The sequence below is a fragment of the Panthera uncia genome, chromosome C2, assembly GCF_023721935.1.
Source record: "Panthera uncia isolate 11264 chromosome C2, Puncia_PCG_1.0, whole genome shotgun sequence".
In the NCBI taxonomy this organism is placed as follows: domain Eukaryota; kingdom Metazoa; phylum Chordata; class Mammalia; order Carnivora; family Felidae; genus Panthera; species Panthera uncia.
Window position 1 is genome coordinate 14,101,581 of NC_064810.1, and position 72,089 is coordinate 14,173,669.

A 72,089-nucleotide genomic window follows, 5' to 3' on the forward strand; every position below is an offset into this window, starting at 1 on the left:
ACAAGATTAATTAGTAATTCAAATTGCATGTTGATAGAATTTATGGTTTTGCATTTCTCTCAAAAATAGAAGAAAAGTCAAATGATTTTATTTTAATAAACTCTTTTTTCTGCTGTCTAAATCTGCTGTCAATGTTGTTATTTATTAGTGATGTGTCAAGTAGGAATTGTGTTATCATTACTGCGGGTAATGGCCATTGGAAATCTCAGATTTTAAAGGCTGTGTGCTAATTTTGGTTGGGCTTGGGTATTTTCTCCTGTTGAAGCAGGACTTCCTTGGATGCCAACAGTTTCTAGGTACAGCCTTTTTCTCAATGATATCTCAAGAGATTTGAATGTCTTGTTCAGACAATAAATATAGACCATGCATAAAAAGACATCATAGAGACATTATGCATCAGAGAAATTTGAAGAATGTGCGAACAAAATTTAGATTTACATGATGAAGCTGTGCATGCAGGTTATTCAAATGAAAGACTAGGGTGTGGGTGTAAAATTTCAGAAAAGAGCACCTATGAGCTTTAGCTAATCACAGTGAAGGTATGTCACATATTTTTTTTTAATTGACTAAATTCCTGTACTCCAATTACTGTTTTCAATCTGCTCAAATTATCTCCATTTGTATAAGAACAACTTAGATGGGAACAAACCTAGCTGGGAAGGAACTAGGCTCAGCAGGTGTGAACTTGCACCTGGGTTCTTTGCCAACATACACAGTGAATCTAACTCTATACACGAAACCTTTATTATCATTGAAAATGATTGTTTCCGCTGCATATTGAAATGAAATGAGATATTCTTTATTTGTACCAGATTCTCTCCTACATCCAAGTGTTATAAATGTAAGGTGCTAACATGTAACATAGATACTAACTATATAGTAGATAACACAGACAGCATAACATACTACCATAGACAGCACGATAGCAACCAGAGACATTATATTCACACAGAACAAGCAATGTTTAAATATTTTTTTGCCTATTTTTATTTGATATGGTCTTCAAACATGTCGAAATTAGGAAATGGATTGCAGGGTACTCGAAGCTTGGAAAACACCCAGTCTGCTAAGTTGATCTCAGTATATCTCACCATGCTCTATTTACTTCCTCCTTTCCTACCTACATTATAAAATCTGAATGTAAAAGGAGCTGTAGGGTTCATCACATTCAACCTACTTACTCTATAGAGGAGGAAACTGAGAGAAGAGCCAGATAGAATTTTACTAGATGACACAGAAGATTATTGTAGAGTTATTAGTAGAATTGCTTTATTCCATGCATTCTCTCAGATCCTGTCTTCCCTTATATGCTCCTTCTCTTCCTCATCTTCTGCCCTCCTCCCCCATCATGTTTAGGAAATGGTCATGACACTTACATGGCTAGAGGAACACATAAAGGCATAATGAAAGAAGATTTGGGGGAAAAAATTCATCGTCCATCGCGTTATAAAATTTAAAATCAGCAAACTCCTCTGTAAACGGTCCTGCTCGTGAATTTTAACGATCCAAGTTGTTATCATGCCCCTAATCTTCAACCAAGAGAAAGAATCCAATTTTTACCCCAAAACATAAGCAAGGGCATAGCAGTCATGGGGAGCAGCCAAAACTTTTTTGGCCAAGCTGAGGCTAAATGTCTCCTCTGTTAATGGCTCCAGATTTTAGATGTAGTGGTGGAAATTTTTCTGGTTTTCAGAAATATACTAGTGTCTTAGTTTTTCTGTTATCGCCAAAGCAAACTACATCAAATTCGTGGAATAAACAATACTCATTTATTATCTTATAGTTCCATAGGTGAGAAGTCAGGTACAATCTCCCTGGGCTAAAATCACTATGCTGGCAGAGCCGCATTCCTTTCCAGAGGCTCTATGGGAATATCTACTTTCTTGCCGTTTTCAGTTTCTGGTGCCCAGATGCATTCCTTAGCCCATTTTCTCCTTCCTCCGTCTTCAGATACAGCAATGAGGGTCAAGTCGATCTTACTCTGCCTCACTCCGACCTACTCTTCTGCATCTCTCTTCCATTTTTCAGGATGCTTAAGATTATGTCATGCCTATCTGGCAATGTCCCTATTTTAAGGTCAACTGATTAGCAACTTTAATTCCATCTGCTACCTTACTAACCTTTTCCACATAAAGTAACATATTCACAAATTCCAAGATTTAGAATATGGGTGTATTTGAGGAACTGTTATTCTATCTACGAACATTAATAAACAAGCAAATTTATATATTTAAAAAAAACCCTTGGGGCGCCTGGGTGGCTCAGTCGGTTGAGTGACCGACTTCAGCTCAGGTCACGATCTCACGGTTTGTGGGTTCGAGTCCCGCTTCGGACTCTGTGCCGACAGCTCGGAGCCTGGAGCCTGCTTCGGATTCTGTGTCTCCCTCTGTCTCTGCCCCTCCTAGCTTGTGCTCTGTGTCTCTCTCTCTCAAAAATAAATAAACACTTAAAAAAAACCTCAAAGACTGATTGACTGTGAATAGATAGCAATATTATGAAGTGCTCAAAAAGAGCAAAATTCAACGGTGAGGATAGCAAACTTGCAACACCACAATTACACTTGAAGTTATAACAATATCCCATTTCACACTGATAGCCAAGGTAAGAAACCTGTAATATTCTACAAGAAACATAACTCCTGAGTTGATGTCTTGCCACGACCATTCAGGAAACTACCCCCTTCTCTATACCATGTCTCTGGCACATACTAAATTTCCCAGAGCACAGACTTTCTTCTTTCTATACTTCCGTAGAGTATAGTGAATCGTGATCTTCCAGTTTTCACCAAGTTAATCCTACTGCACATAATGGACAGAGACCAGCTGGCACTTATCTGGCTTCCTCCTGCTGCGTCCTTTGACAGAGATGCTCAGCACCTCGGATTTTGAACCTAGGGGTTTAGGTCCCGGCTTCCGCAGCCTGCACAACTATAATTCCGGAAGCTGCTAATCATCTGTCTGCCAACTGGTTTCCAATTCTGACTTCCAAGAATAAGTGTAACCAGTTTCCCAGGAAATGCTTCCATGAATCCTAAGAACTTGATTTCAACAAGTTCTATTTATTAATGTTTATCCCATTAGTGATTACAGACAGTAGCTTGATCCTCCCCAACTCCTTGCCCTCATATTTGTTTTTTTTTTCCCCTAATTAGTCATGCCTCAGAACACATTGCCAAACATGTTGTCAGTATCATTAGTTTTCGTGACATTTTCACTGAGCCTTTTCCATGAGTCAGAGTCTGTGAAATGGAAATGTGTATTATTGAATATGTTTTTAATTTAGATTATATTTGTGTATTACTCCATAATTTAAAATATAGTAAGAAAAGGTGTGGGGTCTCTGTTCTAACTGGCCTGAAAATTAATAGAGAAAGCAAATACTAAAGAAATATTTAACTATAGTAACAATGAGCTATGAATGAGTTTCTGATACTAAAATAACATCGAGAGATATGCACCTAGTCTTAGAGCTCAAGAAAAGTTCCCCAGAGGAATAGAATTTGAAATAGCTTGAAAGAGTAAGTAGGGAATGGATAGATAGTGCTTGGAGAAGAGTATTTTGAGGACCCAGTCTTGAGATGTACATTATAACACCGAATGACATTTTGTCTTGTCATTGAAGGAAAATGAAAAAATGCCTTGAAATTAGGCCAGAAAGATTTGGGGGCCATTCTTTGTCTTCAGTGGTCTAGCTCAGAATTGCACTTTCTTCTGAAAGCAGCAAGGGCCATTGAATGGTTTTAGGCAGAGGTATGAGATTGTCCGATTTGTTAGTTTTTTAAAATAGTTTTTGTTATTCAATTAGTATTGACACACGATGAAATGAACAGATTTTAATGGTAGAGTTTGATGTTTTTGACAAATATATACACTTATAACTAGTTACAGCTACCCGATCAAGATATAGAACATTTTCCCATGGCAGAAAGTATCCTTATTTCAACCAATCCCTGCCAACTCGAGCCAACTATTGTAACGATTTCTGTCATTGTAAAATGATTTTGCCTCTAGCATTTCCTAAAAATTAAACCATACAGTATGTTCTTAGATGTGTCCATCTTTTTTCATTCAACATAATGTTCTTGAGATTCTCCATGATACATATGTTTTATTCATTTTATTTCTGTGGAAATAAATGTGCAAATAGATGACAATGTGTTTAGTCCTTCACCTGTGGATGGACATTGAATTGTTACAAGATTACAGAAAACTTTTTAAATCAATAAAGCTGCAATGAACATTGATTGTTCCAGTCTTTTTGTGGGCTTATGATTTTAGTGTTTTGTTTGTTTGTTTGTTTGTTTGTTTTTAGGAAGACCTCCGAATGGAATTTCTGGGTCATAGAGTGAGCATATGTTTAACTTTATTAGAAAATGCTGATCATAAATAAATATTAAAAAATTAAAGAAAAAATTGCTGATCAGTTTTTCAAAGTTAGTTTTATCATTTTATTCTACCACCAGTGATGTTCTACATTTCTGGGAGTTTCACATTCTCATCAATATTGACATCATTCTTTCTCTTAACCATTTGCTGGATGTGAGTAGTATTTTATTGTGATTTTAAATTGCATTTACTTGGTGAATAATGATTTTGAGCACCCCTTCTTGTGCTCATTGGCTATCCTTGTGACTTCTTTGTGTAGTGTTTATTCATGTTTTGCCATATTAATTTTTTTACTAAGATATTGGAATTCTTTATTTACTCTGGAAATCAGTCCATTGATAAATATACTGCTAATAATCTCATAGTTATGACTTCTCTCATTTTAGTGACAACTTTGGATAAGAAAAAAAATTCATTTTGATGAAATCAAACTTATCAATTACTTTTCTTTTATTGTGTTTTTTTTTTTTTTGTATTCTTCAAGAAAAGTTTTTCTTCACATCAGGTTGGAAAGATATCCTTATTTTTGCTAGAAGCTTTAAAACTTCAGTCTTTATATATGTCTATGAAAGGTATCAACACATATATTTTCTTAAGTTCTTTACCTATATCAGTGATTCTTTTTTTAAATTATTATTTGAGAGAGAGAAAGAGAAAGTGTGAACAGGTGTGGGGAGGGGCAGAGAGAGAAAGAGAGAGAAAGAGAGAATCCTAAGCAGACTCCACACTCAGCAAGGAGGCCAACACAGTCCTTGATCCCTTAACCCTAGGATCATGACCTGAGCCAAATTTAAGAGTTGGACTCTCAAACAACTGAGACACCTAGGTGCCCCGATAACCACTGATTCTAATATAATTTTTGAAAAGACATTTTTCCCCAAAAAGATATTTTTTACAAAGATGTTGATTTGACATCTCCATTAAAAAAATTTGACAGTATACATGTGAATCCATTCTAGAACTCTATTCTGTTTCACTGATTAATTATCTATACTTATTTCAGTACTACAATATCTTAATATACCTTTATATATATCTCTTTAAATGAGATAATGAAAGTCTTCCAACTTTACTCCTGTTTCAAGATGATTGTGCTTTTTCTTGCTTCTTTGCATGATATAAATTTTAGAATCAGTTCTTCAATTTTTATAAAAATGCCTCCTGGCAGTTTTGTTCAGAATGTGTTGAATTTATAAATTAAGCATACTAAACGTCTTTCAATCCATGATATATGTCTCTACTTATTTGGATCTTATTTAATTTCTTTCTGCAGTATTTCATAGTATAAAATATACAAATCTTAAATCTTGAAATTTAGATTATATGTTTTGTTATTCATATAACATACTTTGGATTTTCCACATATTTTTGCTTATTATACAGAAATAAAACAGATTTTAATTGTAATTTTATAGATTCATTACATATTTTTATGTCATTCTACCTATGAATACAGAAAGTTTTCCTGTTCCCTTGCTAGTGTTTATGCCTCTTATGTGTTTTTATTGCCTTATTGCTATGGCTAACACCTGTAGTGCAATGGTGGCTAGAAATGTAGGGATACGGTGATGTGGCTGATTTTGTGTGCATATATGAGTGTGTAGGTGTGTGCTACCCTCTCTGCTCACAACATTAATAAATATGTATCTTTTAAGTTTTAAGAGCTTGTTGTTTATGGGATCAGATTACATCTAACCATGGAAATGGGCCCAAATTGACTGATTATTAATTGAGTCAATTTAGAGGACGTTTGCAACAAAATCCCTGCTTTCTCATCCTCCACGAGCCTGGGAACTCCAACTGCAAACTCTCCTCACATCAGGAAATGGGAACTTTATACATAGAAATTTACTAATTGAACTTCTAATTAAGATTAGCATACTCATGATACCATCCCATCTCTAACACCTCCCTCTTTAAATTTCACTGTAATTCAGTTTAGCCCAATTTCAGAAGATGGAGAGATAACACGTATTGATAGGGAAGTGACATAAAGGAAATGGCATTTAAACATGAGTCTAGGGGCACCTGGATGGGTCAGTTGGTTATGCGTCCAAATCTTCATATTGGCTCAGGTCATGATCTCACGGTTTGTGAGATTGAGCCCTGTGTTGGACTCCACACTGAGCACGGAACCTGCTGGGGAATCCTCTCTCTCCCTTTCTCTCTGTTCCTCCCTCACTTGCATGTGTGCATGCCTTCTTTCTCAAAATAAATAAATAAACTTAAAAAACAATGAATCTAAAAAAAAAAAGGCAATGAATCTAAAAGGTAGGATGATCTTAAATATCAAAGACACGAGAACTATGAGAACAGATAAGAGGGAGTATAGGAAGAGGGTGTAAAATGACCAAAGCAGGATAGAAAAATGCTTACTGTGTGTTCAGGGAATAACTGAAGTTCAGCTGGTTTATGGCAAAGGGAGGATTTATGTAGCAATTGGAGACAAAGATTAAAAAAAAAACAATACGGGCTGTATACATGTAGATATGCTGACTATTGGACCTCATTATCATAGATTTTTCTCATTCTTGCTCAGATTAGTGCAATCATCTTCCCATTGGATATCCTTGCTTCAGTTTCTACCTTGATCAAGCAATCTTTGTTCATCCTCCTGCCACAGCTTGTAAAATACTTTCTCGTGGAAGCTTTGTTAAGTTTTTAAGATAGTTAAGTTCTCATTGTTAAATTCATGTATATGTTGAGGATTTGCTTGTTTACAGCTGTTAATCACTGTTATTTGGTTAACCTTGCTAGATGGTAAGTTCAAAGAAACAGGAACCACATTTTTAAATATTGGTTTTAAAATGTCTCACTACACAGTAGCAGATAAATGAATGCAGTCTTTTTTGAAAAAAAAAATATAACGGAACATTTGTTGATCATACATTTCCTATGAGCAGAGTCAAATGAATATTATTTTGAGAACTGACTGGTATCGACAAGATGTTTAACAACATAGTACCGAAGCATGACTAATAAAAAATATGGGAGTCAAGGTTGAAGGGTAACAAAGCTGTTATCTGCAATCACCAATGTGACAAGAATAAATAAATAGGAATTGGTGAAATCAATTGCATAGAAATGACTCATGATGAGTTTCCTGGGAAACTAAATACATCAATCCCTAGAAATCTGAACCACATGCTGGCTGGTAAAAAAGATGACTGCCAATTCCTGGAAATAGAATTGCTTAGGCAGCAGGAACCTGGGAACTGAATTCTTGAGTTCAAAATATAAACAGCCAGCGGGTGTAACAGATCCGCACGAAATACAGCAAGAGAAACTTGGAAGTCTGGTAGGGGTAGGACCTATAGGAAATCTAGTAGCACTTTGGTAGAGAGCAGGACTGCAAGGAAACAAGACTTAGAATAATTGTTGCTGGAAACAAGACCTAGAATAATTGTTGCTGGAATATAGAGGGAACCTTACTTTGATCCTGGTAAACTCAGAATGTTGCAGAAGACTTGGACATAGGTGTTGGCTGTTTCGGGAGCAGCTTTTATATGGGATTGAGACAATTTCTTGATATGCAACGACAGTTTTTATACTTTGATGCTGATATCCGTAAATGGGACGTTGTATTTAACCTAAGTATCAGTTGTGCTATTACAAATGTACTGCCTCAACATTGTAATCGCCAGCTGTGTGTATTGCATTATATTGCGGTGTAATGACTATTGAATCTCTCCCTGATTTGCCTTTAGAAGGTTGTTTGCTGGGCACTTGGGGGGCTCAGTCATTAAGCACCTGGGTCTTGTTCTCAGCTCACGTCATGACCTCACGGTTTGTGAGATCTAGCCCTGTGTTAGACTCTGCGCTGATAGCAGGAAGCCTGCTTGGGATTCTCTCTCTCTCCCTCCCTCTCTGCCCCTCCCTTCCTCCCCTACTCTCACTCTCTCTCTAAATAAATAACTAGAGTATTTCCTGGAGCCAGAAAACCACTTTTACGTTTTTAACCAGGTAATGGTTTTAATCATCAGCGATAGCTCCGATTTAGCCAAAAAATACTCCTCCGTGTTAAGGCTATTTTGTCCGTGTTCTGTATTTCTAGAATGACTGTGGCCCCCATGTGGGAATGTGCATGTGGGGACTACGTGGATTATTCTATTTTAAAAAATCGTGGAAGTTATAAGCAAAATAAAATTAAGTTCATAGAAGAGTACTGGACACTGCCCTTTCTATTTCTGTCAGGGAAAGCCAAATGAAATTTTCTACACTTTCTCTCAAAATTTCAATCCCTTTAGATTTCCCAGTGACAGTGTCGAAACCATGATCATTTCTCAAGCAATTTAATGGCGAGTCTTTTTGACCTCTTCTATTCCACTGTCCTCAACATGATGACTTTGAGTCTTGTGTTTGTTGCCTCATGGTCTTGCATGGTCACAACATTGTCCAAAATGGGTATTATGAGCTGATTTGTGCCCCTCCCGTCAACATTCCCATGTTGGATCTCTAACCCCTAAGAACCTCATAATGTAACTGTATTTGGAGATGGGACCGTTAAAGAGGTAATTAAGGGAAAATGAGGTTAAATGGGTGGGCTCTAATCCAACATGACTGGTGTCCTTCTAAGAGGAGATTAGGACCCAGAAACTCATGATGATAATGGGGAGCGGGAGAAGGAAGAGGGATGGCTGGAGGAGAGAGAAGATGAGATTACATGGCACAATTGAAATTGCATTAAAATGAAACTTAGGAACCAGGGGTCTATCCTTAGCACTGCCATTAACTTTCTGTGAGACTTAGAAACTAACTCTTGTAAGTCTCAAGATCCATGTGTATACAACAAGTTAAGTTTGACGTGGTGATCTCTACAGTCACTATGCCTCTCATATTTAATGCATCCAGGAAGAGAGTGGGACATTTGTATTTCCTCAAAGAAATGGCACCTTTGGCAAGTCTATGTTTCTCCTCGAGCTTCTATTTTCTCATATGCTAAAAGGACGTTAGACTATCATGAGTGAATTCCACACTGGGATGCTTGTGAGTATGATGAAAAAACGCACAGAAAATTTCTTTAAAGATTCCCTGGCTCTGTGCAAAGTTATCACTTTATTTTTAGGTTCGGCTCATTTACAACAAGCCCTATTTTTAACAGCTTATCGTTTCCTGATATACTATATTTATAAAAGTTTAGGAAGGAATCATAAAATAACTGAACCTCAGGTTGAGATACAACGGAAGCAGACATCTGGGCCGTTCTAGAAGCCCATTTGGCAAGGCACCAAGATGGAATCCATGTCTTCTGAACCTGACCTTCTCACCTGGCTTCAGTGATAACGTCATACACGCTTGGAGAAATGAATCAGGCTTGAAACTGGTTGTTGGAATGCAAAATGCAGACGCCTTTAACCAAAATGAGATAAATTCAGTTTTAGTTATTGAAAGCTCATAGGTAGCCTTCTCTCAATTTTACAAACACATAGCAGTTTTCTATTTACTTCTTTCTTTTTAATGGACCAAACCATATAAACTTATTTCCTTGCTTTCTATATTCCTGGTGTTATGTGGCAACTTCTTAATTCCTTCACTCTGCCAGCACAGATACATGGTCAGCTGTTCATTGAGTGAATTCAACTCTCCTCTGCTCCTCAGATTTATTGTCAGAGAAACCTGCACCTTCACACCATAAACTTCCAAGAAATTACTATGTTAAGAGAAGGAAAATTCTACAGATATCAGTTAAGACCTTGCATACACAACCTTTCAAAGCCCTTTCGCAGAAAAACAGAATCTTTCATTTCAATTTCACAAATATACAACAAAACAAAATTAGAAAATAAACAAATAAGAAACCACCATATTATTTGTGGATTAAGACGTTTATTAGATTTAAATCATGTAAATTTCATTTAGAGAAGCTAATCTATTAAAATTATTTCTTAAAGGCTGGCTTTAGAGTTTAAATTTGGGTTATTCAGCTTAGTGCTGGAAATATGTTGTTTAAAAGTTAAAAATCAGTAGAGATAAGGCACAAATAAAACAAACTTTTAACTTAAAACCTCATATGATTATAAACTAATCAATACCATTGATTATAATCCAAACATCGAAGGAAAAAAAACAATGAAATTGGGAAATATTTTGAAATGCATGATAACAATGATATAACTCAGTAAAATTGGGGAGATACAGCTGCAAAGAACGATACATTTCAATTTTAACGTATATACAAACATACAAGAAAGTTTGAAATAAAATTTTAGTACTCTACATGAGGAAGCTTGAAAAAAGAATAAAAATCTAAACCAAAAGAAATTTTAAGATAGGAAATTATAAAGACAAGAATAGAAGTCAGTGAAATAGAAATCAACATGAAACAGACAAAGCCAACAAGGTCAAAATTCAGATTTTGTGAAAACTAATAAAGTTATTTATTTCATTTAAAAATTATATAGGAAAACAGGTGACAAATACTTTCAGAAAATTTATATAATCATTTGGAAGAATATTTATTTTTATATATTCCAAAGCAGAATTAACTTTTCCTTCCTTTCTCTCCAGCAACTAAGGTATGTGTCTTTGTCTTTCTCATTCTTACTGACTTCCAAATGCTTTTTCAATAGCCCTCGTGACAAACTTAGGAGTTACTAACCACAAGATGAATAGGCTTCAGAACTACTCTTAGACAAAATGGAAAGTTAAATATGTTTTCAAAGAGTACCAAGTCTTAATCCAGATCTTCTGTACCAAAGAGGCTTGTAACCTCATTCCCTTCCAGTTAATTCTTATCTCTAATTCTATTTCATATAAGTGATTGAATGGAATCCATTTGAAGGAGACTTCCCATGTACTCAGATCCTGGTCTGCTTGTTTATTGATCAAGACTGCACACTACTGACCTCCAGAGAGAGTTTTCTTTTTTTTTTTTTTAAGAAAAAAAAAAAAACCCTAAATTATTTGTCAACACTATACAACTGGACAGTTACAAACTATGTGTGCTGTTTACTATGGAAATATTGACTTGCATTTTTTGTTTGTTTGTGAGTCTGCATCCTTTTTTTTTTTTTTTTCTTTTCCCTGAGTCTGCATTCTTGAGATATGGAGCTAATTGTTTCTGATCTGAGCAGTGTCATGCACTGATTATAGTACTTATTTTTTCAATTGTACACACTTCTAGAAATTACTTTTAATGATTTTTTTCCCTAATGTTTATTTATTTTTGAGAGAGACAGAGACAGAGCACAAGCAGGGGAGGGGCAGAGAGAGAGGGAGACACAGAATCTGAAACAGGTTCCAGGCTCTGAGCTGTCAGCACAGAGCCCGACACGAGGCTCGAACTCATGGGCCGTGAGATCGTGACCTGAGCTGAAGTCCGATGCTCAACCAACTGAGCCAATCAGGTGCCCCAAAATTAATGATTTTATAGTTGGAGGATACAAATTTTCTGAAAATATTTTTCTTTTTCTTTCATTTTTGAAGGATATTTTGAACTGATATAAAATTATAGGAAGCTGAATTTTCTTTTTCTTTTCAGCCTTTTAAAAATATCATTCCAGGGACACATGGGTGGCTCAGTGGGTTGGATGTCAGACTCTTGATTTCAGCTCAGGTCATGATCTCACGCTTCCTGGGTTCCAGCCCTGCATCAGGTTCTGTGCTGTGTCAGCATGGAGCCTGCTTGGAATTTTCTCTCCCCCTCTCTCTGCCCCTCCCCTATTCATGCTCTCTCTCTCTTTCTCTCAAAATGAATAAATTTAAAGAAAAAAAAATCATTTCATGTTCTTCTGGTGTTAAGAACATAAGCTGTATTTCTTATCACTATTCCCCATATGTAATGTTTCCTTTTCCTCTAGCTAATTTATGATTTTCTTTTTATCTTTGCTTTTAATCAATTCACTATAATGTGCCTAGTGTGGCTCTTGATTCAAGTATCCCAAGATTCTTGGATTTGTAAATTGGAAGTTTTATTGATTTGTTTGCTGTTATTTTGTTTGTTGTTAGGCAAATGTACAAAAGTTTTTACTGTAGTTTTTTTTTTTTTCTGCTCAATTTTTTTATGGGACTTCTCTTACACAGTTTTTAGATTGCCCTATGTTTTTCAACAAGTTTCCAAATCTTTACTCTGCCTCCTTTTTCAATCTTTATTTCTCTGTGTAGCTTAGTTTGGATAATACATATTTTTTAAAAACCTATTTTCAAGTTCACTTATCCTTACTTCTGTTTTGTCAAATATTCTCATAATCCTATTTTAATTTTATGTCTTTACTTAATTTTAAGCCTTTAACTTTCTGTTTAGAGATATCCATTAGTTTTTTTTTAATTATTTCCATCTCTTGTAATTCCCATGTGTTTATTAATTGCATCCATCTTTTTCTTAATTATTTACATGTTCATCATAGTCTCTTTCAAGTCTGTGCCAACTAATTCTAATATTTGTAGTAAATGTGAACTTGCTTCCATGGATAGTTTTGATTGGGTAACATTTACATGCTCCTTGAAATTTTTTATAATGCTTTATTACATTATAGACATTATAAACAAAAGACCAGTGGATTTTGAAATAGAGATACTTATATTTATAGAGTCACAATTGTAGTTATAAACACATATGATTATATGATCAATACATATGCACACACAAAATAAACATATGCAACTATATTCCTTTATTGTTTTCCAGAGAACGTAAGTCCTTCCCTCTGCATGTTAGAAAGGCAAAGGACTTAACAGTAAGCTTCATTAAAGAATTGAGTTAAGCAGGACTGTCCCAGTTTAAACCAGTTTGAATGCATCTCCACTTTGCCCACACTCCAACCAGATTATGTTGACACTCTAATCTGAGCTCATTATTTTATTCTCTATTTCAGCTGAGGACGAGGCTGGCGCAGAGTTTCAGACTGTTCTAGTGTGCCTTTGAATTCACTTGAATTGGTTCATTTTAGTTATTGTATCTTACAGTTTTAGTATGTTTTTTAAATTACATTTATTTATTTTTGAGCGACAGTCTGTAGGCGGGGGAGGGGCAGAGAGAGAGGGAGACACAGAACGTGAAGCAGGCTCCAGGCTCTGAGCTGTCAGCACAGAGCCCGACGTGGGGCTCAAACCCATGACCTGTGAGATCATGACCTGAGCCGAAGTCAGACACTCAACCGACTGAGCCACCCAGGCACCCCCAGTTTTAGTATTTTTATGTTCATTTTTATATATTCTAGTATTTTGCAAAAACTCTTAACTCTTGTCTTTAATTGCTTAAAAATAATAACCGCAGTTATTTTTCTGTACATTTCTAATATGTACATTATCTAGATACTCTGTAAGTTTGCTTATGCTCTGTGTTGTCTCTTACAGGTCTTGTTTTGCCTGTTTGTAGCCTTAGTAAATTTTAATCAATTACCACAGGTAATTTGAAGCTCTGAATGGGTCTATTTTTGCAAGGATTTATTCTGGTTATGCCAAGCTGAGGTAAGATTACTAACACTCTCAATATCATAAACACTGATGCAAGTCAAAGGTTGCCTTCAGTTCCTATGAAACACACTCTATGTTTGCATACTCATAAAATTCTGGTAGAATCTTTCAAAGCCCAGAATGTTTACCTGTATTCCAAGCTCCTTAAAAATGAAGTCCTGAAATCTGATTCTATTCATTCACACCAATAGCCCATTAACATTTTTGGATTCAGTGGACAACTCAGGAAGAAAGTAGCCCAAATACCATTTACTTTGACTTAAAACTTGTCTTAATTCGATCTAGCAATTCTTAGCTGATAGTACTCCAGAGTTTATGTATAGATTACTTTCTTAAGTCCTACTAAAGTTTTTATTCATAAGAGTGATTAAACTATCTAGTCTAATGCTATCAAAAGTTATATTTGGTATAAATATCACATTAAGTTTCTATATATGAGGGTGATTGGTAAGAATATTCATTCTGTAATATATGCAAAATTATTTAGAATAGACAATAAACATGGAAGATTATCACTAGAAATCTGTTCAAGTAAATTTAATAGGTGACTATGAAACCTAGGATTATTGTCACTCAAAACTCAGACTGAAAAATGACAGAGTAATGTGCACGCATTATTAATTATTCATAAACATACCAGCTAACTTTATAGATCTCTGCTTTGTTCATTTCATTTTATCTTCCCAAACTTCCTCTATTCCAACCCATACTAATTCTGTTTTTGCTTTTCATAGTATGCTCCAACTTTCAGGAAATTGTGAACATTGATTTCTCCATAAACCTGGGATCTTTGGCCAGACCTTGACTTACTTTGAGCTTCCATTGCCTCATGTTTAAAAGAAATTTAGCACATAAACTATATCTCTCTCTGAGTGCTGTTCAAGATTCTAAAGAAGCAATGACTTGAAAATCTACTTGAACATTTATTTAGCATAACTCAAAGATAGTTCTTTTTGATTATTAGATTTATCTTTTTATCAAACTGTGTCTCACATATCAACATATTGTTTTCTGGAATACATGGCCTAAAAAAGATTAGCACACGTCTATAACAAAATAGAAATAAAGGATCTCCATTTTTTCTTGACATTAAAGCTGTGGTTCTCAGCTATGTAGTTTAAGTCATTGGAGAACATTAGGGTAAATACCCACACAAGCTGATCCAAAAATCTTTACACCAAGCATGATTGGTTTCCTTCTTATATACCATAAAGAAATTAATTCAATCAAAATGTACTCACTGGGATTCAGTGAGTTACTTTGGTTACTTTCCCCAAGTAATATTGGATGAGTCTCATGGAAGTTATTCAACATTTATATTTAGTAGTTCCTGAAAATACACAGTCACAAGTTAGATTTACATTTAATTTTTTTCATGTGCAAACCTACCATTGTATCTAAATTTTATTCTTTCCCTCTGCATTTTGCATATATCTACCAACTTTTGTGCTTTTCTTCTCCTATGAAGAGAGATACAGGGTCTCACATGATTTAAGAGATTAGATTTTTATAGATCTTGAGATACTCATTTATACAGTTTATATAAAAAGGAAAATATCTAAAGACAAAAACTTTAAAGCTTTTTTTTTAAAGTTTATTTATTTATTTTAAGGAAGAGAGAGAGTGAGAATAAGCAGGACAGGACAGAGAGAAAGGGAGAGAGAGAATCCCAAGCAGGGATTGTGTATGTAATAATTGTATGATTTCCATCACCAATAGAGCTATATGATTGAAATCTTATGTTTATTGCTTAGTTTTACATATTGCAGGAACCAATCTGAAAGCTAAGCTCGTGGCCACAGAAAGGGTGAGGAATTAGTCTCTGGAGACCATAGAGAGTTGTTTCTTGTGAAAAAAAAAAATAGTTAACATTCTGCAAAAAGATCCAGACATTCAACAAGTTAATCTGTAGAAGCCAGATCCATAGATTGGTTTGTAGCAAAATGGCTGGAGATGCCGAAAACCAAAATAGGTTGGGTAGCAGAATGTGGATCCATAGCTCAAGGTGGGGAAGCCACGGACTCCACAACCCTGGGGTCTGAAGCCTCTGGGCCCAGCATAAGTCATCCAGCAGGGACTGCAGAGTGTGGAAGTCCTTGGGCGGGAACAGGACGTCTGGCAGGGGCTGGACACCACGCAGGACGTCCGGCAGCTGGTGGGCTCACAGCAGGTCTCCTGACAGCCGCTGTAGAGGGAGGAGCCCAGCTGGCAGGTGCTGGGAGAGCAGAGGTCAGTGCGGTAGACCAGGTTGCTGGGGTAGAAAGAACTTGGGTAGCGCAGGTAGCCCCCAAGGGAGCGGGAGGAGAAGTTTCCGGAGCAGCAGCTGAAGCCCATGTTCATAGGAGATGTGAGTTCAGCTGAGAAAACACAGAGAATCCTGAATTCACACTGAGAATATTCTGAGGTCTATTCTATCTCCGGGACGGTGGCATTTATATACTCTCAGCTGCAGGTGTCGAAAGTGACAAGAGCATCATCCCTGTGTTTGTACTCCTTCATTTGCATAGTATTAACTCAATCATCTTCTCTGTAATTGCAGCTGCGTAGTTTCGCACCTATTGCATTTATGAGGACTATAATAAATTTTGTTATAACACAAAGCCAATGAACTATTCTTATGTCAGAAATGTTATGACCGTTTTGCATTAATGGCCATGTCATCTTGGCCGAGAATGCCCCTCCTTTTCTTCCTGGTATATGCTGTACCTGTATCTGATTCTGGTTTGGCTGGGGTATGAGTTCCTTCTAAGGGTGGAGATTAAAATGACATCACCTTTCTCTCTTTTCTTTTTTCTTTCTTTCTTTCTTTCTTTCTTTCTTTCGGTTATAGGCATAGCTTTGACCTTGCCAAAAAACCTTCTAAAAATCGAAAAACTACTTGTTTTAATTCATTCATTTTTATCCAAAAATTATTTTCCAAGTATTAAATATTAATGCAGAGTATCTCATACTGGATGAAGGCCTAACAATGTTACAAGTTGAATGGAGAAAGGCTTGGAACAGAAAGGATCCAGGACAAGTATTTGGAAGCAAGATAAAAGAACAGTACATCAGAACAGAGTTACAGATGGAGACCAATTTGAGCCCATGACAAGAGAATCAGAGTATTTATCAGTTGAGGTGAGGGGAAAAAGTAAATGCTCAATCTCATGAACCGTGAGATCATGACCTGAACCAAAATCAAGGATCAGATGCTTATAAAGTAGTGAAAAATGCTAGAACATAACTAGAACATCTCCAAATGTTGCCAATTTGAAAAAATATATATCTATATATATATATATAGATAGATATATATAGATATATATAGATATATATAGATATATATAGATAGATAACTTGTCTTAGTCCATCCCAGCTACTATAACAGAATATCACAGACTGAGTCACTTATACACAACAAACATTTATTTCTTACAGTTCTGGAAGCAGGGACATCCAAGATCAAGGCATCATCACATTAAGTGTCTGATGAGATCCACTTCCTAGATGATCATCTTTTCACCTAACCTCAATGGCAGAGTGCCATCTGGGATCTCTTCTTCAAAGGGCTAATCCCATGCACCAAATGCAGTTCAGGTATCATATTGGCACAATGTACACCTCCACGCTAGTTTTTTTTTTCCCTAAAGTAGAATTATTTATCCACATTTAAAATTATTGGGATATTTTATATTAAAATGCTGGCTCTGAGTTGGGGAACTAATGGCTTCCAAATAGGTAGGTATTTGATTCCCATCTCTGTTTTCTACCTAATTTTTTTTCTATCTGTGGTTTGTGGAACCAACAGATTCCCATCATATACTTTAGATACTACTTTTGCCACCCATCTAATTATTTTATGGGAGTTGCTTTTCATCCTGTTACTAACCATCTGGAAGATTCAACTCTAATTAATCATCTTAACAAGTAGCCAGGAGCTTAAAAACCATGACTTGGGATATTAAGATTTATGCCATCAGATGATGTGTTGTCAATGGGTTATCTAGAAGGTATTTTTATTATATTTGCCCAATGTTGGCTAGGGCATTATCCCAGTAAATATGTCCACTGGGAAGCCATACCGTAACCAAAAAAACATAATGGTTTTTAAAAAAGGAGAAGAATGTAGCTCATATCTGGATTTCAGACTTTTTCCTCCTCAATAACAGACAACATCTAGTACATATTTTTTTTTTGCCAGTCTGCTGCTTAGATATTCTCTTGAATTTTTCGTTGTCTGAAATTATCTTCAGTTTTGAAGCACACATTGATTGAGCATAGCATTCTAGGATGACATCTGTGTTCTTTCAGAATTTTGAATATTTCATTCAATTATCTTTGTAAATAATTCATATTTTAGTCCCATCATCACTTTTTTTTTTCCTTTTTAGAAGGAAATTAGCTTTCTTTCTCAGGTTTCCTAGAAACATTCCTGTCACTGGTGTTCATGAGTTTTACTAGCGTGTAGATGTATTTTCTCGATTTTTATCTAACTTTTAGTTGGCACTGTTTATTGGCTTTGTTTTGGAAAATTTTTAGCGGTTTCTCCCCAACATATTATCTCCCCAATTCTCTCTCATACCTGTTTTAGGACTCCAAAGACAAGTATGTTCAATCTTTTCACTATGGTCCATATTTGCATAAATTCTTTTCACCTCTCTTTCTCTCCATGCGTTAGTTTAGATAAACGGTTCCTCAAACAAGAGCAGTTGTGCCTTCTATCCTCCAAGGAATACTGGGCAATATCTGGAGAGACAATTTGGGTTGTCATGACTAGCGAAGTCTCTGATCCTCCTACTTAAAACACCTCAATTGTATTCATTTCCTCCTACTTAAAACACCTGAATTTTAAAATAGTCTTTTCGTAGATCTATTTGAAGGTCTAAGGAAATAATGAATAGGATATTCTTTGAACCCTGATTATGGCACTAGATAAAGATAATGTCTTTTTGTAACTTGTTTTTTTCCTTGGTAACCTGCTGCTATTTTAGTCTCACAGGGGCTTCTTTAGCTATTTAGCCTGTGAAAGCTGAGAATGTTACCCAAAGAGTAAACATATAGTGTCCCTAACTTTATAGTGACATCCAAATGAAACAGTCAAGTCTGTTGCCATAAAAAGCTTTTTTTTCACCTATATTTAGTTTGGGCTTGACTAAAGCACTAATAGGGCATCAGACACATTTTCCCCACCAAGAATATCTTTCCATACATATAGAAAAGTGGAATGACATTGGACCCTCATCATCAGATGCATGAATCTGGCCATTTTAAAATAAGATTTGGGTAAGCTCATTAGAATTTAATACTCTTACATCTTTTTAAACTGGCTTTTAGTTTTTCTTCCATTTATCATACTAACCACGTAAACCTAAATGTTATTATTGTTAATGAAGTTCCTGATGAATCTGTCAACTAGTCACATTCTCTCTGTACACATAGATAAAATCCATTTTTTTGAAAAACACAAAATATACCCTAAGTCTCAGAACTTTATTCATAAGACCTAAAACTGTAAAATATATTGGGACACCTGGGTGGCTCAGTTGATTAAGCATCTGATTCCTGGTTTTGCCTCGGGTCATTATAGTGCAGAGTCTGCTTAGGATTCTCTCTTTCCCTCTCTGTACCCTTCCCCTGCTTGAGTACACTCTCTTGCTCGCTCTCTCTCTCTCAAAACAAATAAACTTAAAACAAAACTATAAAATATGGATGTCCAGTAACTATAGTTTGAATGAAAAAAATATCCATAGTCGGAAGAAATTAGATCAAATCCAGACTTCCAAAATTTACTCTGAGATGCAAATTGAGCTCTTATTAAAACAGCCAAATCAAACTTAACACAAACTCTGGTCAATAATGTATAAATAATAACATACAAATATTTCAATGCCAGAATGCATTAGTTTATTGGGTTATACTTATTTTATTTTTTATCCATTTGGAAACAAATTTTCATGAATTCAATCTGTAATGCTGATATTATGCTTATTTTGGAATTAAGTCATTAAATTAAAAGGGTGCAGGAATCAGTCTGTTAGACTATGATTGATGGAAAAAGATTGGGTATGGAACTGGCGATCAAAGACTAAGATAGTTGCCACTGGAAATAATGAGCATGATGGAACTACATTTTGATGATTTTGCATAAATGTACTAGATCTCAACAAGTTGATTAGAAGTCAAATAGATAGATAGGTTGAAAACGAGATGGGTGGAGGCTACTAGAAGCAAAATGTAGTGGCAGAAACTGGGTCTATAGCTCAGGAAGGAGAAATCATGGACTCCATAACCTAAGGGTCTGAAACCACTGGATCCATAGTCCAGTGAATGGCTGCTCCTAAATCCATAACCCAGAAAGAAGTCATTGCTGGACCCAAAGTCCATAGATATGGGATAAGTTGAATGGCAGGAACTGCAGAGCGGAGCAGGATGTCTGGCAGGGGCTGGACTCCATGCAGGATGTCTGGCGGCTGTTGGGCTCACAGCAGGTGTCCTGACAGCTACTGCAGAGAGAAGAGCACTGCCTATATTCTGGGAGAGCAGAGGTCAGTGCTGTAGACCAGATCGTTAGAGTAGGAAAAGCCACAGGAGGAACCTGGGTAACTCAGGTAGGCCCCAAGGGAGGGGGAGGAGAAGTTTCCAGAGCAGCAGTTGTGACTCATGTTGAGAGTTGAGAAAATTCTGAGGTTTAAGGTGATCTTGTGCACGGGGTATCTTATACTCATCAATTGGCATGGCAGAGTCACAGTATAGGTACAATCTTCTTATATCATCTGTATACCCTCTTCTGCAATTGTGTAAATCATCAATCTTCTCTGTCATTGCACTTGACTAGACTCGTACCTATTGTACTTGTGGGTGCTATAATTTGTTATTATAACACAAAACCAATGATCATTCCTATCTTAGAAATTCCAGAACTATTTGTCAGCGATCCTCAACCTGTTACAGCCAGAAAAGCTCCTTCTCTCCCTGGCTATGACTGAATGTATATCTATTCTTGCTTCACTCCGGGATTCTTGCTGTCACTTTTCTACTGTGCCAAGTGATAAGTGACATAGATTTATTTTTTATAAGGATGCTTCTAATGATTGATTCTACTTGTCACCACTGATTTACATTCTCCAAATTTATTCTCCATCTATCACATACTCCATCTATCACATATTATTATACAGTACTTCTTACATCCAATGGAGGGAAGAAAAATAACACATAATGAGAAGTGGCTAGAAATAGGAAGGAGCCAGGCAAACATTTAAAGGCAAAGAGACTCAAAAAGACTGACTCGAGACGGTGTCACAAGAAGAGATTGACTCAGGCCATTAGAAGAGGGAGCGGGGGTGATGGTGACAATGTGGGAATCTGGGAAAAAGGAAAAGACAGGGATTTTAGGTATCTCTTCTACCTACTTTTAGCCTATGGAGATCTTTTCATCTAAATGCCATTTAAAACAAATAATATCTTTAATGTATTTTCACATTCAGTAAAACCTTGGGTTGTAACTTGTTCTGTGAACGTTCCACAAGATGAGCAAACATTTGTACTAAATTGTAACTTGATAAATAAGTGATGTCTTGCAATATAAGCAGTATGTGATGCTGGATGTCACATGATCACAACTGAGCCAATGGTTCTCTCTCCTCTCTTTCTCTCTCTCTCTCACTGCAAGATTGTGGGTGATCATCAATGCAATGTCACATTTCTGTGAAATCTTCAAAAGGAGGCAAAAGCAAGTGTCATTGGATAGGTTCCTTGTTAAATTTGCACAAAAAGAAAAAGATTCCATTGAGCCAATAGATAGCAGTGATTCCATTAGTGATAGCGAAAGTCATCCTACACAACAACCCTCCTTTCTCTCATCTCCCTCACACCAGCCATGAAGGTTTTCAAAGTTAAGTGCAGGTTAATTTGTTTATTTTTCTTTATAATTTGTATTTTCTTTATTATTTTGTATTCTATTACAGTATTATAATCATTTTTATATGAATATTTTTGGGTTGTGGAACGAATCACATGAGTTTCCACTGTTTCTTATGAGAAAATTTGCTTCGATACACAAGTGCTTTGGAATACAAGCATGTTTCTGGAATGAATTATACTCACAAACCAAGGTTTTACTGTGTTTTCATTTGCATCATCCAAATTTTAAAAGAACCTGGGATTCACCTCCTAGAACAACTTTTTCTTTTGAATAGTAAAATAACTGAGCTTTAATTTCCAATGGGTTCACTATGTCAGATAAATTTGCACTGTAATAAATACTAAGAGAGATTGTGGGGGCTGAAGGAAAATAATCTTAGGTGGAAACAACAAATTTCAAAAAAAATAGAGAAACAACTTAGTAGTTGTATTCTTCAGGAAGCAGGCACTGAGACAGGGATAGAAGGACAAAACGTTTATAAAAGAGTAGCACCTGTGAATGAACAAAGCCATTCTACCACCTCTTTCAGTCACTGACTGCCACGAGAAAAACTTGACCTTGGCTAAAAGGGGAGGCAGAGCCCAAAGAAGCCAACAGAGAAAGCCTGTCAGCTGGCTTCCCTTGTCAAAGCCAGAGAGCTATTCCTCTTGTGCAGCAATGTGATGTGAGTTCCAGTGCCGATCTGTACCCGTCACAGTCTGCTGGTGGCACCTTCAGGGTCGACGTGTCAGGAGAGAGATTCTCCATGGCTCTGGTAGGCCTCTATTCCTGAGGGGAATAATAAAAGGGCAAGGCCGTGGCATGAAACACAGTCCCTGTCACTGCATTTGATCTTGTGGCTCTAGATGGTGCTCACCATCACCCTCGTTCACCATTCATGAAACATTTGCCTCGCCCTCCATTACCGCCTCTGGTGGTCATGGTGGATTTCTCGATGGTGTTACCCAAGACTTATTCTTGAGAAGTATGAATACTGATAACTGTACCTTTTTCTTGCGAGAATCACTGCATTTGACAAATCATGTCCACAGTTGGACGGGAGGTTCTAAGAGCCATCCAAGTAGATTCACTGAGCTGCACACGTATTCCCCCTTCCCTCACTGTGTAACAGTAACATTAGCACTTTCTACTGATCAGGGTCACCTACCCAGGGATAGATGGATGACAACTCTTTTTTATTTTATTTATTTATTTATTTATTTGCCTTTTGGTTCCTGACAATAAGGAGCCCAAAGAACTCAGGCAGCAGCCATAGCTACGGTTCCGCGAGACGCCTGTTGTGTTCCTTAAGAAGTCTGCCTTTGAGAACTGGGTCTCCATCCTTGAAAATTCCAGCTGTAGAAATAGGAAGCACAAAGTTTTTAAATGAGTCACTGAAAGTAATAGTAGGTGGATATTTGGAGCTCAGTCTTTTGAAGGCATTGCCTCCATGCTCAGTTTTGCAGTCAGTACACTAATCCAACGCAGTATTAGGCAGGTAGCTTCAGGCTGCTGTGGTTTTTGCTAAAACCTGTGGATCTCGACATACACAGTCCCTACTGTAAAGTGGATTTCCTGATTGGTCGCTACAGGGGGAGCAGTCCCATGCTGGTAGATGGAGCTATTCATTAACTCCTGAATAACGACGCTGCTGTGGTAAGCATAAAAAGCAAACTCATACTCTGAATACATATCTACACGTTTGAGAATGAACACTGATCTTTCCAGGGCAGAAGAGGACCACGTTCAACTTGCAACCAAGCTGCCAGTTGGTCTCCTTGAGCACTAATGTCATGGTGAGAGGTTACCATTAGCCTCCGTTACTGAGATTGGACAGTCACAGGTGGCATAATTGTATCAGCTATGTAAGTAGATTCTGCTTATGTTACTGTACCCATTCATAGCCTCTGGGTCATTTTGTGCACTTGTTCATCTTGCCAGCATTGTAGGGACTGCTGATGGAGGTAGGCTCACGTCAACCGGCGGAGTCATTTTGTCTACTTGATTGTTTCTTCCATGGTTGATGCATTCCGGTGGGCACTAAGAAGAAATACACACTGTGTGTCCACTGCATGTGTCTATCCACATGCCTCTACACCAGATTCCTTTGTATCAGTATTCTAATATTCTCCTTTCCAGGTCCCTAATTAGCTGACCAGGTCAATTGCCACCGTCCAGGAATTTAGATGTATCAGATGTATTTTTTCCTTTTGTCAGCCAACACCAAGGTCCTGCATCCTTTGGAGGAAATATGCTCTATACTGCTCTTGAGATTATTATTCATATAAAGTTTAGGTATGCATAAAAAAGGATTACAGAAAGGAAGTGTCTTTAAAAATTTTTATCTTTTATTTTATATTTGAGAGAGAGAGAGAGAGCGTGAGCAAGGGAGGTGCAGAGAGACAGAGACAGAACCTGAAGCAGGCTCCAGGCTCTGAACTGTCAGCACAGAGCCGAACTCAGGGCTCGAACTCATGAGCAGTGAGATCATGACCTGAGCCGAAGTCGGACGCCCAACTGACTGAGCAACCCAGGTGCCCCAGAAAAAAAGTTTTAAAGAAATAAATGTCTAAAGCCCCAAATAAATTAGCTCAAATTCATCAATCTATTATTAGGTTTACAAAGTTTGCTCCCACAGACATGGTAAAAATTGACTTATTAAATACCCCCCAAAAAAGCAAAAGCAAAAAAAAAAAAAAAACACCAAAAACCCAAAAAACAAAAAACCTCAAACACCTTACCCAGTTAAAACTAACAATAAAATTAACATAATATTTGGAAGGCAGAATGAATGAGTTTATTACATTATGTTCATTTGGGTTTTCATCTCTTGTGAATAAAATGCATGAACAAGAGGGGTGCCTGGGTGGCTCAGTTAGTTAAGCAGCTGACTTCTGCTCAGGTCATGATCTCGCGGTTCATGAGTTCGAGCTCCATGTCGGGCTCTGTGCTGACACCTCAGAGCCTGGAGCCTGTTTCGGATTCTGTGTCTGCCTCTTTCTGCCTCTCCCCACTCGTTCTCTCTCTCTCTCTCTCTCTCTCTCTCGCCCTCTTTCTCTCACAAATAAATAAAACATTTAAAAATTATTTTAAAAATAAAAAATAAACACATGAACAAGAATCCCACTATTTCATTAATGATAATTCATGTTTATTAACATCAATTCCATTAATTGATCTCACCATTTATTTAATTCCAATTCTATCAATTAATCCAATAAAATTAATCATTAAGTTCAGTATATGTTAGAGACAGGTTTTTTGGTCAGTGCTTTGTGGCTGGAGAAAAGGTGACTGAAGACTTTTTCTTGAAGATCATGAAGATGATAGGTTCCCTGTTTAGAGATTCGACACACTCCTCAAAATGTCTGCACCCTTAACAAGTGGATGTGTAGAATCCAGATCCACAGGTTGGTCTGTAACAAGATGACTGACAGCTCCTGGAGGAGAAGTAGGTTGGGCGGCAGAAACTGGATCCATAGCTCAGGGAAGGGAAACCACAGACTCCATAACCCAGGGGTCTGAAGCCACTGGATCCACAGCCCAGAGAGTAGCAGCTTCTGGATCCACAGCCCAGGGAATGGCAGCTTCTGGATCCACAGTCCACAGACCCAGGGTAAGCAGTCCAGCAGGGACCGCAGAACGTGGAGGTCCTCGGGAGGGAGCAGGACGTCTGGCAGGGGCCGGACACCACGCAGGACGTCCGGCAGCTGGTGGGCTCACAGCAGGTCTCCTGACAGCCGCTGTCGAGGGAGGAGCCCAGCTGGCAGGTGCTGGGAGAGCAGAGGTCAGTGCGGTAGACCAGGTTGCTGGGGTAGGAAGAGCCACAGGAGAAGCTTGGGTAGCGCAGGTAGCCCCCAAGGGAGCGGGAGGAGAAGTTTCCAGAGCAGCAGCTGTAGGGCATGTTGGCAAGAGATGTGAGTTCAGCTGAGTTACAGTGAGAAGGTTCTGAGTTTAAATGTTGCCTCCTAGACTGGGGCATTTATATACTGTCAACCATGGGTGTGGCATTTTTTACAGTCACCTTTCCCACACTTGGAATCTGTCGTTTTCCTATATGTACATCAGTGATATTTTCTCTAATTGCAGATGATTCCTTCCATCTCATATTTGTGGGAGAATTCATTGTGATGTAGCACCAAGCCAACGAACCATCCCAATGTCAGAAATGCTATGACTGTATGTCATTAATGCCAACTAATCACGACCAGGAAACCCCCTACTCTTCTCCTTGGCTGAGACTCGTTGTGCCTTTTGCCTGTACATTGGCTGGGGAATGCTTAGCTCTAAAGGCAGGGATTGAGATGAAGTCACTTTTTATCTACCTCAGTGGAATAGAGGCACCTTATTTGTCACCAATGATTTTCTTTCTATAAATGTATTTCATTCCCTAAAATTACTTCTTATACATTACATTACATTATATATATATACCTCTCAAATCCATTGGAAAGGGGAAAATAGATACAATAAATTGAGAAATATGATGGGTCACAGAGAGAAATCAGGAGAAGTGTTTAAAGGCAAAATGACTAAGCAAGATTAATTTGGGACAAAGATCTCAGTGGAGACCAGTTTGTACACGTGTGAAGAAACTCAGAGTCAAATACTGTTGAGGTGAAGGAAGGTAACTAGTGACACTATGGGTCTTTCCATCTGTGTGTAATTTCAATAAAAACAGGTTCTGTATTAATATAGTTTATGGCTTTTCATATACACATTGTCCCTTTTGTCACCTGTAGTTACAATGTGTCCAGTAATCCTGCTTTCCTAGGACGAGTCTTATTACACAATACTTTCTGGTCATTTTTATCTTTAGGTTCTTATCTTACGATTATCTCCTTCATTGTAAAAACATTCTTCCCTACTTCAGTTTTCTTTAAGATTATTTTTCCATTGTAAAATATCCAAATATTTTCTTTTATAGAGTTCTCCACATCAGGCAAAACTTAACTAAAATGAATCTTGAAGCATTTTCTCCGGTTGGAAAGACAATTACCCCAGAGGGGAACTTGTAATTGCAGGAGGCAATAAAAAAGATTGAAATATAAGTGAATTGTCTAAATACTCACTGTGCATAACACTAATAAAGTGGTTTGTGGTTCTTAACATATAGGTAGAAGTAAACAGTAATTAAGAATGATCATTAAAATCTCTTGAAAACTTACTAACAATTTTTGAAATTATAAAAAAAACAACTTAAAGGCTAAAATTCTAACTTTAACCATTTTATTACCTCTCCCAAAAGTGAGAAAAGTGTGAAAATTTATTATTACACAGAGAAAATGTGTAAGGAGAAATTTGAAATTATCAATAATTAAGTTAACTATAATAGACTAAATAATCTGTAGAAAAGACTTAGACTATCAGACTGGACTAAAAACCAAAACCATTGTCTACTTAAAATAGAGTTTCTTCAATATAAGGAAACAGAGAAGGGAAAAAGTAAAAAGAATCATCAGGAAAAAGAAACAAAAAATGCTACCTCCGTTTTACTAACCCCAAAGTTTGCTGTATGACAAGACATGAAGATTATTAGATGCAATACAAGATATTTCTTCACAATCATTCTGTCAGCCTTTCAGGATGATATCCATGACTTTGTAATTCATTTAGAGGATACCCTAAAGCCACACTATCCAACAGACTAGCTACTATCCACATATATCAAGTTCAATTAACATCAATTAAAATTAAATTAAATTAAAAGTTTCGTTCTCCTGTCATATTAGCCACGTCTCAAGAGCACGATAGATACACGTGGCTGATGGAAGCCGTATATTGGAAAATGCAGATAAAAATATTTTCAACAACACAGGAGGTTCTACTGGACACAGCTGCCTTAGAGTTCACAGCATGCTTTTTGACTTGCTAATATAAATGAACACTTTTACTATTTCCTGCCCAATGCAAGAATGTCAGAAATCTTTTTTTATTATTTTTTTTAGTGTTTATTTATTTTTGACAGACAGAGAGACAGAGCACGAGCGGGGGAGGGGCAGAGAGAGAGGGAGACACAGAATCTGAAGCAGGCTCCAGTTTCTGAGCTGTCAGCACGGAGCCCGACGTGGGGCTCGAACCCACAGACCGAGAGATCATGACCTGAGCTGAAGTCGGATGCTCAACCGACTGAGCCACCCAGGCGCCCCAAGAATGTCAGAAATCTTAGGGTCAGTTATCTTTACCCCAATTCATGCACTATTATTTTTAATGACAGCTTCTCTTTTTTTAAAATTTATTTGTTTATTTTGAGAGACAGAGAGAGAGAAAGAACGAGAAAGGGAGGAGCAGAGAGAGGGAGAGAGAGAATCTCAAGCAGTTCCCAAGCTGTCAGTGCACAGCCCGATGTGGGGCTGGATCCCACGAGCCATCATGACCTGAGCCGAGATCAAGAGTTGGATGCTTAACCAACTGAGGCACACAGGCATCCCAATTCGTGTATTATTATGTTAGGATATTCATTATTATAATTTCAGTTATGCTTATGTATATTGATAGGTATTTGCCTCCTTGTTTTTATGACCCAAATTTGCTTACATCTACCCAATATATATCTTTTCTTTACTCTTCATTTCTTTTTAGATCTTTTTTGTATGTTCTGGGGTTATTTTGCTTCTGACTATATATAACTTTTATTATATATTTTAGTGCTGGAAAGGTAGTGACAGATTCTTTATGTTTTTGATTGTCTGAAAATTCTGCATTTCTCCTTTAGTTTTGAAACAAATACTCACTAGTCAAGTATTCTAGCTTTAAAGTGTTCTTTCTTCAGAAATTTGAGGATATTTAATTATTGTCCTGCTTTCCTTTTTCTATCTGTTTAGAATGCAGCTGTCAATCTTACTGTGGCTTTTTTGAAGGTAACTTGCATTTTCTTTCTCTGTTGGTGATTTTAAAGTTTTCTCTTCCTTTTTGTTCATCAGTTTTGACTCCGATGCATTCTCTTTATTTGTTAGTTTGAATATGTTCTCCAGAACAATCTCCAATTGTCTCTCCAGCTGTGTCTAATTTCTTCTTAATCCATTCAACAATTCTACATTTAACTTACTGCACTTTTCAATTTTAGAATTTTTAGTTGGTTATTTTAATATGTTTCTCTCTCTCTCTCTTAAAATCTTAAATTTCTCTTTTTATTTCCTAAAGTGACTTCTACTACATGATACATATTTTGGATTTAATCATTTCTTAACTTCTTAAAGCCTGGTGAATTTCCCAAGGGTATCAGATGATCTCTATCTACATCATCTATCTTTATCATCTATATATTCATCCATATCTATATAAAAGTATATCTATAATTATATCTATACCTATAAAGCTATACCTGCATTTACATTTATATCTATATCTGTCTGTGTAAAGAAATTATTGAAAGTCGTCTCTATACCATGCTAATATAATCAAGCATTGAAATAATTTGGAACTGAGCTTTAGTTCATAGGAAGGGGTCAATATTTGAGGTTTACTCTAGTCCTAAGGTTTTGTTCAGAATCTCAGACAATTTTTGTCAAAATCATTAGAAGTTTGTACCTTCAGTTTTGGTTACCTAAGCTCATGAGTTGCATCAGCCTCTCATTTGGATTCAGCAATATTCCTAACCTAAAAATAGTCACAAATTCTGAGACTTTGTTGTTGTGGTGGTTGAAACCTCCCTGATGTTTTGTCCCTGGTAATTTCTGAACATGTCACATATATTTTCTTTATCTAGATTTTTCTAGGCAAAAGATATTAATTCTGAATATATACTTTTTTCATTTCTAAGTATACCAATTTTTATCTTAGTCCCCCTTAGGAATAAATTTAAAATTCATAATTAATCCTTGGATACAATATTTAGCTTTTAAAATATGAAAGAATGATTAGAATTATGAGAAACAGAAGTAAGCGTCCGAGCACTAAACTATTTTAATGGTTTGAATGGAAAGGGGTGGAAACAAGAATTATTGTGGTTTAAAATGTAATACCTCCAAAAAAAAACAAATAAAATGTAATACCTCTAAATGATGGAGTGACAGTTATTCATCAACTATCTTTTTTTCAAAAATGTTAATGTTTATTTATTTTTGAGAGAGAGAGAGACACAGAGTGTGAGCGGGGGGAGGGGCAGAGAGAGAGGGAGACAGAATCCGAAGCAGGCTCCAAGCTCTGAGCTGTCAGCATAGGGCCTGACGCAGGGCTCAAACCCATGAACTGTGAGATCATGACCTGAGATAAAGTTGGACGCTTAACCAACTGAGCCACCCAAGTGCTCCATTCATCAACTATTTTTAACCATGTATTCCATTGACACACCTCATAAATATCTCCTTCAACTGTAAGTTAACTGAATTTTCAATAATTTCTTTTCTTTAAAAATTTTTTTTAATGTTTATTTATTTTTGAGAGAGAGACAGAGAGACAGTGCATAAGCAGGGGAGGGGCAGAGAGAGAGGGAGACACAGAATCTGAAGCAGGCTCCAGGCTCTGAACTTTTAGCGCACAGCCCGAGTCGGGAATAGGTTCCTTATCAAAATCTATCTATCTTTGCATTTTGATATTCCTGGAAATACTTTGCCTAAAAAAACAGAGAATGATATCATGAAAATGAAAGATAATATTTGCCCGTGTTTCTGTGTGTTTAAATACGCATTAAATCACCATTCCTGATGGTACCAAATGCTTATTATCTTTTAGTTTGAAACATGAGTCAAAACCAAGGTGGAAATCATCCTTAGGAATTTAGATTCTTCACTCTAATGTTAAGGCATCACTCATTACACATACGTAGAGAAGATCATATTGAGAACTCATCAGTGACATTACAGGTGCTTATCACCTTTACCAAGAAAGGGTGGGTGACTTCAAGCCAAACTACCTAAAATTAATACATAGTCATTTTCATTTATGTTCGATTCCATTTTTCTTTCATGTGCAAGCCTCACCATATAAATCTAAACATTATTTTTGTTCTCTGCATTCCTTATATAACTATCAGCTAGTCTGCTACCTTACCACTTCTTGTGAGGGAATCAATCCCATTCCTGAATCTGAGATTTCCATTCGCAAAATAGTCTTCCACTACCTGTAGTTTGAGTAAGAAAAATCTCTGAGGTCCCTCAAAATTAGTTCAAGTCCCCAATTTCTCAAGGTTTCCAATCTATTTCCAGGTGCAGATAGATAGTTTCATAATATCTTCTTTATCTATCACAGTAAAAAAACTTAGCCAATAAACAACTAACAACAATAAACACAGCTGGATATCAGAAGCAGTAAGTTTATTAGATTATAGTCATTTGGTTTTTCATACAATTTTGGAAGAAAATCCAATAACATGAATCTTATCTGCAATGCAGACTTTAGACCTTATGTTCAGGGAGTATATTCACTGGAGAATTTTTCAAATAAAGTCTGTCAGCCAGTATTTGGGGGCAGACACTAGGTGAGAATTTGATAATCGAAGAATAAGAAGCTAATTCTTCCTGCAAGTGATGAAGAGAATAAAGGTTATGAGTAGAGGTATTGATGAGATGAACAATAAGATTAGAAATTTAGTAAAGTGATCAGTAGAAGCCAGATCTACACATTGGTTTGTAACAAGAAGACTGGTAGGTCCTAGAAGTCAAGAAGGATGGGTGACAGAACTGAGATCCATAGCTCATGGAAGGGAAACCTTGGACTCTGCAAGCCATGGGTCTGAAGCCACTGGATCCACAGCCCAGAGAGTAGCAGCTTCTGGACCCAAAGCCGGCAGACCCAGAATAAGTCGTCTGGCAGGGACTGCAGAACGTGGAGGTCCTCGGGAGGGAGCAGGACGTCTGGCAGGGGCTGGACACCACGCAGGACGTCTGGCAGCTGGTGGGCTCACAGGAGGTCTCTTGACAGCCGCTGTAGAGGGAGGAGCCCAGCTGGCAGGTTCTGGGAGAGCAGAGGTCAGTGCGGTAGACCAGGTTGCTGGGGGAAGAAGAGCCACAGGAGGAGCTTGGGTAGCGCAGGTAGCCCCCAAGGGACTGGGAGGCGACGTTTCCAGAGCAGCAGCTGTAGGACATGTTGGCAGGAGATGGGAGCTCAGCTGAGTGACAGAAGATTCTGTGCTTGAATATTGCTCCTCAAGTAAGGCATTTATACACTCTCAGCAATGGGTGTGGCACTTTACAGTGCCATCTTCTCCAGATTTGGAGTCCCTCATTTGCATACATGTAACTCAGTAACCCTCTTTGTAATTGGAGTTAACTAATTCTCTTCATCTTATATTTATGGGTGCACTCATTTTATAGCTCTATGTCAAAGAATTACATCCATGTTACAAATGCTATGATGATATGTAATTAATGCGTACTCCGTCATGGCCAAGGAAGCCCCTCTTATTTTTCTGGTCATGACTAGTTGTACATGTGCTCAGATTTGGCCGAGGAATGCTTTCTTCCTAAGGTGGGGATTTCGAGGAAGTCATCTCTGCTTTGTGTCAGTGTCTGAGAAGCAGAAATCTGGTCTTGATGAGGAACCTTCTAAAGATTGCCCCTACATCAAGCCATTGATTTACACACTCTAATATAATTTTGCATCCAGTACCTACTATTAATGATGTTTACTATGTCCAGTCTAGAGGGCTGTTATAACAGGAAGCCAAAGAGATTGAAAGAGAAGTTAGAAATGGGCATAATCCTGAACAAATATGTTGTAAAAATCTACTGTTTAGAAAAAGAAACAAGATACAGTGGTAGAAAGAGGGACAGGACTGTCTGGAACTTCTTCTATCCCCTGAGAGAACTTGTGGATATTCTGTCTTTTAGTGCAATCATATCATATTGGTTCAAAATGAACTTAATTCATGGCTTTTATATGATACATTTATGTGCAAAATTTCCGGGGGTCTACCTTCCCATAATACTTAAAATTTTGAATGCTTTCTGAGTATCTCCAGTCATGGCAGATTCTGTTTTTCTCCCTGATTTTGGTACATGATTCTGTCCCTGCTTTCTAACTAGACAGGACCCCAGCTTGCAATCTTGAAGTTTATAATTTGGGGGGACCTCTTTAAGAAAAAGAATACAACATTATGAATATAGTAGTAGATATAAACATGAATGCTAATTTAGAATAAAAATAATATTAACAAATACAAACTTACAGGATGACAATAAAAACACAAATATCACAAAATCAAGACAACAATATGATATCAAAATCATCACTATCATCTGTAACATTTCCTCTATATGGCCTGCATAGTCTTTGATCACTTTCACATATGACAATGATTTTGTCAACATCATTTTCTGTAGAAAGAATAGAATATAACTCACTTTTTCTTCCATAATAATGTATCAAAAAATACTCAAATTATTTTTGATGACACAGAAAAGGTCCTTTCAACATTGCTATTTATTAGTAACGCCACATCTGTAACGTCCTGTGCCGTTTCTCCTCAACTGATGCTTCAATCCTGGGATCAGGCTTATCTCAGCCTTGTGTCCCTGCCTCACTTCCCCATCCCAGTCTGCCGGCCCTGGAGGCTGCTGACTTGTGTGAGAATCAATCAGCTATGGATCCTCAATTTTAGTGATCTTCTACTGGATAGCTGAGTAGTGTCTTGGTTCTAATCGTTCTTGAACTCAAAACTCCCTAAAGGTCTTTTATTTCTTTTCAATTTATTTATTTGTTTTGAGAGAGAAAGAGAGAGAGAGAGAGGCAGAGAGAGAGGGAGAGAGAGAGAGAATCCTAAGCAGGCTTCATGCTGTTAGCGCAGAGCCCGACACAGGACTCAATCCCAAAAATCATGAGATCATTACCTAAGCCGAAGTCAAGAATCAGATGCTTAACAGACTGAGTCACCCAGGTGCCCCACAACTCCCTGAAGTTCTGAGGTTCATCAGGTTGATTCTAGAAGCCAGTGGTAGTACAGGCAGCCTTCTGGATCCACCTACAGCCCCAGAACTACTACAAGGGCAAATGATTGACTCCCAGACTATGGCAGCACAGCCAGAGCGGTGGGTTCCCCCTGCCTCCCTGGAGGAGTGGAGTGGAGCCTTGGAAAAGGTCAGACAAAGAAACCCTAAAGAAGACCCTCATGTTCAAGCTTCATTAGGTTAAATATGTCTCTGTCTTTACCTTAGTTGCTCTATCCAAAATGCTTCAACATGTGCTGGTGATATTCCGTCTGAGATATTGGGAACCCGCATGCAGTGCCCAGGTCTCTCTTCAATATACCTTCCATGGAAACGTCTCTGTCCAGAGTCCCAACCTAACTTTCAATAATTGCATTGTTGTGGTTTGTTGTTGCTTTTGTTATTTTTCACTGGTCCTCTTTGACTCCAAGTTTTTTTTAACAAAGGAAAATATCTGATAGAAATATCACATCGTTTGAGTCTCTTGCCGTTTCCTGCCAATTTCAAGACCAATGAACTGATGCAACAGACACCAAAAGTCAAATATGTGGTGTCAGACACTCAGAAAGTATAGTGCGGTGGCTTATGGCATTGAGTTGTAACTCTACTTGATAAAATGACTGTATAATTTTACTGTATATGTTTAAATTAACAACTTTCCTCATGTAAAAGCAGGTTCCATTGCAGCGTTACAAAAAGAAGCACTCTGCAGGACTTCTATAAGTCCAGGGAAAGATGAAGTAGCTACATTCACATCAAATAGCTACTTTTAAAAAGTTTATCTTACGATCTTTACATTTTGAATTTTTCTTTCCTATGAGCTCCCAACTACTGAAACAAGAGTCCTAGCCTACACAATGCTGTGAGCACCATGCTTTTCTCAAATACTGGTTTTCAAAGAACTTCTTCAAAACGGTTGTCTTATCACAAGTAAGAGTGACCCTTTGCTCACTGGATATAGGACAGTTGTTAACCAAAATAATAAAGTCAGCAAAAATTGTCCACAGTGACACAACCCTCCAGCTGTCCTCACAGGCACGCAAGGATGCCCTTCTCTTCCCCACACATCTGACTCTCCTCGCGTCGAGGAGGAGTGTTATACCGGTTGAGATCACAGATCGCAAACTGTCAGGTCCTCTACCAAATCCAGCCCACACACAAGTTTCTTCATCACACAGGTATAGGTCCCCATAGGCTTTTCATCAGACTCCAAATCAGTCGCCAATATTTAAAAATCAAAAGGGAATCACACAGAATATGGAGGTCTGACATCTTCTAAATTTCTGACATTCTGGTTATGCTGGGCTCCCTTGCTTGCGGCTCCCTGGAACAGACTACAAACTGCCCCATTCAGAGAAGATGTGCTCCCCCCCCCCCCGACTTCCTTATAACTTCAGTTACTCCTCTTTATTTAACAGCTCCGGGGCCAAATTTCAGCGGCCATTAGTCATTAAGCCCGCACTATTATTTTGTTGTGTTAGTTAATGTCTCTATCACACGTGGGAGAAGGAGAGGTAAATGGAGAGACTTTGGGTTTTAGGACATTTTGTGAAAACACACTGCCTGGGCACTTGAAGGATAGTCTTCCATATTTAATAGAGAAATATAATGTGTCCACGTTGGCGGATTGGGACGTAAAACATCGATCATGAAACAAATCACAGGTCAGATGGACCACCTCACTTATGTTTAAATACTTTACACACCAGCAGAACTTGACATGGACTTTAAATACTGGGCAACAACTTAAACCTGTGGTGTCTTAATTCTGAATATGCAACAGAATTAACAAAGGGCCATTTTAGACATACGAACCAAGCAGAAAATAAACAATTTTATTTATTGACTTAGGTATGTATGTATATATGTATGTATGTATATATGCATTTATAATTTTGGGGAAAGCACAAGCAGGGGAGGGTTAGAGAGGGGGAACAGAGGATCCAAAGCAGGCTCTGTGCTAACAGGCTGACAGCAGTGAACTCAATGTGGGGCTCGAACTCACAAACCGTGAGATCATGACCTGAGTTGAACTCGGACCCTCAACCAACTGAGCCACTCAGGTACCCCCCCAAAATGAACAATTTTAAAAACCAAGTGATTGAGCTCCTCAGGCCGTTCCACATGTGGTTCTGATGTACCACCATGGTTAGATTAAAGGGTTAACCAAGTTAAATTAAATTAAATTAAATTAAATTAAATTAAATTAAAGGGTTAACATCTAGCCAGGAGCCCACAGGAGATGCTCATAGCTGCGTGACATCATACTACATGCCTGACAACTGTAACCACCTCTGTGCAGGGATTGTCTTTCCAAGAATATAAAGTACAACATTACAAAGAGAGAAAAGGAAATCTATTTTCTGCTTATAACATCATAAGTCTATTGTAATGGGCAGTTGCTGCTAATAACACGCTGCACCCTCTCTTCTTGCTACTGTGCAGATATAATAGCTGTTACGAATGCTGTTGTTTGGAAATGTTGAAGATGGATTTAGTAGCATTAATATCCATCCTGCAAGATGCAGCACCCTAGGGTTTGAACAAAGGCTACGTGTCACTACCCAGCGACATTGTGCAGATGGCCTCATGATGAGTAGTAATGACTCACTATAAATACAGGAGAGAAGAATAGCAATTGTGACAGACTGTGATAGCTAAAATGGAAGGCAGAATAAAAAGGGCTTTTGCATTAGAAATCGGATGTGGAATGTATGAGTGGAAGGAAGTGCAATGGCCTGTAGTACATCCATGTAGGCACTCCCTAGACATATGTTGATTGCATGTAAAGGGAAATCGTCTTCATGTTTTAAATGTCTTAAGCAAAATAAATCATGTAAGAGTGTTATGTAAATATTTATTTTTGTTCCTTCTTTGATTGGGCAGCTTAGTGAAGGTTGACTATGTGTATCTATCGGACACAGAAGCTTTTCTACTCCGAGGCCACGGCTCAACTAAGACCCATAGGCTTAATGTTTTCCAGATGATAACAAGTTTTGACCCAGTGGAAAGTAGTGAAATGAAGAGAAAGAGTAGAGACTAGTAGACGTGTGTGTGTGTGTGTGTGTGTGTGTGTGTGTGTGAACACCTTCCTCTCCTGCTACTTTGTGGAGGTCTGGCCTCTTCCTGAGGCTGGCGTGTCCCTGTCTCCTGCTTCATTTCCTTCTCTCCCAAGCCTTTGCTGACTGAAAGCACAGGAGTGGCATATAGAAGGCAATTCCATATTTACTCTGCATTTATTCATCTAACCTCTGGAAAGTGACATAGGATTAGGTGAGCTCTCTGTTCATGAATTTCTTCCCTTTCCAGTGCAGGGGAGAGAGGGGACGGTACGTGAGCAGGCATGGGTCGTGGCATGCAGAGGGGAGCAGGAACAAGAAAGGTAGAGGAAGAAGTTATTCCAGGGCACTTCTGGATGTTCAGCGGCTTCACAGTAGAGGGTACTTGAGGTTTCTTGGTCCCCAGGGCTCCTTTACTCTTATAGTTAGGCAGGAGCCCTAGACAGAAAGACAGCTGATTTTCTCTAGAGAGGACCTTGTTTAATACTGCTTCATTGAGCTGTGTCACGGTGGCTGGCTGGAGGCACAGACATAGCAGAGGTCATGGTTTCCCCGTGTCTGTTGGAGGCAACTGGAGAGAGCGCCAACATCAGGGACACCTCCGACCCAGGGTCTTGTTTTGGTGTCTTTGCTTAACTCCACTGACTCATTTTCCCATTTCAGTGCTTAAATTCTATGATGCTAAAATTTGGTTCTGGTGCCCAGAGACTAATTCCTTTGCAAGTTCTGCCCCATTCAAAGTAGACTCAGGTTTCAATGAGAGGGGATAAAGGCTGTAAAACAAAGTTTAGCTCACGTATTCCTCAGGAAGTGTTGTCCACGGGTTACGTCTTTCTTGCTGGCTACCTTTCTTGACATTGACTTTTTAACTCATCTTAATATCAGGATCTGATTTGTTTGTAGAGATCTGGAATTCCAAATAAATAAACAAGGTAATCTCGGGGCATTGTAGAATGGACTATGTTTGATCACTCAAGATTTGAAACTCTGGTGCGTTTAAGTAATGCCTGTTAAAACATGCAGGTCAAAATCCCACCAGCACAGAGGTGGCTGTGGGGAAGGGGCCTTCATGACTGAGAGAGAAGGTAATGTGAAAACTCAAAAGCAACGCCTGGCATTGCCTTTCCCAGGACTATGATCTTGTGCCATTGACTTGAGCTCTCTCTGCCCCCACTTTTCTCATCTGTGACATGGGAATAAGGGTACCTCTTGCATCGGGTTATTATAATATTATAAAAATTAAGAGATAATATAGGTAAAATACCCACAAAATTGCCTGGCAATTAGCATAGAGTATATGTGAATCTTTGCTCAAATAATCCAAGAAACCATTTCCCAAGTGCTTCTGAGGTATCGAATTTGAGAATCGTTGCTGTAAATACCTTAAATACATTTTTATTGCGTGAGTCATTCTTTTTTTATTGCCTGAGTCATTCTTTAACAAAAGAGCAAAATGTTTATAATTAAATGAGAAACTTGGGATTTCCAAAAGTACACTTGCTTAAAAATAAGAGTATAGCAACTGCAACCCTCTATAGAAAGCGCTGTTTTAAATTTTCAGAAGACTGATCAGCAAAACCAGTGATAAATGATCTCCTAAGTTAATGGCTTAATGCTGTGCTCACATGCTATGTTTCTTATCCGTCTCGAATGTCCCTTTCTTTCTCTTCCCAACCATCCCTTACTTCCTTCCTTTTCCTTTTCTTTTTCCCCCATCTTTATGTTTCACGCACCACTTATTTTGGTTGAGCCGACCAGACTAGTAATACTGTCAGACCAAAGAAATGTTTCCATGTGTCCCATTGATTAATGTTGACCCTCCTCTATACTTACTTCGAAGAGTAGTTAAGCATTTCTATTCATTTATCTTACAATGCTTGCGGTTTAATTAGTTTTGTTGGAATATGCAAGTTGCTACTTCCGTATGTTATTTCATTGTAGATCAGACGTCTTTGAACAAAAAGTTTCTAGCTCCCATTTAAAATTTCGCAATCTCCATGTCATAATGCCTTTTTAATCAAACATTCCCAAAGGCAAACAATTTCAAGATGATTTGCAAATGTGGCCCTGATGACACTGTTCACAGCTGCACATATCTGGCCTTTACAGTTCTTAGTCTGTTGCTTTTCCAGAGTATTTTAGGAATTGCCAGCTTCATGCATCCCATCTTAATTTCCCAGATAGAGTTGACCTAGAAGAAGGACCACCCTCCTCCCCTCAGTTGCTGTGTCACCGTAGACTTGCAGTAATGTTTATTAAAAAGATGATACAGGCAGTCTTATTATTGGTTTTATTATTTTTACTTGTTGACAATTGAAAATACGTGATCCTCGGTTCATGAACCCAGATTCTGCTGTTTGGTTCCTTAGGAAACATAAATAGAAGAGTCTGGTACCTTGTCAGTAGGAGACACTAGGAAGTGAAGAGTGGCAGGCACGCTGTGGTGCTGCATGGATGGTGATTACTGGATTATTGGCCATGAAAATAGTCACCTTCGTCCTATATGTGAGAAAGGGATGATCTGTGTCTCTTAAGCAAACGAATAAAACATATTCAGCCATGTCTGTGCAGAGGGAAATCAATTTCTTTTTCATTAGATAACTGATTTAGTGAAACCCCGGAGGACTTTACCAAGTTGTTTTCCTCATACACACACCCAATGGAAAGGGTTTATAAAGTTCCTGAGGAGACAATTCACCCCAAGTCCTCATTAGACCTAGAGAAAATTGACGTTTGGAGACACTATCTAATCAAAATTTTGAAATGCCTTTTTTTCCCACTTTAATGACTGTTTGTCTCTTGTTATGAGTTAAATTATGTCTCTCAAGATTCATATGTTGGAGTCCTAAACCCCATTACCTCAGAATGTGACCTTATTTGAAGATAGGGTCTCTAGAGAAGCAATCGAGTTCAATACTGAGGTTATTGTGATGAACTGTAATCCAATATGACTGTTGTCATAAAAAGGGGGAAATTGGGGCAAAGAGATATTCGTGCATGCATAGAAGGAAGGAGATACTGAGAGACCCAGGGAGAAGAGGGGTGCCTACAAGCCAAGGGGAGCAGCCTGGAAGGGATCCTTCCCTCACTGCCCTTAGAAGGAACCAATACTTAGATCTAGGTCATGCAGCTTCCAGAGCTGTGAGACCATGCATTTCTGTTGTTTAAGCACCCAGTCTGTGGCACTTTGTCAAATTAATACATCCTTCATCTGTCAGAGGGGGGTCCTGTCTTCCCAGGAATTGAGTGACCACGGTCATTGACTCCATCTTCCCATGTCTACCAAGTTTCTGCCGGTCACCAGGGAACCTTCCAGCTATCGTGTGCCCACTTATTATCACGCTTCCTCACCAGTCCTTCCAGAGGATGGGACCATGAGCTTGGGGCTGTGGACTCTAGTTTCCAGTGTCTGGGCTGTGGATCTGTGGATCTGAGAACTTCCCCACCTCTCATGTTGAATTGGGCCTCTTGACACACCTGTTGTTTCTCTAGGAGAGATCTGTCTCCTTTTTCTTCACCAAAATGTGTTCAGAGGTCCATAAATCAGCATGTTGTATTTCTAAGATCTCAAACAATGAATTTTTAAAAACTTTATTACTAAGGAAGCACTAGATCTTTTAAGTCAGGAACTGCCTATCCATTTCTAATAAATGAGACCTATTTTAATTCACTGACAACCTATGCCACAAATAGAAATATGCAAGTTGCTACTTCCAAAATTCTCTTTCTTCCCGACCTCACCCCCAACCGCCTTCCTTTCCCTTTCTTAGGACACATTTTATTTTCACTACTTTCTGGATCATCTCTTTCTAGTATGTCACAAAGGAATAGAAAGATACCACCTTATGTTACAATAATTTACTTAACATAGAAATTTGGCTCATGTTTCTATTTATTTCAGTGTGTTTTATATGTTTTTAATCAATTTTCTTTGGCATGAAAATGCATTGGTTCTGCTTCCCTTAAGGTATGCTAACCATTTAAATGTAAGGTATAGGGTTTCTGAAGAATATGCAAACCAGGTGCCTCAGATATTGAAATCACTGCTACAGCTAGATTCTTAATTAGATCTCCTTTTTCTCTTTTTGCTTCTCTTTCTTGGTCTCTATCCAAACTTGGAGCCCCAAGCAAGATATTTTCTAAAAAGCCAAAACAATGATTAGCTTCTCCCCATTCCTCATGAGATAAAGCAAAGAGTACAGCTTAAGAAATGTGCTGAGAAAAGATCTTTCTTTTGCTCTACCTGCTTCATTTGAGACCTGTGTTGTCTCAAAGAAACAGGATCCAACCTAACTCTTATCATCCAGAAATATATTCCAGGTCCCTAACAGAGTCAGTTGGGGAAAATTTGAGAATGGATTTGGTGCTAAGAATCAGACTATAATGATCTCATAGACTTTATTCATTTGCCCATTTGTTTATTTATCTATGTTTATTTATCTATATATTAACTCATCTATTCAAAAGTAGTAAATATCTATCTTGTGTAAGAAACTCATGTTTATGAGAGCAAATGAAATGAATAGAATGAGTGAGCGAGTGAATGAATGAGTAAATGAATGAATGAATGAAAAGAATGGGATTTGGGGGCACCTGGGTGGCTCATTCGGTTAAGAGTTCAACTCTTGATATCGGCTCAGGTCATGATCTCATGGTTCGTGGGACCAAGCCCCACGTCATGCTCTGCACAGAGCCTACTTGGAATTCTCTCCCTCTCCTCTCTCTCTGCCCATCCCTCACTTGCTCTCTCTCTCAAAATACGTAAATGTTTAAAAAATTGGAAACAAAGGGAATTTGGAGTGAGACAAACATGAATGTGAATCTTGATTCCATTACTTAGGTGAAATTATCTTATGTAAGCTTTGTTTGCTCTGCTTCTTTGTCTGGAAAGTGTAAACAACAGTGGAATGTATTTCTTAGGAGAATTAAATTAGTTTGTATATATGTAAATTCCTGGAATAGGTTTTTTTCAAACACATTGATCCTACTTCCTTTCCTTTCCATGTAACTTCTATGTTATTCTATATCCCTTTGTTCTGATCTCTCTTCCAGGAAATCTCTTTCTTACCCAGGCTGACTTTTTGGGCTAAACTTTTTCAACTTCTTAGTATTTGCATCTGTGCTTTCTCTGATATGAGTTTGCTTTTAATTATTAGCAGTCTTCAACCTGTCTTTCTATAGCTTCGTATGCTCATGATATGTGGCATGTTAATTAGAAATTAAAGTGATTTTCAGGGTTGACTCACAGAAAAGCGATGAACATTTTTGAACCAAAGGGGATCTTTTCAGAGAAAAGTTAGAAAAGGCTTCATGGGAGCCATTATTTGAGGGGGACCTAGACTGCAACTCTGGAGTTGCAGTTGAGTCAAAAGAAGATATATTCTGAAAAGACATAAGGATTTGTAAAGGTTATATAATCAGGGTGGAATTAAAATAAAATGTTTATTGAGAGAGAGACAGAGAAAGAGATGGAGAGAGAGAGAGAGAGAGACAGAGAGATTCCCAAACAGGCTCTGCACTGCCATTGCAGAGCCCCACATAGGGCTTGACCCCATGAACCATGAGATCATGATCTGAGTCAAAGTCCAGAGTTGGACACTCAACCGACTGAGCCACCCAGGCGCCCCCAGGGTGGATTTTTTTTTATATTTTTATATTTTCTTTTAGGGGAGATAGATTTTGAGTATCACTGATGTTTAGGGTGGTGGCATAAAGTTGTAGTAGATCTTAAGAACTGATTTTCTGCTTTGAATTAGTAAGCATAGACAACAGTGTAATTAAAATTTATTTTCAACAGGGGCGCCTGGGCGGCTCAGTCAGTTGAGCGCCGGACTTCAGCTCAGGTCATGATCTCGAGGTCAGTGAGTTGGAGCCCCTCATCAGGCTTTGTGCCGACCACTCAGAGCCTGGAGCCCGCTTGAGAGTCTGTGTCTCCCTCTCTCTCTGCTCCTCCCCCGCTCGCGCTCTGTCTCTCAAAAATGAATAAACGTTAAAAAAAAAAATAGAATTTGTTTTCAACACAATTGTTGAAACAAGAAAAACTGAAACCGAGAACAGGTACTGAGCATGCCCCAATCCTGATCATTCCAATATTTCTCACTTTGTGCTCCTAATAGTTCTTCAGTCTTTACCCTGCCCCCATTGTGAGTTAAATAGAATGATTTATGTACCATGGACCAGGTACCAGCACAATGCCTGGTTCATATAAATTGCTTCTTAAATATTATCCACTATTATTAAGAGAGAAAATGAAGATTCTGCATTGTATTCCAAAAATAATCACTAAACTCTCTGTTTTACCTGCATGTTACAAAACAAACAAACAAACAGACAAACAAAACAACTGGAAATGCTCTTAGGTGTGTTTCTAGTTCCAAAGAACTCGTCAGGACTTTCACGCAACTTGAGTGAGTTAATGATAGCAAACTCAGTGACGTCAGAACGAAGATGTAAATAATCACGAGTATAGTGTGTGAAAACTCACATTTTACAGCAAATGGCAAATGTGGTTTGCAACTTTAAGTGAACAAATACATCTTAACAAATGTAGTTTCTCCTAACAAAGATTCATAGTCTCATATTTCAAGTCAAGAGTTCTTAAAACTGTTATAATAAACATTTCAATATTACAGGAAATCAACTTGTACTTTTGGTAAATAAATACATAGAATACATCTGTCATTGTGATGAGATATAGAGTATATACAGATTTAATTTACATTGAATAGTACTGGCTTATGAATTATTTTTAACATTCTTTCTTTTATAAAAAGACAAGACTAATGTCTTTCCCAGACGGTGCTTTACCTTTTCAAAACACTTGTGTTGAGAGAAATTTTGATTTCCTTTAAGTGTTACTGAGATTTTAAAGCTTGTGATTTTAAATATAACATAATCCAGAATGACCCAAAGATATTGAGATATCCACAAGTTTCATATTATTAGTATTATTGAAATAAATGAAGAAACAATAAATCAACAGAAGTAAATAGCAGAGTGACAAATCATTACACTTTTCTGATGAAAGAATTTTTTGCTAACACTTTAATGTCTGGTAATTCTTTATTTTCTAGTATTTTCTAATGCCTTAATAACAATCTGTCATGGTTAACTATAACATTTCCACTTGGCTAGTTTACAGTGTCCGGTTAGTTTTCAAATACCAATCGAGATGTAGTGATGATTATTACAAAAATCAATAGATTTTGAGCATAGCAGGTTACTTCCATAATGTGGGTGAGCCCTATCCAATCAGTACAAAGACTGAGGTTTCTTGAAGAAGGAATTTTCAAGGTTGCAACATAGAAACCCTGCCTGAGTTTTCATCCTGCTGTGTTATGGAACCCAGACTCAAGACTGCCAAGTCAGGATGAATTTCCAGTCTGCTGACTGGTTTTATAGATTTCAAACTAGTCAGTCCCACAACCACACACAACCCTATTTTAAAAAGTAAATCTCTTTGTCTCTGTACACACACACACTCACACATATGATGCATATTACACCTATACATGTGTCTATTATGTAAATTTATGTAAATGTACTGTACCTATAACCACCTGCACCTATTATCCGTTCTGTTTTTCTGGAGAACTCTTTTACGCTCTCCAAGAAATGAATGATGGTCTTCATGTTTGCTATCCGTATCTTCTCTGACCAAATTGATCATGTACTTCTTGAATCTTGCTTGAACTTAACCAGGGAGGAAATGTACCCTTCCTTCAAAACCGGACAAAGAGCAAAAACTAAACAACAAACTGTGGTCATATGAAAACTCATTATGAAGACTGAATTATCGGAAAGTAAATTTTACCTTAGAGTCATAGAACTTGGCAATTGTTGGGACCTTCAGCAGCCATCTGGTCCTGCCTCTGATCTATGTAACAGCCTGAAGTCAACTGCTATAATTCAATGTTATTTCCACCATAATACACTAGAATTCACCTTTGTCAGCATAAGAAATCAGATGTAATCTGTGGTTTCATACACTAGCATTTCCTTGATATGTTTACTAATATCTAGTTCATATCTCTGCTTTATTCAGGTCCTAGTTAGGCTGTTTCTGTTTTGGCTACAGTGCTGAATTCAAACAAACAAAGCAATAAGGAACATAAAAGTTGAATGCAATACTGAATGCCCTTTCTGGTCCCTTAATTTTTTTTTTTTTTTTTTGCGAGATGGTGCACATCTTTGAAAATTTCCAAGATGGGGCTTTCAGAACTAAGGTTTGGAAACAGTTGAGGAGTTGAGTGTTTTCTAATCCTCTTAGAAGAATCAGCAGTGTTTATCAGCCGACAAGCAGGCTGAAGAGTGAACCTCCAGCAGGTTAATGACGCACTCAGCACCCAGGGAATGATCTTTACTTCCAATGCAAGGTGAAACCTGTCACCATATCCTGCCACCTTAGTAACGCACTGCTAAATAAGGTGCTGAGAGCAAGTGAGGTAGAAAAGTGGCCATGTGTGTCCATACGAAATGACGCAGAGGAGAAAACTGGGGCAGCTGCTCAACGGGAGCATGTGTTCTATTTGGAGGGGATCAAGTTCAATACGATTCAAAAGATGTTTGGTTTCGTTAAAATACTTTTATTACAGATAAGCAAGAACGTTTCATTTGAATGCACATCTGAGAGAGGACAGGTCTGTGGCTATTTTGGTGGAAATGATAAGCAATAAAACAAGACAAATGAGATAATAAGTAGGAGATTGTTGGTTTTACGCCTTCTGGATTCATGTTTTGCTCCAACAAGTATCATTGAATTTACTTCGTTCGCTTTCCAGCCAGAGTGGCCCCAGCAATGGCTTATGCGGTCCATGTGGTCGGGAGACAGGTCACCACTACTTCTGCCTTTGTCGCAGCACAAGCATATTTATATGACCACTGTTGCTGGATTCTGAGGTCATTTGCTGGGATATCTTAGGTAAAATGGGGAAATTCCTTGATACATAAACACTAAGAGCTCAAGCAAGAATAATAAGACATCCTGGGTAGCCCTATACCTATAAAATAAATTAAATTGACCACCGAAAACCTTCCTATAAAGCAAATTTCAAGCTGAGGTGGCTTCATGGGAAAATTATTCAAAATATTCAAAAACAAATTCTACATAAAATATTTCAGAAAAGAGAGGCATACACACTTCCCAACTAATTTTACAAGATCAACATTACCCTTTTAGAAAACTAGACATGGACAATGTTATAAGAAAATTATAAACCAATTCCCCTCATACATAATAGGCATTAAAAAAAAGTAGAAAAAACATCAGTAAGTCTAATCCAGTATATGTTAAAAGCATAATATCTGATCAAATGATAAAATGATCAGAGATGTTTTTCCCAGGAATGCAAAGTTGATTTCAATATTCAGAATTACCCAGTGCAATTTACCATATCAGAAGATTAAAAATTCAACTACACAATAATCTAATAAATGCCTAAAAAAGCACTTGGAAAAACTCAACATGCATGCACTCATGGTAAAAGCTCTCAGCAAGCAAGATTTAGGAGAGAACTTACTTGGATAATTGGCATCTACAAACCGCACTGGTGGCATCATGGTTAACAAAGAAAGACTGAATGTTCAGGAATAAAGCAAGCATGTGCTTTGCCCACTCCACTCAGCATTGTGTTGAAGTTTTTTTCTTTTCTTTTTTTTTTTTTTTTTTTTTTTTTTTTTTTTGAGAATGAGAGTGAGAGAGAGAAAGAATGAGCAGGGGAGAGACAAAGGGAGAGGGAGAAAGAGTCTTAAACAGGCTCCAGGATGAGAGCAGAGCCCGATGCAGGGCTCGATCCCATGACCTTAGGCAAAATTGAGGATCAGATTCTTAACTGACTGAGCCACCCAAATGTCCCTGGAGGTTCTACCCAACATGATGAGACCAAAAGAAAAGATTCATACTTATCTTAAAAGAAGAAATGGGACGCCTGGGTGGCTCAGTCGGTTGAGCGTCCGACTTCTGCTCAGGTCACGATCTCGCGGTCTGTGAGTTCGAGCCCCGCGTCAGGCTCTGGGCTGATGGCTCGGAGCCTGGAGCCTGCTTCCGATTCTGTGTCTCCCTCTCTCTCTGCCCCTCCCCCGTTCATGTTCTGTCTCTCTCTGTCTCAAAAATAAATAAATGTTAAAAAAAAAAAAGAAGAAGAAAGAATATTGGCTTTGTTTGCAGATGACACGATAGCCTATGCAAAAGACTTGAAATAATTCACAAAAATCTGCTACAACTAATAAATGAATTTCAGACCTTTGCAGGATACAAAGTCACATAAAAATGTAATTCTACGTAAAAGTGATGAGCAAATAGAAATTGAAATTTTAAAATGCCATTTAAAGTAGCATGAAAACCCGCAACATATTTAGCTGTAAATCCAACAACACCTATGCAGGATTTGTGCACTGAAAACTATAACCCTTTCATGAGAGATAATAAAGAATGTTTATTTTTTAAAAATTTTTAATGTTTATTTATTTTTGAGAGACAGAGACAGAGCACGAGCAGGAGAGGGGCAGAGAGAGAAGGAGACACAGAGTCCAAAGCAGGCTCCAGGTTCTGAGCTGTCAGCCCAGAACCCGATGCAGGACCTGACCTCACAAACCATGAGATCGTGACCCGAGCTGAAGTTGGACGCTTAACCGACAGAGCCACCCAGGCACCCCTGAAGTATTAAAGAATGTTTAAATAAGTGTAGAGACAGTTCATGTTCATGAAACAAAGAAAATGAAGATTTTGAATCTCCCCCAGTTGAACACAGATTTAACAAAATCCCGATGAAAATCATATCAGGTTTTTGTGGAAATTGGCAAACTCGTTCTAAAATATATATGGAAACACAAAAGAACTCATATAGGGAAATGATTTGGAAAATAAAGAACAAAGTTTGGGGATTTGCAGTCTAATGTCAAGGCTTACTATAAACCTGTAGTAATTAAAGCATGGTAGTATTGGGTGGACGTACACATTAATGGAACAGAGGAGTAACTCCAGAAATAGATCTGTACATGTATGATTAATTGACTTTGATAAACGCGTCATGGTGATCAGTGGGCAAAGGGCAGTCTTTCCAGCAAATGGTACTAGGGTAATTGGACATCTTTATGACAAAAAAAAAAAATTCCTTGACTCAAACGTTGCCCCCAATACTAAATTTATTTGATAAATTGTACTTAGTCAAAATTAAAAACATCTGCTCTTGAAAACACTTTGATAAGAAAATGAAATGACAAGCCATGAGCCACAACCTTGGAGAAAATATTGGAGAAACACATATTTGATAGAAGCCTTGGATCTAGGATATATGAGGGACTCTTACAACTCAATTATATGAAGCGAAACAACTCAAAAATGATTTAAAAACTCTGACTACATATCACTGAAGGAGAGACATCGAAGGCAAGTAACACATCAAAAGATGTACAGTATTATTCATCATTGGGGAAATGGAAGTTAAAATCATGTGTCGCACCACCACATGCCTCCTAGAGGAGGCAAAATAATAATGGATAATGGCAATGATAAATCATGATAATAGGTCTAGTGCTCTTGAGGATTTGGAACAACTGGAACTTTGCTGTTGGGAATGCAAAATGCCACAGCCACCGTGGAAAAACAGGGTAGCAGTGTTTTTGTGATGCTAAACACGCAGTTGCCCATATCATCCAGCAATCCCACGCCCAAAAATTTATCTAGAGAAAATGAAAAAAAAAAAGTATGTCTATGAAGAAACCTGCATATAAGTGTTCATGGCAGCTTTCTCCATAATTGCCCCAAATTGGAAATCATCTAAATGTTATGGATAGTGAATGGAGAGCATACATACAGTGAAATGCCACTTAGCGATGAAAAGGAAGGGGCTATTGAACTCTATGACAACACGAATGACACTCAAAAGCAGTGTATTCTGTAAAGGAAACTAGCCACAAAAAGCTGTGTAATGGGCGATTCCATGTAGAGCGCATTTCCGAAAAGAAGAGCCTATATGGACAGAAATGCAGATACATGGTGGGAAGCCATCGACCCAAACAGGCACAAGGAAACCTTGGGTGATAATGGAAAGCTTCTGTATTTCTGTTGCGTTGGTGGTTACATGACTGCATATGTCTGTCACAACTCATTGAGCTGTACGCCTAACAGAGGCGGATTTCATTATGTGTATATTTTACCTCAATAGAGCTGACCTTAAAAAAAAAAAAAAAGTGAAAAAAAAAAAACAGTGAAACAATCAAGTGGAGGGGTCTATTTGCAACATACCAAAGATGAAGGCATAAAATAAAGAAAACACAAAGAACTCCTAAGAAAATAATCTGGAAAAGCAGAATAACTCTATGGAACCATTGATAAAAGGTAATAACAAAAAAATAAACTTGAATGAGTCTTGGTCATATCCCTGGCAAATGATGGAGTCAGGATTCAAACCCAGCCCCTCTGAATGCAGGGCCATGCTCCTAATTACTACGCTAAAATTGAAAATGGAACTGAAAATTCCTAGCAACTCTACCTCTACGTATATACCTGATGGAAACTCTAGACGTGGGCGTGGGCGCAAATATGCTCCTTGCCACATGATTTGCGATAGTGAGGAATCAAAAATAATAAGGAGATAGATAAGTAACATGTGATAGTGTTATACTGAAGAATTCTATATGGTAGCAACAGAAAGAAACCAGCTCATTATATTATAATAAAGTGGCTGTTTGCACAAACTCTTGACGATTGAACCAGTATCTGGGTTCAAATCCTGTATCTGCTACCGACTACACGAGTGGCCATGGGCGAGTCACTCAACTCTCATCCTCTCTAAAATAAGAACCATGGCAGTATGTGCTGAGTAGATTATTAGGAAGACTCAATGAGCTGATATTTGTAACAAAGTCCTTCGAACAGTGCCTGGGACTTGAACGTGCTACTGAAGTGAAGATAGAAATATATAAATATCAACATGAATATATTTTAAAGGTAATTTTTAGTGAAAAAATGTATTTACAAATATATGTGCAATAAGACTGCGTTCTTAGAACTTAAAACAATAATAACGAAACAACAAAGTGCATACACTTATTAATATGTGTGCAGAAAATTTCCTGGAAGATTCCTGCAGACTGAATGGGTTTCCACTGGAAAGATCCCCCTCTCTCTGCCCCTCCCCTGCTCACACTCTGTCTTTCTCCCTGTCTCAAAAATAAACAAAAATTTAAAAAATAAAGTAAGAGTATAGACTTAAAATGGTCAGTATGAAGCAGGAAGGGGCTGTGGTGATCTAAGAGGAGTGCCAGCGCCAGCAGAGTCGACCAACGAGACAGGTGACCTCTGGCAAAGTAGCAGCTTGCTACCTTGGCCAGCTTGCTTGGTGCCTGAGACAGAGGCCAGGGCAGAGAGACGGAGTGATTTTCCTCATCCTTTACCCAGAAATCGGTCTTTCTGCCCGTACTTTACTACAACCTTTAACATTTGCTTACTTTGAAAGGTATTGAAAAATATCTGAAAACGTTGCGAAAGAGATCGTCGTCTTAAAGACTGAACCTGATGACAGGCAGTGCCCTGGAAGAACAATCACTACTCAAGGAATTCATGTCATTAAGTTACTTGTGGCCAGTGAGTCCTCTAATGCCTGGTTATTCTATGTAGTATTGGTATTTTTTCGTTTCAAAAAAAATGTTTTGCAATGTAGCATTTTTCTTCTGACCTATCCAGATGATGTTTTTTGTTTTGTTTTGTTTTTTTCCTTAAACACTTTGCCTGTGCTTATAGGAGTGTTTTATTAGTCCAGGATCTACCTCTGAACTTAATAGTCACTTCAGTTTAATTTTGTTTTTCTCTTCCTTTCAGAGAGACGCATTTATTAGCATTTATGAGCTATTCACTAGTATCTGTACAAAGTGCACAAATGACTAATGAAAAGTGTTAGCCTAATTAGGAATGGGTGTGGGAGATGTTAATTGGAATTGACTTATTCCAGAGTTATTTCAATGTTAATTCCCAGGACTAGGGATCTGGCCTGGAAAAGCAAGAACTTCTGAATGTTAGAAAGTCTTAGAAAGTCTTTTTTTTTTTAAGTAGAATCAAGGATTAAGAGGAAGAAAGAAAGATTATGCATTGTAATGGAGTTAAAGTCTGGCATTTTAAGGCATCCCATGTGTTGGGGGTGGTACATACTTCTTTAGTAAATTTAATAGGTGTCCATTCATAAAGCATAACTTATTTTCCTTCAGTGAATCAGAGTGATGGTTTAAATATTGCACAAGGGCACTTCATGTGATGCATGCCACACTTTGGATTCTGCATGGGAGAGATAATCATAAAACAAAGTAACTAAGTGCTCTGAAGCAGCGTGCTTTGGAATTCAGCAAGGTAATTTTCAGGTAGTTAAGGAGCTTTCTTTTCAATGACAATTGTAAATGCCATTCCTCTTAGTTAAACCAAATAAAATGTCAGATTCTAAAGAAGACGAATGGGCACAAACCAGATAAGAAACAGCCCTTTTTCTTCTTCTTCCTTATTTTTTCCCCCATTAATCTAAGTATGGGTTATCCAGGTTCTTTTCTCTTTCTTGAGCTAGAAAGTAAAATATACTTCAAATGCATACAGATCAGTGATGCATGGAATTCTACTGTTGAACACTATTCAATGCAAATATTCTTAGGAGAGGTAAATAAGGCTTTTATTAGGCTTTTATATCGTAGTATAAATAAGCTTAATAGATACTTTTCTGAGACAAGTTAAAGTTAAATTTGCTTTTATATTTGCAGAGTATTTGAATCTTGACTCTGCATAAGGAGACCGTGGTTCGAGCTTCTGTATTTCTTAGCAGTTAGGAGAAATTTACTGAACCTCTTTGAGGCATAATTTTTCAATGTGTGGGTTGACCAAAGATACTAAAAACCCCTGTTGCTCTAATATTTCAAGTTAGTGGCCTCAGAAGATGTTAAATGTTAATTCCTGAAATATTATTTTAGATGAAAATTAATAACTGCAACTCAGGATATGTCCTTTACAACAACAACAAAACTGTATGTTGACTTGGGCAAAACCAGAAAATAATGCTTGCTACAAGACCGACTCATCAGAAAATATATGCAGAAACTTAGTTCCAGCCAACACTTCTATTTAAAGTCTCACTCAAAGTGTTGTATTTGCCTCTTAAAAGAAGATCCTCTAAGGAAGGCTTTTAAGCTTGTATTCCCTTTAAGGAAATCCATGGGCATGAACACCAAGGGTAATATCCATACCCCTTAATTCCAGTGACAAGCACAAGACATGAGAACGCCAGGCATATCACAGAAAAAGGCAGGCTGAGTGCTTTGCCAATGGATCTACAATTTAATTAAGCTAAATTAATAGATATCAGAAATTACATGGATTGATTCGAATAGAAAAAGAGTAAAAGGTTCAACTGATTGTCGGTGCTGCTGAATGCAGTTAGTATTTGGAGAAATCCATTCTAACGTGCTTGTGAGGCAAAGGACAAACCACTGATTCTCCTGATAACTTCGTGGAAGTGAAGAGGAAGCTTATGCAATTCCATTTGGTAGGGCAAGGACTCACCATCCACATGGACCATAAGGCGGAGGCTATTTGGGAATATGATGACATATAACTTCAAAGATCAAATCACAGAGAATTTCTGGGGAATTAAATTGAGTAGATTCTTCCTAAGTGTATCAGAGTGATTGAAGCACAATTATGTGAAGACGTGATAAATGAGACTTAAGCAATAACCTAGAGAGGCCTTCTTGCATAAAATGACAAGCGTGGAGGAGGGACATCTGGACGGTGACACACCCAGGTCTAAGAGTATATATAACATGGAGTCCCGACCATGGCATTGAAACTCAGAGCATCTTCTGACGCTCACTCAGCTGAACTCCCATCTCCTGCCAACATGACCTACAGCTGCTGTTCTGGAAACGTCGCCTCCCAGTCCCTTGGGGGCTACCCGCGCTACCCAAGCTCCTCCTGTGGCTCTTCTTCCCCCAGCAACCTGGTCTACCGTACTGACCTCTGCTCTCCCAGCACCTGCCAGCTGGGCTCCTCCCTCTACAGCGGCTGTCAAGAGACCTCCTGTGAGCCCACCAGCTGCCAGACGTCCTGCGTGGTGTCCAGCCCCTGCCAGACGTCCTGCTCCCGCCCGAGGACCTCCACGTTCTGCGGTCCCTTCCAGACGACTTATTCTGGGTCTGTGGGCTGTGGGTCCAGAAGCTTCTACTCTCTGGGCTGTGGATCCAGTGGCTTCAAACCCCTGGGTTATGGAGTCTGTGGTTTCCCTTCCCTGAGCTATGGATCCAGTTTCTGCCGCCCAACCTACCTCTCCTCCAGGAGCTGTCAGTCATCATGTTACAGGCCAACCTATAGATCGGCCTTCTGTAGATCAACTTATTGAGCTTCCAGACACTTTGAGCAAAATACTTCAGTCTCTTTTTAGAGCTGCTCTCAAAGGGTTTCAGTAATGTTAGCTAACCCCTCTCACCCCTCGCTCTTCACCCTTTCTCCAGCATCGAGTACTGGCTGACTGTCTAGTTCTTTCAGACGGTGAAATTAATGAATGACCAAAATATTAAGTGCATGTGTGTAATTTTGAAACAATTGACTCAGAATTACATAAATTCTTCTTGCAGGAAGTCAGTTCTGTTTGACCTAATAAACTCATTCACTCTTGCATCTGATACGTTCTCATTGTTCCTTATTGATTTTCAAAATTTGATTTGCGATCTATCTTTGGGGCTCCAGAGCTTCAGAACACCTAGGAAATGGTTTTGGATTTCCCTAGGAAAAGGCAGCAGGTGTATGGTGAAATTTGGGGGGGACTCCACTGCCTAAGACCTAATAAGTGTGTATGTCTTCCACCATCAAAGCTGGAAAGGATTTTTATTTTTGAGAGTATGCCCATATAAAGCCAATATTCTCATCATGTTTTTAGTGAAGACACCTTCTTCTACCAATTATAGTTGGTTTTGAATTTACATTTTCAAAGCAGTATTGAATTAGAGTTTGTCCAGAGATGTCAACCAGGTGAAAAAGCATTCATAAAATATATAAACTATTTGAGTAAATCTGCTATATTGACATGAAAAAGAGAAAATATGAAGTGTTAGGGGTTGAAGGACATCGTGACTGTCTTTAAATATATGGTAATATGGGTTATTCAGTGTGTGTGTGTGCGTGTGTGTGTAAGAGAGAGAGAGAAAGATATACAGAGTCTGAAGGTTTAAAATGAGCAATGGGAAGAGTTATAGGGAGAAATATTTTGGCTCGTTATAAAGAAATATATATTTGTGAATTATAAATTTACAAAATTATTATGACCTGGGTACACTGAAGCTATTCAGTTTCTCAACAAGTAGAAAATGAATAGCCACCATGTCTGTTTGTTTTAGTGACTTCTTCACTGAATTAGAGGTATGGTTAGATACCTTTCAATGTTCTGAACCTTATAACCCACATAAGTATCCTTGGGATCCACTGCCCAGTAGTGGCAGTGAGAAGAGAACACATTTTTGTAGGATACTATGCAGATCCCAGGCAGGACACCCTTTGTGTTTATTTTCAACTTGAGCAAGTTTTTGTCTCAGAGGCTAAATGTAGTGTCAGAATTCAGTTCAAACTTTTTCATGACATGTTAAGTGAAAACTCATCATGAGTGGGAGAGACACCAACAAAGATTTACCATTTACTCTAATCATGTGCCATGAATGTGTATTGATTTGTCTTCCCTGATCCCTTTTCCCCAAGCTTTTTCTAACTGAACCTGAGAAAAGAGAGCTTCTTTTCTCTTATATCCAAGGCAGTGATGGGCTAAGCACGGAGGCATCAGAACCAGGTCTTCTGGGCCCAGTAACCCACCCAAGAGACAGAAAATAGAGGAATAGAGAAGAGGGATGTAGAAGTTCCTAGTGACCCAGGAGACTCCGGTTTCCATCATCCCTTAAGCCAGCTTTATTAGCCCTTCCTGTACTTGGATTATATGAGCCAATAAAGCCTTCTTTTGGTTGAAACTAATTAAAATAATTAAAATAAAAGAAGATTTCTGTCACTCACCTCTAAAGAGTTATAATTAATCAAAATGTGTCATCTAGGTGCAGAGTTACTCATTGACTTTGGTGCAAATAAACACTTAAAAATTTTTCCCAGTAAGAAAACAAGATTCTGTGAGACTGAATTTCATCATTAGCAGTGAGGAGGGGCTAGTAATTCTTCCCAGTATAACGTGGGACGAGTAGAAGGTAGAGTAAAGAAAGCTTCTGAGAAAGTAAACTCAAAGGGGTCACAGTGGCCTAGCCAGTGAGAGAGTCCTGGGGACACATTCAGCAAGCCTAGTGAAACTAGAAGTTTCTAACTTGAGACAAGGAAGGCCCCACAAGGAGTGATGAGTACGGAGAATGTTTTAAACAGAGAACAACTCCAAGATGGAAGGAAGGGACATCCAGTGACACGGAACATCTAGTACTGGAATGATTTCGAGATTTTCCCCCACTCTAAGCGATTTCCCCCACTCTTAGAGATTTTTCCCCACTGAGCATCTTTGAGGTGAGATGCTAAAAATTGAAATGGAGAGGCAAGGGAGGGGAGAGGAAATGCATACATCCGCATACCGCTAATCTGTAACCATTTCCAAGTATAGTATGAAGATGCAGATTTCAGGGATCAGGCAAAACGAATGCCTTTTGCTCCCTTCATTCTTTGCATGGTACTTTTCTCGGCCTCTCATCGCTGCTGATTTCCATCTTCCTATTTTTCTTCCCTCACCTCTCTGCTCTCCTTCTCTCCTTCTTTTCTCCTCCTTCTCCTCCTTCTCCCTTTCCCTCTCCTCCTCCTCCTCCTCCTCCTCTCTCTCTTGCTCTCTCTGTCCCTCCCGTCTCTCTCCATAATGTTTACCTCTTATGTGCACTCTGCTCTTTTCCACATCCACCCTCTGATGTCCTATGAGTCTGGGCACCAGGTAACACCGGTCGATGACTGTTGGATGATGGTGACAGAGTGTAATGGAAAGCTGGACTTTATCATTGCCTAAGAAGAAGCTAAGAGTGAGGAGGGGCACTGGCCTTTCAACCTCAGTCTGCTCACTCATAACTACCCCACTTCTAATGCCCTTACAACATGACATCGGCTCCTTGCTGTGAAGTCAGCTCACTAAATATATCTTGAACTACAACTTTGCATGACATTCTTTTGTGAGGAATGCTGGGGGCTTAGAAGAGACAAGGACTTTTGCCTGTAAAGGGCTAGTTCACGTGTAGTGAAAGAGACAAACTTCCTCCCATGATCTCGGTGTGAAGGGTGGGTGTCAGTGGGTACCAGAGGAACCTCAGAAAGAGGTAAATGCTAAGCAATGGCACAATCACTTGGAAGAATATTGTGTGGGGTTTTAGGAGGAAGAGTGCGAGTTCTTTTCATTGAACTATAATATGTGGACTACAAGAGCTAAGAGATTACATAATAATTAAAAGTGAGATGGTGCAGCCCTAGGGGTCCAGAAATCGAGACAGAAGCGACACCCATGCTTGACAAAGCCTGAGCCTTGTGTCTGGTGTGACAAGATGTCAATGATAAAAAACAACCTTCACATTTGATATGCAGGAGTGGTCCTGTGGGCTCATTCTTGGGAAGCAAAATTAATGTGCTTATTTATGTGACTGGGGACTCATTCAGTTGCAATTAACAGTCTAATAAAATGCTAACACACACAGGGTAGACTTCAGGGATGCACACTACAACTTGAGAAGGCACTGAACTCCCAATTAAGGGAACATGAGTTGCTTCTCAAGTTCCAAATATTTTAGGCAGCTATTCAACAGGAAATCATACCTCTCACGATGCCTTACCTACTGTTCCTCCAGGAGTTCCCCATACTGTCCCTATAGGGGTTTTCTGACTTCCTAGTGTTCTGCTGTGTCTATCCTCATTCCATTGATTTGCTTTACTGCAGCGTCTCATTCTTAAGAGGCCACTCACTGTCAGGGTTGTGCAAGGGATTGCCTCCTTAAATGCTGCACCCCAGGCTTCCACCCACTCTCCCCAAGCCCCAGTTCTGGACTGCATTTACCTCTATTTTGTAACTAGGATGTGTATTGACTGTCATATGCACGCCAGGCAAGAACTGCTGCTTCCTGCGGGCCCCACCATGCTGCTGACACGGAGTCTTGGGTCTAGGGACATAATAGTTGCCACTTCTGGGTGGTAGACCCTGTTTCTGCCACCCAACCTACCTGCTTCTGTAAACTGTGTATTTTGCCGGCCAGTCTGTGTATGTAAATGACTCATCAAACTGCTGCATGATCGCATTTTTTGTGTGTGCAGACTACACAGGCTTCTAGCGATGTTGAGCACTCTGTACACAATCATTATTATTGTCAAATAATGAGTATTCCCTTATTGAACTGTGGTCTTTCCCTGGATAAACTGTACTTGTTCTAAGATAGCCCCTGTAATTGGACAAGCAACCTGGAGAAAAATAACCTCTGTCCATCACTCCTTCCAGCTGATTAATCCACTAAAAATTATAAACTTTTAGTAATGTTCCATTTGAAGCCTCATCCTTTGCAACGATGTAGATCCTCATAAGCAAGCATAAAATAATAAGGAGAAATGAGATTGTGGATATTTAACTCAATGGAACCCAAACTGGGCACTCTATTATTTTTTGTTAGTGTGTATGTTCTGGTGTATCTTTTCGATGCTCTGGGTTTTAAAGAAATATTGATCTTTTTGTGAAATATACACCAAATTTTTAGCTTAGAAAAATGTTGCTATATGTAGGATTACTATAGGTAGACCAGGCTTTTGAAATCTTTTCCCTTGTATGGTACCATGTATAGGGAAGGAGAGCAAGTAAAACATGTGTTGGGACTCAGGTTCTATTCCTGGTTCCCTTGTTAACTAGATTTTGATCTTATATACATCACTTCACTTCTCTGGGTTTTGTCTTCCATGTATGTAAAATGAGATGGTCCTTGATGATCTGTGATCTCTAAGATTTCTTTCAGCATTAAAAAACAATTCATGTGATATGGTAATAGTATCATGTGGGGGGTGAGACTGTTAATGCCCCTACCGCAGTTTAAATTCTTCTTTGTGGCCTGGAAAGGGAGGAATGGAAGGCAAATATATAAAATGTGACACGATCTAAAACATAATAGCATTAAGAGAGAACTTCTCAAATAGTCAAATCATGATTCTCACGTAAGTAAAAAACAAACACAACTGAAACATCTTAGTTCACTCATTAATAAATGAATGAATAAAAAGTTACAACTGGTTCAAAGGAGAATTCAAAGAACACAATTATGAAGGCTGTCGGAAATGCTGAAATGAATTTACAAAGACAGCTACAAAGTGGTCACTCTACAGAGAAGTCAATGGCACTGGATGGAAATCATTTCAATTTCTACAGACGAGAATAATTCGCATTATTATCAATTTTCTGCAACAAAACAGATGAAAAGCAATATAAAGTGGAGATATCCTGAAAGCTGAGTGAGACAAACCACATAGCAATTCATTCCAATGTCCCCTAACTCAAAGTCTTTCATGATTTCTGACAACAGTATGTGAAATCAGAAATGTGAATTGTAAAACATATTAAAACATGCAATCCATGTGAACAATATTTTTTTCTTTAATATAGAAAATAAGAAGAGAGGGAAATTATATACACCGTGGCATGGAAAGACCTACCTTTCAACTTCTGCTTTTCTGATGGCACTGTGTCTGCTATAGTGATGTGTGGAAAAGGGACACAGGGGTGTGATATTTTGACTTTACATTTTCTTCCTGCCCTGCCCTGCCCTGCCCCTCACCTCAGTTCAATTGCTACACCACTGCTTGATATCACTGTTTAGGAAAAACAAGATTCACTCTTTTAAAACCTCAGATTTAATTAAACTAAATAACATTATGTAAATGTAATAGCCGCAACAGGTGGTCCATTTTTCAGATTCATTACCCTTTTTAATTTTTCTAACATGAAAAAGTTAACCAATAGCTCCCACCTTTATTGCAACAGTGGTTACATGAATCTATCATGGGATAAATTCTATCATGGGATAAAACACAACTATACAAACACACACACACGCACAACAAATGCGTATATGTTTAAATTGGTAAAACTGAATAAGGCTGTAGTCTGACTGACAGTTTTGCACTAATGTCAATTTCCTGGTGTTGACATTGTAGAACAGTTAGTTAAGATGTCACTATTGAAGGAAACTGGGTGAAGTTCAAGGGATTCTATGGTCAAGTTTTGCAACTTGCTGTGGGTCTATAATTAATTGAAAAAAAGAAACAGTCAAAGGAAAGTTAACCATATGTTGACAATCTAAGTAGACTATCAATTGGTTAGATGTGATATACGGTTTATAACAGGTGTTTCTGGAAGATTCATATGGGCACGCTAACGTCTGTGAGTTAAAGCGACAAGACACAGTCATCACTGATATAAGAAAGCTCTTAATCTGCCAAGGGTGGATATGGGGGTCGTGAGTAAAAGTCAAAGGATTACAAATTGCCCAAAGTTTTCCTTTTCTTCTATGTTCACCAGGTGTCTATCTCAGAAATTGTAAGATTTCCCATCAATCTCCTTTTTGCTTCTTGATGGAGTCAGTGAAAGTCTTCTACTCCAAATGACTAAAACCCCACTTCCCAATGTTTATCACTTGGACCATCGGTCTTAAGGGACACATAACAGATTAGAAACAAATGTACATTTATGTGATGAATATTGGACTAACCAAATTCAACAAGTTTGCTTTCTTCCTCTTTCCAAGTTTTAAACTATACTGAAGCATATTGCAAATTTCCAAAGGAAAGAAGATTATAGTCCCCCCACCCTCACCATGGTGGAGTTTCAGAGACCCTACGTGAGTTTTTTCCCAAGTCCTTTGGGCCAGATAATATTGTAATTTTTAGTCAAAATCAGTCTTGGTCAAAATCTATCCCTTGGACAATGAAGCATTGTCCCTATTTCGGGGAATTTTTGCAAATGGTTAGCATCTAAATTTGTCTTTGATGTGCACTCTCTTTTTGATACTTTACCAGCAAAATAATCCCAGTCATGTAATTGAAAGGGAAGCTGTTATCACACTCATAATCATAAAAAGAGTGAATAGTGGCTGATTCTGTGTTTTTAACAGCTTACTCTTCCTGCCGGGCAAATGACCACAGAGGTTAATGTCTTGACTATAAAATTGATTCCAGAGGACTTCACTTTCTGTGTCCTATGGATTGTGCAAGGTGAAGAGGTGTCAGTGACTGTTCATTTTCTCCAGCTTATAAGCCAAATTGGAAAAATGCTTTAGCTTCAACAATTTGAGGGTGATTTCTCAGGGTCTATTATTGCGCTAGGTAAAGCAGGAAAAACAAACAGTCAAACCACATTTAGCACATCCTCGGGAGCCGCAAACTTCATTCTGAGAGAATGATGTGGAAATGTTCTCCTAATCGATTGTCAACACATGAAGGGGAATGCTTTGTACAGCAAGCCTGCATTTCCTGAAGTCATGAGATGGAACTCTATTCAGTTTTTCATTTTCAGATTCTTGACGGGAAAAGAATAAGGTTGTGAATTTTCAAATGGCTTACTTTTTACTTTCCTGCTCCATACCTTTTGTACGTGCGTTAACGCTCTGCCTGGGACTGTCTCCTATCCTCTCCGTTTTAATCCTATCTTCTGAGGGGTCTTAGGTGCTAAAAAAGCTTAGTAAGAAAGCTTTACCTCATCTGCATCATGCATTGGTCTTCTACATTTGTAGATTGATAGTGTGGCTTAACTAGAAGGTAAGGCTGAGGAATGAGATCTGGAGACAGAGAGACCCAGTCTTAGGTTTTTGGCTGTATAAAGTTTTTATTAAAATAATTGTTTTAATTTAAAAAAATGTTTATTTTTGAGAGACAGAGAGAGACAGAGTGAGAGTGGGGAGGGACAGAGAGAAGGAGAAAGAGAATCCAAAGCCGACTCCAGGCTCTGAGCTGTCAGCACAGAGCCTGACGCGGGGCTCGAACCAGTGAACTGCGAGATCGTGACCTGAGCCGAAGATGGGCTCTTAACTGACTGAGCCACCCAGGTTCTCCAATTTCTTTTAATGTTTATTTGTGAGAGAGAGGGAAAGAGAGAGACAGAGCGTGAGTGGAGAAGGGGCAGAGAGAGAGAGAGACACAGAATCCCAAGCAGGCTCCAGGCTCCGAGCTGTCAGCACAGAGCCTGATGTGGGGCTCAAACTCACGGACCGTGAGATCATGACCTGAGCCGAAGTCAGACACTTAACCGACTGAGTCACCCAGGCGCCCCTATTAAAATAATTTTTAACACATGACTTAATGTATCACTATACACTTTTTTTATACAAAAGATGAAAATAATATTAGTTAACTCACAGGGCTATTATGAGGAATATATATGAGAATTATGGAATATAGAGTAGAAGGTTAGATTTTCAATTTATTGAGGGCACTGTGCTTCAGGCATCTTTGTTCTGAGCACATCCCCCTTGATATATGATGTGCTTATCATTTACATGGCAATTAACATCCACATGTCAATTGTCTCTTAGCAAGTAGGGAAAGCATAGAATAGACTTTGGTCTTCATCACTGAGATACCAAAATATATGCAAAGAGCATCACTTTTGCAGACAGAAGCAAAATGATGGTTGTTTTTTTCAACAATGGAGAAATACCAATTTTGTGTTCTAAGGTTTAGTTGTAACTCATTTAATATATCTCCTTGCTTAAATCTTCATTCGCTGTTTCATTCTTCAGGCAAAAATATGCAAACCTTCCTTAAAAGAGCCCTTACTTGCTGACGTACTGCTTTGGATAAACCTCTATAACTTGTTGCAGCGTGTGATGACAGCCACTGAAAAGTTAAAAACAAACAAATAAGAGTATTGGAACGAAGAGCCACCTGGCACCCACAAGCCCACCAGATCCCATTCTTGGGGACAATAGTTTTAGTTATTACTCTATTAATGATTTTGTTGGGAATGCCAAACAAAAACAAAATTACTAATAGTCTTGGAACTCAAAGTGGATGAGCAACAGACATCTTATCTTTGCCTGTTGAACTTTGAAGTTTTGCCAATATGGATAGAGAATGAAGGTGCAGTGCCTTCAAGCTGCTGAATCCATGTGAACCTGATGCTGTCCCCAAAGCTCCGGTTGGTTAATAGGCCTTTGACTCCTGAATGATGGGACTTGTTTGTAATTCATGACTTGATTATTACCAGAAACTCCTTCTTCCCCAAAAGCAATGGAATTAGGATAGCTCCTTCTAGCAGTAGGTACAGAGTCGGGGCTCTCCTGTCTGTTAACCAACCAACAACCCAAACTGTGCCTGGGCTCCCACGCCACCCTCCAATCAATGGGATTGCTTGATCATCAGAATACCACAGTCAGGATCCCTAGTTTCGTTTTTCCACCTAGAAGATCTTCCGAGTTTTTGTGCTTCAGAATCATTTCTTAGAATATTTGAGCATTTAGATGATCACACTTTTTTTTTTAACTTGTGCATTAGCCTGTCTGCTGTGCAAGGGAACCCATTTAAGCTATCCAAGCATGTGACTCCTAAGGAAACACCATGTGTATTTGAATCCACGACTCGCACACTTATTAGCTATTTGTCTTGTACATACTGTAGGACCTCTCAAAAATTCAATTTCCTTTAATGTAAAAGAGAGATAACGATAGTATTTATATCACAGGTTTATGATGAGGAACGGATGATAAGATATCCAAAGCCACGAAAAGAGTTCCTTGAATATAGAAAGCACTCTATAAATGTTAACTATTATTAGATTATAAATGTATAGAACTTATGTCCAAAAAATAAATGCACGTGGGTCCCTTGACATAACTCTCTGGTTGCATGAGCCATAAACATCACATTATTTCATATAGCCTAAAACCAAACATTTATACTCTCAATTCCTAAGCATTTTAAATATCCACTAAAGTACATAATAGTGTGCTCTATTCCCTACCAAACATCAGAAATATATTTTGACATAGTTTAAGCCAATACTTTTATAGTATACACACACACACACATTTTATCTTGGGTCAACCTAATTCAGAATTCCCTTATAATGCTTTTTCTATTCATCTTTTTAAATTTTTTTTTAATGTTTATCTTTTGAGAGAGATGCAGTGTGAACAGGGAAGGGCAGAGAGAGAAGGAGACATAGAATCCGAAGCAGGCTCTAGGCTGTCAGTACAGAGCCTGACACGGGGCTCAAACTCATGAACCATGAGATCATGACCTGGGCCAAAGTCGGACGCTTAACCAATGGAGACACCCAGGCACTCCTTTTTTATTTTTTAATTTATTTTTTATTTTTTGTCTATGAGCAAGAGAGAGAGAGAGAGAGAGAGAGAGAGAGAGAGAGAGACGGCAAGTGGGGGAGGGGCAGAGAGAAAGGGAGACACAGACCCTGAAGCAGGCACCAGACTCTGAGCTGTCAGCACAGAGCCCAACATGGGGCTTAAATCCACAAACTGGGAGATCATGATCTGAGCAGAAGTCGGACGCTTAACTGAATAAGCCACCCAGGCACCTCAACGACTTTTTTTTTTTTTTTTTTTTTAATATTTCTTTTACACTGTGATCCCACTGGGCAGTGTTTTCAGTCCTGGTCTTCCCTCCAGAGCTTGTCTGGCCTTCAAGCCACAACATTCCTCTATCAAGGTTAATCGGGGCTTTTTAGATGTAACACCCGTCCTCACATAACATGGAAATGTGATATCTGTAACATTGCTTTGGAAATTTTTATTTGTTCCTCAATTTTCAATGTGCTTGAAGAAAATAATTTGGTATTTGCTTTACTGCTTCTAAACACAGCCCCTAAGAGGCCATTAAAAATTTACATGCTATAAGTTTGATGGGAGGTTACTTTTTAAAAGAATTTGGGCTGAAATTTCCAATTTCTTAGCTAATATAAGTCCACTTATATGAGACATTCCATATTCATCCAGCTGGTAAAGAGAGCCAAGAATTATTTTTCCACAAAACTCATTTGATTCTCATGGAGTATCATGATCATGGAATGATCTTTGTCTTTTATGAACCATTTCTGTCACACACATTAGTTGCTACTGAACATAGGTACATGCTTTATTATATGGCACACCACATGAGGAATGATTGAGAAAAGAACCACAACAAAATATAATACCATAAGCAGGGAGGAAAGAGAAGGACTGTATCTCGGCATCCTGTAAATGACCCTCTGAGTCACAAATTACAACAGCAATGGTGACCCACTGTTCTGAGTACACAGCAATCATCTGAAATCCAAGGCAAAACTGTAAGCTGGCTTTCACCTACAAAATACAAGGAAGCATATTTATAAGAGTGTTGATCTAGTTGTTTTAAGCTAGACAACACACTAAGGAGATACTCTTATGTAAATTGGAGAAGGATATTGAAGTCGGCTGTCAAGAACGTCTCACCCACAGGGCGAGCACATAAGCCATCTAAGCCAGCAGGGAATGTTCAGATACTCCCTGACATGATAACAAATGACTTAGATAACGTGATAATAGGTTACAGCTGCTGGGTTGGAAACTTCTCGTCCTTTTACAGAATTCCTGGTCTACCTAAGTCTTATCTTGTGGCCTCACTTACCCCAGCTACAGTGTCAACCCACTGAACTCTGTTCTCCCAATCTCTGCCTAGATAGGTCTCTCTGTAGTGACTTGAGACAGAGTTTGTAGAAGCCCATCAGCAGCTAGGAACTATCCTTTTTCCAAACACTATGAATTCAAAGCCTTCCGTTCTTTAAATTGTAGATCTTGCAATTCCCAAAACCTGAACTGTCATCCCAGCGTCCTCTGTGAAAACTACTTTTCTACCACTGAATACAGACTAGCCCATAGGACTGGCTTTTGCCTCTTCATACTCCTATAGGTACTGTTTCTTTCTATTATATTCCTTGGCTGCAACCCCTCACTTCAAGAATTGACTGACCACCAACTATTTAGTTTCTCTCAGAGATACATGTTCTGTCATCATTATACAAAGAATAGTCCAAGTGGGGAAAATGCCAGATACTAAGAGAAATATAAAATAAATTTTGGGGCGCCTCGGTTGGTTGAGCATCTGACTTCTGCTCAGGTCAGGAGCTCACATTTCCTGAGTTAGAGCCCCGCATCCAACTCACTGCTGTCAGCGAGGAGCCCACTTTGGATCCTCTGTCCCTCTTTCTCTGCCCCTCCCCCACTCACGCTCCGTCTCTCAAAAAGAAACATTAAAAAATGACACCATAAGTTATTTGATATCCTTTTTCTACCATCATGTGCAGAAATGTTTCTGTCTACTCAGCTAAACTTTTATGGATTTTGAACCTGTTCATGTTTTCCTTTGATGTTTTTCAAGAGTCATTGGCCCACTGGGGTTGCACTTCCTCATATTGCTAAATACTATGTGGATAGCTTTGGTTGCTGATTTTATAAAATCGGTAAGGGCCGTCCATTTGTAAGGAAGCGTCACTCGCAGTGAGCAGCGCCTAATGTATAGAGTTGTGGAATCACTATGCTCTACACCTGAAAGTAATGTAACATTTTGTGTCGAGTATACTCAACAGCACACAACAAAAAACCAAAAAGCAGTGACCCTTGAGCAAACACATGGAAGATGGGAGGACATTAGTACTATGCACTGCTTCCCTTTCTTTTCGGCATCCAAGAAGGTTAGAACTGAATTTGAGGCTCAAGAGGCCCCTGTGGTCTACAGATGTGTGGTCTTTTGTCCCTTGGAGAAGCAGGACAGGACGGCGGTTAAGGGCATGAGCTCCGAATTCAAACCAGATTCAAATATTGGTTCTACTGCTCACTAGCCACGTGACTTTGGGCCCTATATTTCATCTCTCTGGGTCTCTCAATGAAGATAATAAGAGCACCTGCCTCCCAGGGCTCTTTTAAGGATCAAACGAAATAATGTATGCAGACTCCTTTGCACGTAGGAAGAACCCTCAAATTCAGCTGTGAAGGGCGCCTGGGTGGCTCAGGTGTTTAAGCGTCCAGCTTTGGCTCAGGTCATGATCTCATGGTTCACGAGTTTGAGCCTCGCGTTGGGCTCTGTGCTGACAGCTCAGAGCCTGGAGTCTGCTTCAGATTCTGTGTCTCCCTCTATCTCTGCCTCTCCCCCACCCATCTCTCTCAAAAATAAACATTGAATTTTTTTTTAAAAAATTAGCTGTTATTACTTTTGAAATATCCACTATGTGCTAGGCAGGCACTGTTGCAATTGTGGTCATTTCCAAATTAGAAAGAAAAGAAAAGAAAAAAAGAAAGAAAAGAAAAGAAAACAGAAGAGAAAAGGAGAGAAAAGAAAGAAAAGAGAAAAGAAAAGAAAAGAAAAGAAAAGAAAAGAAAAGAAAAAAGAAAGAAATGAATGTATGTTGTCTCTGATCATGACATGTTTATAATCCAGGGGCAATATCTACCTAATTTGACCTTTCTCCAATATTCGATACTTTTTTGACTACTTCCCTTTTTTTGTAACACATCTTTACATTGATTTTGTTTGTTACACTCCTGAGTTTCATTTTACTTCACTGGCTATTAACTCCCGTGTTTTGCAGGCTCCTCTTTGCAAATTCCTTAAATGTAAAAGTTTCTCAGGGTGCCACGTGGGCCCCTTCTCATATCATTCTATGTGTTCCTGGGTTTTTATCATTTTTATTGGAGGCAGCCAAGCACTATGGTTAAGAATATAGACGATTGAATCATACTACCATGGTCTGAACCCTGGGACCCATTTCATACTCCTAGGAGACCCTCTGATCCAGTCTTCACATTGTAGCCAGAATCATCCTTGTAGGAGGCAAATTTGATCTAGTTCTACTTATGTTTATAACCTACAGATGGTTTCTCAATGCTTCAGAATCATATTCCTTTGTCTAAGCCAACGAGGACAGATGAGTTTGGGAATCCAGAGTTTTTCAGATTTCAGAAAGATAATGGGGTGGATTAGCCATACCCTGGGTAGTATCTAGGACAATGCCCCATAATCAAACATACTGATTTATTTCTGAGGCACGGCATAAGATATCCACACGGAGAAGGGGCAGAAAAAATTAATCTGCATAGTTTCCATTAGTTTGAGCCATGCGATTCTATCTAAGAAGAATAAATACAGCGTCGTCTTCGTCCTCCAAATTGGTTCCAAAGGATTTTTGATTTTGCAGAGATTTCGGGACCTTTAAAGGATGTCTAAATCCCTACCACGGCTGACAGAACCGCTCGTAATTTGGTTCCTGTCTGTCTCCAGCTTCACCTTTCATCTCTTCTCTTCTGACATTCTTTCGCGACGCCGAGCTTCTTGAAACAAGACCCCCCTTGCCTGAGTAACTCCTCTGCCTTCAGCCCTTAAACTGAGCTGGAGAGGTGTGCTATCTTTTGAAGATAAAATTAGGGCATAGAGGTATCCAGTGCAAGATAATGGTGGGGGTCAGATCATAGAATGACATGCATAAAATACTTAGAGATATGAATTCAAGTTTGCAGAGGTCAACATAGACTTTTGAAAGCACATTCTGAAAAAATGCACAAGATACAGAGTTGAGACAGGTAGGCCCAGAGGCTTGGGGGCACACTGAGGAACCACCTGCGGTCGCAAAGATAGGAAAGCTGAGACACAGCAAGAAAGGAAAGCAAAGTATTCTAATATGTTTCAGAGATTAAAAAAAATAGCAAGACTTGCTGATCCAAGATGGGAGATGGGAAGTGAGGAAGCGGGGCGGGGTGGGGGGGGCGGTTCTAGATGTCTCCCGGACATCCCATTTTCAGAGTTGCGTGGATGGTGTACTATAATTTAGGTGGGTGAAAAGGCATAGAAGCAGATCTGAGCCGGGAGACTGTTTATGAAGGCAGTTAAACTTCTGCTGGTTTTGCTGTTTTTGTGAAGCATCCAGGGGGATAGGCGGAACAAGGGAAAGTTCGGAGGTCTAAAGACAAAATGAGATAGGAGATATTTAGGTGGTGATAAAGCCATCCATTTCCTAATTTATCCATTAAGGAACTAGACATGGGCACCTGGGTAGCTTAGTTGGTTAAGCGTCCAACTTCGGCTCAGGCCATGATCTCACAGTTTCTGAGCTTGAGCCCTGCATCGGACTCTATGCCGACAGCTGGGAGCCTGGAGCTTGCTTAGGATTCTGTGTCTCTCTATCTGCTCATCCCCCACTCGTGCTCTGTCTCTTTGCCTCTCAAAAAATAAATAAACATTAAAAAAAAAGAAAAACAACTATACAACTTTGATCGTTCTTGAGCAGAGGATTCAGTGCTGAACGAGAAAGAGTAGAATTATTGGCTGCTTCCCCCACCACCCACCCCTCACCCAGAGATTATAGTCAGAGATGTGCCACTCAAAAAAATGAGTCATAGACCACAGTAAATCAGTGATGTTACCAAACCTATGATTTAGTGAGGCTAACAATTTTAATCATGCAAGACTTCCTAATGTTCTTAATGAAGGAAGTGATGCATTGATTTACCTGTTGGCATACACCATTTATCTCATGGCAGAGAGTAACAAACTCCATGGACTAGCTGTTTTCAGTAGCACTGCTCTAGTCTACAGGGCAATTTAAAAATATATTATATTGTCAAATTGGTTTCCATACAACACCCAGTGCTCATCCCAACGGGTGCCCTCCTCGATACCCATCACCCACCCTCCCCTCCCTCCCACCCCCCATCAACCCTCAGTTTATTCTCAGTTTTTAAGAGTTTCTTATGTTTTGGCTCCCTCCCTCTCTAACCTCTTTTGTTTTCCTTCCCCTCCCGCAAGTGACAATAAATTTCATATTTAAAAAAGTATGTATATATATATATATATATGTATATGTATATATTATAAAGATGATAGAATTAAGTAAAAGGGTAATAGATACATAATAGGAAAGCCTAATTTATCCTGGGATCCAGTGGTTATAAAGTGAGGAAAAGCTTAATTATCTTAATTATCCAGGTGAAGGAAGAACACGCAGGCAGAGAAAATAGCGTGTCCTTGCGGTAGGAAAAAGCTGGAGAGAGTTTAATGGTGCGAGAGGGAAAGGGTACAGTGTGAAAATGAAGTTAGAGCCATGGGCAGGGACACGACTGTGCAGCCTCGCAAGTCACGTGGACGATTTGTGTTTTATCGCACATGTATTCGAAAACAATGAGAAAGTTTTAATCAAGAGAGTGATATGACCGGCTTTTCACCTTAAGATTTGTCAGGCAGGGATAGGGAGAAGAGATTGGAGGAGACGTTTTCTGAAGATGAGGCGGACCACGCTGGAACTCTTTCACAGCCTGCCAAGAAAGAAGACCACCTTGAACTCGAGCAGGTGTTCTTTCCCAGAACTGCTTTCTCCCCCATGCAAGTTTTGGAGACATTTTTAATTGTCCTAATGAGTGTGTGTGTGTGTGTGTGTGTGTGTGTGTGTGAGTGTTGGGGGGAAGAGGTGTGCTACTGGCCTCTAGTGGTTGGAGGGCAAGAGTCCTGCCTTACAATGCACAGGACAGTTCCCACAACTAAGAATTACACATCCGAAAATGTCACTGATGATGAGGTTGACAAACCCTCTACTAAAAGGTAGGACTAGATGGATTTATGATGAATTTGGAAGACAGGCCGGGTCGCTTTGGGGAAGGATTGCATATATGAGGAGGATCCTAAGCATTTTGAGTTAAGCAACTAGATGGATGGAAACGCTGCTTACCCAGATAAGAAAAGAAATATTTCATTCTCCGTAGGGAAGAGCAAAAGTTCAATCTCGCACACATGAACGTTTGACACCCTTATGAAACCTCCAAATTGAAATGTCTGGTAAGTAATTGGATATCGGAGCCTAGAATTAAAAATAAAAAGAGGCGTGTATGAAAATACACATTTGAATGGCACAGAATATGGATAGTATTTTAAGCCATGATGGGGACGTGCCTCCTCTATAGGCAGCATGTGTCAAGAGGTGAGCACCACGCCTCAGGACCTGTTATGTGCAGGAACCCAACTTAGGTTACAGAGAATTAGGTGGCAGTTAGAAAATGAGGAGTGTGACGTTAGGGAACTACATAGATGAACATGTTTCAAGATCAAGGGCACAGTCAGTCACTTGTGTTGAATGTGATTAAAGGTTCACATAAGATCGCCCCAAAACGTCCATTGCATTTAGCAGCATAGAGCCACTGCTGGCGATGCCAGTGAGATTTCAGAAGAGTGGTAAGCCAGAGAGAGAAACTATGGTTATTGAAAAGAGAAAAAGAAGTAAGATCATTGACAGACTGAAGGCACACTTTCTTAGAGAATGCTATCCTTAACAAATTAGGAGAGCTATATCGTCACGAAGGAAATGACACCATGTGACATTTTTGGATGGGAGAAAAGTTGACCTTGTCATAAGGCTGAGAAAGCAGAACCATTTGAACGGATGGATGAGAATGAAGCGGTTTGAAACAGAAAAGAAATAATAATTAATCAAGGCCCCAAGGCCAGCTGTGTGTAGAGTGGGGGTGGGGGATAGATATCTCGGGTCACTTCCCGCACTGAATTTATACTTGGGGATTATATTTAATCATGAAAGAGACTTATTTCACTTAGAGTTTTCATAAAAATAAGTTTTAAAAGAAAAAAAACCAATTAGTTCATATGCATATATTTATTTTGGATAAGTATAAAAATAAAAAGTTAATGATTTGATATATTCCTTCAGCTCAGAAATAACTCAGGAGTACCACCATGTGCCAGTCGCTGGGGCAAAGAAGACTAAGTCCTACTGCTGCTGACCCTGAGGTATTTCCCTGCATGTGGCTGTTCTGCAAATTCAGAAGGCTGAAGTCTAACTCATTCTGCATGACCCATATCAAAAGGCATCCCTTGCAATTCCTTCTCTATCTGTGTGTGTATGTGTGTGCGTGTGTGCACCAAATGGATAGCTTATCACATACTAAGATTCTGATGTCAGAAGAGTCAAAGCTCAGCTGAGATGAACACCTGTCAGATAGGAGGGATTTGATTTTGCCTTTAAGGAAGGAAAAGGATTTAGAGAAGTGAGCACAACATTCGGCAGAAATTTGTAAGCAAAACAACCAGCAAACTCTTCCATTGGTGCCAGATAAGCAAATACTATAGGAGATTAGAAAACAAATCACCTGCAAAACAAACAGAAAGATCAAATTACATAAATAGCTTTTTGTCTCCAATTTCTAAAAGATGCTTGCAGGCAGAAGTTGGATATTATCGTAAGTGGGGGGAAAAAGACATCTCTAATTCCAGGACTTTTCTTTATACCATTGATTTTTTTTTTTATAGTCATAAGGATGATTTTAACTACTTGGTATGAAGGTACGTTTTATGCTTCTTTGTCTTTCTAGAACGATGAGCAAAAGAGAAGCTCAGCAGGGAGTGAAATGAATCACTCTCCGAGGTGTCTCATTTCTCACTCCCAACTGAGTTGGCAAAGGTTAGCACACTATTAAAAATTCAAGTTTTTGCAAATGCGCTTCATCGGTAGTCAAGTCACTCAAAGTATATCAGTTTTTAGCAATTATTCTCAGCGATAGGCTAAGTGTTTGCCAAAGAATTCTCTGCCTCACATGGAAAAAGAATCCAATAACTCCATACTGGGTAAAACATGAGTTGCTTGTTGATGATAAGCTAAATGAGAGGACAAATAGAAGGCAGTTTGAAACAACCATCTCCATGGTAACTTTGCATACGAGAAAACAGAACTAAAATGATTAAGAAGTTGTTCCTTCAGTGGCGGCATTTAGGGATTTCATAAAAGAGGTAAGACTCCATACGGAGGCCCATCGGATAAAATGCAAATGTTATCACACTGAAATGTTATTTTTTCACGTGGGCATTCATTGCTCACATGATACTCGAAGTGAAAAAGACAAGCTTCTCAAGTTGTTAGCATACCATTGTGGTTCCTTCTGGCTTTGAAGAAAGGCACACGTGGGTCACTAAATTAGTGACAATTCCTATCTCATAAGGTTGTTGCAAGGATTAGATGATGCCACAATTTTCAATGTTTTATGCATGGTAAATGCTCAATAAAACATACATAAATATTTGGGAGGGGGGTGTGGGTGACTGTTAGGAGTGCATTGGTGGTAACAAGTTATACATTCATGCTCAAAATGCCCACGGTCAAGCTCGTGAAGAAGGGAGGGCACTATCTGCATCATGAAAAATATCTTTGAAGGCAAACCACACCTTATTTCCAGAAAAAAAAAAAAAAGCGACGAGTGCCTTCTATAAATCAGAATAATTAAATAGCAGTTAAGAACACATGAATGTGTTCAGTTATAATTATAGCCTAGGATAATTAGTTATTTTCATGACAAGACATGCACAAGAGTGGCAAGGGTCTGCATCATACCCAGTGCAGTGAGGGGATATATATGCATATAAACATGCCTGGGAGATATCACAATATCTTCTCACTGTAACTCAGCTGAACCCACATCTGCCATCAACATGGCCTACAGCTGCTGCTCTGGAAACTTCTCT

At 38.6% G+C, this 72,089-nt stretch overlaps 5 protein-coding genes across 5 annotated transcripts in view; 2 read left to right on the forward strand and 3 right to left on the reverse strand.

Annotated features, from left to right (window-relative positions):
- Positions 1–15,914: 15,914 nt before the first annotated feature.
- Positions 15,915–20,443, reverse strand: LOC125922077 (keratin-associated protein 23-1-like). The gene is made up of 2 exons (XM_049629964.1): positions 20,328–20,443; positions 15,915–16,030 (listed from the first exon to the last, which is right to left on the reverse strand). The coding sequence occupies exons 1-2, from the start codon at positions 20,441–20,443 to the stop codon at positions 15,961–15,963; spliced, it is 186 nt and encodes a 61-aa protein (XP_049485921.1). The 3' UTR covers positions 15,915–15,960.
- Positions 20,444–25,060: 4,617 nt separating this feature from the next.
- Positions 25,061–25,633, reverse strand: LOC125922078 (keratin-associated protein 13-1-like). The gene has a single exon (XM_049629965.1). It carries the CDS (start codon positions 25,586–25,588, stop codon positions 25,061–25,063), a length of 528 nt encoding a protein of 175 aa, XP_049485922.1. The 5' UTR covers positions 25,589–25,633.
- Positions 25,634–31,223: 5,590 nt separating this feature from the next.
- On the reverse strand, positions 31,224–31,736 carry LOC125922079 (keratin-associated protein 13-1-like). Its single transcript, XM_049629967.1, has one exon. The coding sequence runs from the start codon at positions 31,707–31,709 to the stop codon at positions 31,224–31,226; it is 486 nt and encodes a 161-aa protein (XP_049485924.1). The 5' UTR covers positions 31,710–31,736.
- Positions 31,737–52,362: 20,626 nt separating this feature from the next.
- On the forward strand, positions 52,363–52,977 carry LOC125922080 (keratin-associated protein 13-2-like). Its single transcript, XM_049629968.1, has one exon. The coding sequence runs from the start codon at positions 52,417–52,419 to the stop codon at positions 52,975–52,977; it is 561 nt and encodes a 186-aa protein (XP_049485925.1). The 5' UTR covers positions 52,363–52,416.
- Positions 52,978–72,048: 19,071 nt separating this feature from the next.
- Positions 72,049–72,089, forward strand: part of LOC125922081 (keratin-associated protein 23-1) — a 224-nt gene continuing 183 nt past the window's right edge. The window contains 1 exon segment of the mRNA XM_049629969.1: positions 72,049–72,089. This exon segment is cut by the window's right edge and continues 79 nt beyond it. Within this exon segment, the coding sequence (XP_049485926.1) occupies positions 72,057–72,089 (33 nt within the window). The 5' untranslated portion in view covers positions 72,049–72,056.

Coding starts and splice junctions, on each gene's coding strand:
- LOC125922077 (XM_049629964.1), bottom strand. CDS start 20,443: ATGAGTCACAACTGCTGCTCTGGAAACTTCTCCTCCCCCTCCCTTGGG. Junction 16,031..20,327: donor GATCTGGTCTACAGCACTGA/CCTCTGCTCTCC, acceptor TCTACCGCACTG/ACCTCTGCTCTCCCAGCACC.
- LOC125922078 (XM_049629965.1), bottom strand. CDS start 25,588: ATGCCCTACAGCTGCTGCTCTGGAAACTTCTCCTCCCGCTCCCTTGGG.
- LOC125922079 (XM_049629967.1), bottom strand. CDS start 31,709: ATGTCCTACAGCTGCTGCTCTGGAAACGTCGCCTCCCAGTCCCTTGGG.
- LOC125922080 (XM_049629968.1), top strand. CDS start 52,417: ATGGCATTGAAACTCAGAGCATCTTCTGACGCTCACTCAGCTGAACTC.